The 64,426-nt window shown below is 37.4% G+C and overlaps 1 protein-coding gene across 1 annotated transcript; it reads left to right on the forward strand.

Annotated features, from left to right (window-relative positions):
- The first annotated feature begins 7,679 nt into the window (after nucleotides 1-7,679).
- On the forward strand, nucleotides 7,680-53,655 carry LOC115213463 (pre-rRNA 2'-O-ribose RNA methyltransferase FTSJ3). Its single transcript, XM_029782447.2, has 18 exons — nucleotides 7,680-7,836; nucleotides 12,414-12,566; nucleotides 13,463-13,542; nucleotides 15,552-15,651; nucleotides 16,644-16,953; nucleotides 17,934-18,042; nucleotides 19,839-19,939; nucleotides 23,100-23,156; nucleotides 23,752-23,856; nucleotides 25,566-25,701; nucleotides 27,154-27,437; nucleotides 31,123-31,204; nucleotides 33,508-33,790; nucleotides 47,069-47,165; nucleotides 48,092-48,176; nucleotides 49,333-49,425; nucleotides 51,070-51,164; nucleotides 53,436-53,655. The coding sequence occupies exons 1-18, from the start codon at nucleotides 7,770-7,772 to the stop codon at nucleotides 53,638-53,640; spliced, it is 2,442 nt and encodes an 813-aa protein (XP_029638307.1). The 5' UTR covers nucleotides 7,680-7,769; the 3' UTR covers nucleotides 53,641-53,655.
- The last annotated feature ends 10,771 nt before the right edge of the window (nucleotides 53,656-64,426 follow it).

A 64,426-nucleotide genomic window follows, 5' to 3' on the forward strand; every position in this document is an offset into this window, starting at 1 on the left:
ATCACTGCTTATTAGTATGTGCAGTATTGGTCTCAACTAGATGGATGCATGGTATAATTGAAACAACAAACACATGCACAGACAGAGATGCGCACACACACACACACACGCATTTACAGTTTTCTTCTCCCAAATTCACTCAAGGCATCTGTAAGCCACTTGCCCTTGCCCAAAGCGCCATATTGTCTGACTGAATATGAAACCGTGCGGTTGCCAAGCAAACTTCCTGACTACATGCATGTTAATTAAAAAGATAAAGGCATGACAGAATTTCAAACACCATTTCAGGAACTTCATGAATATTACGATTTATCACTGGTTATGCACCACTAGTCACAGTGCGCTTCCTCACATTATTGTCGCCTTCAAAGGCTCCTATCCTGCTGGCTTGGTGGACAGGTCATTTCTACTTACATATCATCATATTGTTTCCCTACATTAATTGTCTGAATGATCAGCAATGTCATTCTGAGTAATGATTCATGAAGCTTCAGTCTCTAAGACGTTACATTATGTATTGAGTACTTTTTGTTTGTATGTAAGCACAAACACTCACCAGTCTCTTTCTCCTCTTACTCTCGGGATCCTACACACTCACTGTTTACCAAAATTCCTGTCACAAAATATTGATGACATAAGATGACAGAAGAAGGCACTGGCCAAAGTCATGTGACTGAACTTAAAACTATGTAGTAAAGTGATCTTAACCAAACGGCTAATTATTCATATATTTCCTTTTTATTTATTTATCAATTTCTTCGTTAGTCCCCTGTAATCCCGACTGGTTTAGTTTCTTTCTCAGCAGGTATTAACCCTTTCAATACCAACCCAGCTGAAACCGCCTCTGGCTCTGTAGTACAAATGTTTTGTTTTCATAAGTTTTGAATTAAAATCTTCCACCAAACCTTAGTCACAATATATGTTCTTAACACTAGCTTAATGATATCTAAGTTATTTTATTAAATTCTTTGTTATATTTAAAATTAAATGAAAGAAACAGAGCATCTCAAAACAAATACGGTAATGAAAGGGTTAAAAAGCTTGGCAACTCATGCTGGCTGTGGACAAATGTACCACCATGCATTTTGGGAGGAAAAACCCAGAGTCTACTTACTCCCTCCACAACACTAATCTCAAAAAGTCTTCGTGTGAACGTGACCTGGGTGTTATTGTCGACAGCGATTTGCGTTGGACAAAACACATCGCTAAAATTGCCATGAAGGCTGAGGGTGTCTTGGCATCACTCACCAAGTCCTTTGTGAGCCGCTCTCCGGCTATCTATCTGCGGCTTTATATAGCTATGGTAAGACCTCACCTGGAATTTACATCACCGGTCTGGAACCCCTATCTTGCCCAGGATATTAATCGTCTGGAAGCTGTTCAGCGACGTGCGACTAAAAGAATACTCTCCATCAGGCATTTGTCATATTCTGAACGCCTTACTTTCCTCGGCATGGACACATTGAAACTCCGACGTCTGGCAGCTGACTTGGCAGACACCCATAAAATTATTAACCATCTTACAAACAATAACTCTGAGCACCTTTTCAAACTCCACCCGTCTAACACCCGTGAACAGATTTACAAAGTCAGAAAACAGCACAAATCCCATGACTTTCGCAAACATTTTTTCACGCTGAGAGTTGCTGAAGCATGGAACAAACTCCCGGCATCAGTTGTCAGTTGTCGGAGCACTGCATCCTTCAAAACTTCCATGCTTCCTGAGATTCGCCAACACTACACCTGATTTTCTCCCTTCCATACACACACAAGCATGTATCTGACTCATACATTGTTCGCTTTCCAGACATTTGTACATTACTGCATATACTTTATACGCACTTTCTGACAAGTTGTGGTGCACCTGAGCACTGTATACAATAATTTCATTATTATTATTATAATTATAAAAAACGCTTTGAAATATGGTAGCAAAACCTGCGAGGAAATCAGAATTACCTCCCTTGTACCACAATATCTCTCATACTCTTGACTTCCTATGGATTGAACCAAACTTGAGCAACCCTTTCTGAAATACAAGCTGCATGAAACATGGCTCGTTATCTGGCGGGCCACACTTCAGAAAAATTTAAGGTAATTTTTTGTTAGGCATACCATTCAGAAACCTACAGAACTAGGCCAGCTCAAAGCATGTCAGACATTTAACTGTTTATTCTGTTAATGTCTAATAGAAAGTAAGGCAGTGGGCTGAAGGTGGCAGACTGGTAGAATCATTGGCACACAGGGTAAAATGCATAGCGGCATTTTGTCCATCTTTACATTCTGAATTTAAATTCTGTCGAGGTTGACTTTGCCTTCATCCTTTCAGGGTTGGTAAAATAAATACCAGTTGAGCACCAGGGTCGATATAATGGACTTACCCCTCCACCCAAATTTCTAGCCATGTGCCAAAATTTGGAACTAATATCTGATAGAGAGTCATCAGATATCAACAGATACACCCTCCATTTCTCAAACATGATTTTATAAGTTGCTTTTAACTCATGTTATTGTTTTCTTTGAAGGGAAATATTCTAGATGAGTGCTAAGGCACAAGATGTTCATTGTGTTAAAATCTTATCTGGCAGCCTTCTTGCTAAGTTGTCCATATTTTCCCATATTTGTCTCTCATGTGGATTGAAAGTATCCTGTTTGACTTCCACCATAGCAGAATGTTCTAATAAGGATCTCTTCAACCCATATTCTATTCAATTCTATAATTTCTCCCATGTGAGTGGATTTGGTAGACGGAAACTGAAAGAAGCCCGTCGTATATGAATATGTATATATGTATGTGTGTGTATATGTTTGTGTGTCTGTGTTTGTCTCCCCAACATCGCTTGACAACCGATGCTGGTGTCTTTACGTCCGCGTAACTTAGCGGTTCGGCAAAAGAGACCAATAGAATAAGTACTAGGCTTAGAAAGAATAAGTCCTGGAGTCGATTTGGTCGACTAAAAGTGGTGCTCCAGCATGGCCACAGTCAAATGACTGAAACAAGCAAAAGAGTAAAGAGTAAAGAGAGTATTCTGTACATTAACAAAAACTTGATCTGTTGCCAGTTTTAATGGCGTCACTTGGCCTTTGGGTGCTTTTAGCAGACATCACTCTGTTGCATGTATTTGGGTCATGTCTGTACTTTGAAAATAATATCCTCCCTTCCTCCCACCAGTCACAGAGGCTCTGAAGTGAGACACAGATACTTCCTTTCTTCTTCTGACTAAGCCATTAAAATAAAAAAGAAAACCCACCTACTTGGTGTCATTTTTTTTACCCCTCCTCCCCCGGCCACACACATTGCAAGATTTATAATACCACCCTTAACTTTTTTTCAACACAAGCATCATCCATGAGTAACATAATCTCTTCTCTCCAGGTAACACTGCTGCTTCTGTTAAGAATGACCTCACAAACATTCCTCAATGGAGAGATGACAATCTAGTTTCTTGCCAGGGGTCCCAATTTTTGAAGAGCTCTTATAGTTATGCCATGTGTGGAGGCACATGGCCTAGTGGTTAGAGCAGCGGACTTGTGATCGAGGGATCACGGGTTCGAATCTCAGACCAGGCGATGTGTGTGTTTATGAGCAAAACACCAATAAGCTCCACACAGCTCTGGCAGAAGGTAATGGTGAACATCTGCTGACTCTTTCGCCACAACATTCTCTCACTCTTTCCTCCTACATCTTGCAGCTCACCTGTGACGGACCGGCATCCTGTCCAGGTGGGGAACCTATACGCCAAGGAAACCGGGAAACTGGCCCTTATGAGCCAGGCATGGCTTGAGAAGAAGGATGCCGTGTGCACTTGCACTGGCACTTGGTTGGTTATGACGACAAAGGTTCCTATTGATTCAATCAACAGAATAGCCTTCTTGTAAAATTAACATGCAAGTGGCTGAGCACTTAATATAGTTCTTAGGGAGATTCAGCATGACAAAGAATGTGACAATTTCATTATTATTATTATTATTATTTTATTATATAATTGTGTACTCTTACCGGTTCTGTTTTCAGAATCTAATGTGTAAGAAGTGTAATTGAGAGTTGCTGTGAAAATGATCGACTAATGACAGATGTTTCAAGGGAATATATTTTTGATGTGTTCAATATGAGATGTTGTTACTTTGATAATTTTTAACTGCTTTTATATATAAAAAAGCTGGCCCTTTGAAATTACAGATACTATTCACTTTTACAAGCTGAGTGGACTAGGGTAACAAGAAATAAAGTGTCTTGCTCAAAGACACAATGTGCTGCTGGAAAATGAACTCATGACCTTTTGATCATGAGTCAAATACCTTCACTGATGCCATATATAATACTGCTAAAACTGCATTGCACAGACTGCAATTCAAAGTTAGAAGATACTACAAAATTCAAGTAGGATACACAAAGGAGTTCTATTCACATATATGTGATGGTGATTCTCTATGACACACACATATTCAAGACCAAATCAAGAGGCTCTCTGACTGATTAGTGAAGACTCATTCATCAGCCTATTATAATCTCTATTTGGCCCTTAGACACACAATTTCTTCTCTTTGCCTTTTGTTACTACTGAACAGCCTCTACTCTTGTGAAATAACTGGCTGCTTACCCTTGACACCTGGCCCATTGCCTCTGCTCCTCCCAATACACTTACTGTGCCATAACTCCTGGAGCCTACACAAAACAATCCCCTAATCCTTACTTCCCAGAACTGCTAGCATAAGTTGGATCAGAATTTATTTAAGGCAGCATTTTATGGTCAGACGAAGGAAATGCCGCTAAGCATTTTGCCCAGCATACTAAAGATTCTGCCAGCTTGCTGTCTTGTAGCTGGTTGTAATATCAACAAAGAATTGATATCCTATTACCTCTTGACTTAAATAATGAAAAGCAAATGTCAACACTCATGCACATACATACATTCTTGCACATACATATATACACACACCTCCATCTTACCTCCTGTCTCCTTATCCCTCACAGCCCTCCATTTCTCACCTCTCCACTACCTTTGTTGATGGCACCATCCACATCACTCTCACCCCTACCCCCTTGTCCTTCACTAGGCCCACATTTAAGAGGTTGCATTGAACCAGTCTCTTACCCTACTCGCTAGCGTAGCTAGGGTGGGGAAGTAGGGGTGGTCCATCCCAGGCAGCACTTTTAAAGGGGCGACACTTTTGGGTCTGCTGTAGGCAATATGTGTTTTCTGTGGAGTCTAGGGACAGCAAACGGAAAGGCCGCCCTGAGTGGCACACACTCTAGCTACACTAGTGCCCCTACTCACCTTTCACTTAGCTCATGTACAAGAAGCTGTAACGAATCACACTCATCCTCTTGTCCAGTACATTCTATCTTTGCTAGCAAATTCTCTCTTCTGGATCACCTTTATTGTCCCCCAGCATCTATTCTTGACTGTACCTCTTCGCCCACTCTTAACTTTGTCAACCTCAATCAATTCTTTAAAATGTACCTGCCTTTTTTACTTCATATGTTCTCATTATTCTATAACTCCTTCCACCATCTCCCCATTTTGCTTCTCCATACATTCTCCAGTGGACATGCATGGCAAGGAGACATATTAGGGGAGAGGATGACAGAGGTGCAAATGCAGCAGAGTAGACAACAGAGGTATTCCAATCATACCTGTCATTAAGTGGGTGCATTTGGATGGTACTACCCTCCTCAATATTCAATGGTGCACCTTCAGATTTACAGTGATACTCTTATTTTGAAACTCCATTTTAGCATTACTACAAATTAGTGCCCACCCAGAATACTCTGAAGCATCATCAGGCACCAAAATCTGGTGACAGGCCTGATTCCCATGTGGGATACAGGACACATTTAATCATTGTGTTTGGACAACAAGGCAAGAGCCTGGTTGCAAAGATACCTCCATAACGTGTTTGGTAAAAGCTGAAGACAAGCCTATCTCATTGTTATAATGGTCAAGATCAATCTGGTAGTGTCAGGACATTCAAGAGTTTCTGTGTGACAAAATATCCCTACTACATTACATATATTAAATAAGTGGTAACTATTAGCTAATATAATTACAACCCCTCTTTGATGCAAAGTTCGCAGAAATGCTTCCCTGTCTTTGATAGGGCCAGGTGCACCCAATCACTGACCTCTTCAAACTATAGTTAACCATTCTCTAATCTGGAATATGAATGTAAAGAAGCCTATACTTGGGTTGGCAAAATAATGATTATGCATGGCAATGCAGTTTACAGTGGCCCCTATGTAAAACTTGCAATAATAATGAAATTCAACCTTGCATTTATACATAATGTTGGTCTGAATGCAGTGTCACCTCACCAGAGAGTATTCCGTGGGAGTTTTGTGGTTACAACTTAGGAAACTATACTCTAAGTGTCTGAACATCACTCCATTTGTAGTGGAGCTGGGTAGGTAAGCATTTTGGGTAGCAGGACAAGTTCCATTCAACATAGAAGCATTTCCTGTACCACCCCTATCCTTGTAGTTATACTCATCACTTGACATGACCTAACTGTCAATAAACTTTCATTTCAAATTATAATTTACAGAGAATTCATTTGGAAATTTTAAGTGATGAACATACTATATATATTTTGTTGTTTTCCTGTCATGGTCATGAAATAAGCGTGTAGCGAGGATTTGAAACCTAACTGCTAGATACTCAGTCAGATACCTCGAGTGAACCATTGCAGCTTTAAGTGATCAGTCGATAAACCAAGCATGAGGATGTGGCGTGATAGGGTTTTCTCAATTATTTGAAAATATGACTTCTTGTTCCCTATAAAATCCGGTTTTTTTTGCGCTCTATTAATCACATATTTGAAAGCAACTGACTAACTCACTGCGGGCAGACAGTCAACGAACCTCTGACGCCACAGATCCCCTCAATGATTTGCGCAGATGACCATGTATTTTTGGACTGACCGCATGATGTCACACAGATAACCTTCTATGTTTTTGGAGCAGTTTTCCTCTTCTCTCAATCGGCAATTATTAATATTGTTCATTGTGATTAGCTAACACCAAATATCATTATATCCCACAATAAATATCAAGTCAAATCTTTGTGAGCTTGCTTCAGTTATTATACATGTAGCCGACGAAATGTATCATCATAGATCAATTTAAGCAACAAGCACACTTTGGGACATTGGTGGGATCCTTTCAGTTTGAACGGCAGTTTTTTCTAGTGGTGTCATATGAAATTGTCACCCATAATTATGACCCTAGTATTGATCTATTGCATTTCAATCTGTTTTAGGGTTAGGGGGGGGAGGGTATATTTTTTTCTTCAGAAATGTAAATAAAACCCAATCTGTTTCTTAAACGAGGGACATATTCATACGGCACAGAATGTTTTCACCTCAATAGACGTCATTGATTGGTTGAAATTGCAGAAATTGAAGAAAAAAACAACAAATATCTTACAAACTATAGAATTTCCTCAATAAAGCCAAGAGAAAAAGATGTTTTATAAACACATTCTACCAGTATACGAAGTTTAAAAGTGTTTAGTTATGAGGAAATTATTTTTAAAAACTGCCGGTCAAACCGAAAAGATCCTATTGGTGACATCCGACGTTCATTTTGACTTCATGAAGAGTTGAATCAAGGCAAAACAGAAAAGATTCGAGATCAGTTTTAACCACAAAACACACACTAAAACATTTCTGTTAACATCCGGAACTTTTTTCTGTGGAAACCTAGTGCTTCACCTAACACCGCCTATCGTTATGATATAGTGAAGTGACCTACTTCACTAACGAAAAAGATGGGGAAAAAGGCAAAAGTTGGAAAGGCTCGTAAAGATCGATTTTATCAACTAGCCAAGGAGACAGGTGAGAAAACTATTTCAATATTATTTATATTGTTCACGAAAAACACACGTTGTATTTTAGTTACTTAATATATATAATTTTCAGCATGTAAATTTTTAGCAAGCACGTGGCATGCTTGCACTGTAGCAAGACCTTTAGGCTTATCGCCAATATTTTAATGTAACTAATTTCCTGATTTCAATAAATATCGTAATATAATTTTATGTTGTTGTTGAGCCCCAGGTCAACCCTGATTTGAGCACAACTATGATTAAAAGCGTTTCCACCATTACAAGTATCTCGCCGATACTTGTAATAATAATTTTATCCGATATAGTCTTAGATATTACTTTTAGGGTGGCAGGGATGATTTTAAGAAACTTTGATTATTATTTCAAGCAGATCCACGTAGCGGTTCCATTTTATCTCTAGTCTAATATGATTCTATAACAATTTTTTGTTAACATATTGTACGGTGTTTGTTAAAAATTATTATGTTTTCATGGAAATGAAAAGTGATCCAATTATTTGGTAAAAAATTTTTTTTTTTAAATTACCGATTGCTTGTGATATGAGCCTAATTGAATGATAAATGATCAAAGACACTCCAGCCATGACAATAATATATACAGGACTGCACGATCCAATGTGTCGTTTTCTTATGGACCCCTTTATTATTTTTTTGAGGTGGACCCCCATAGCTATTCGACGTTTTTATAGAAACTTCTTTCAAAATTCCTTGTTTTACTCACACATTACCCTGTGTAAGCTTAACTATGTAAAATGCTAGAGAAAGAAACCTAGCAGTTTCTTGCAATACATACATGTAAAGCAAAATTTTTTTCAGAGAACCTTGAAACGCTATTTTGGATCCCCAATTTTTGTTGCATGGAACTCCAAAAATCTATTATGGATCCTCAAGGGTCCAATTGCTGGTTTAGAGCCTTCATCTGACTTGATCATACACACACATCCTCTATACTCTGTTGTCTCTACCTGAGCAGGTCAGATCTGAAGCTAATGGATTAGTCTCCAACTGTGCAGATACCTGAACATAAGGTCAATATGATATTAGCTTTAATATCCTGTTTTTCCTCACAGTGGCATCAATGCCATTGCCAACTCAAACATGGGATTGGAAGACAAACTATGCTAAGGAGTCTCTACTCAACCATTGGATCTGCTACAAAATCCTTTTCAAATCACACTCTACTGTCTGTCTTATAAACAAGGGCATATTCAACAATGTAATCCTAGATATTCCTAAAAAGACAGGGGTCACAAATAGAATGCCTTTGATCATAGGTTCAATGAACCAGGGATGACTTGGGGTTAAATAATAATAACTTAACATGGTGTTGACTTAATGATGAAAGCCTCTGGATGACATCATTTGTTGGGTCCAAATGTAAGGGCAGTGCTTATGGCCTTCACGCATCCTAGACCAGTGAGACTTGCCATTAATGTTCCTCTGAAATTTTTGTAAATTAACACCTGAGAAAAAGATATGAGTAGGGAGGAAGGAATTCAAGAGGCTGACATTTTTAGAAAGAAGGGCCAAACACAGTAATTAGTGTGGGGCTGGGGAGAATGGAGTTGGATACAAGGGTAATGAGAAGAGGAGAGACAAGTGGTGCTGAAATGACTAAGTAGAGCTTGCATGAGCTCAAGCAGAAGCTGTTATAGTGGTAAAGAAAGGAGACAACATGCCCTTTTCAGGATGTGGTATTCTGTGTTTCTGTATGCAACACCACCTCAGTTGTGAGAGCAATACTCCATTGAGAACCTCATCTGAGTTTTGGGAATTATTTATAGTTGTTGGGGCCTGAAGTATCTTCTGGCTTTGAAGAAAAGAGCCAGATGTTGGGATGCGCACTTAGTTGTGTTAATGTTGTGCTTTCACAAGAAGAGATCCTGGGTGATAGTGAGGTCCAACAATTGGAGCAGTTTCAAGGGCTCGAGTGCTGCTTATGATTAAGGGAGTGTGGTGTGATGTTTTCTTGATGGGAGTGGCATTTCTGGTTTCTTGTTAAAAGAGATAAAATTGGCATATTCCCATTGAAGGATGCTTTTGAGAATTCTTTATGGAGTTAGTATGTGTTTAGTTTGCAAGTAGACAGGGAAAGCCCCAGGCCCATCAGGAATTACTGCAGAGATGCTCAAAATATCTGGCAGTGTCAGCTGTAGCCTAGTCACCCGTATAGTTAACCAGGTGATAAGTAGTTGATAGCTTCCGTTACCTAGGTGACCAAGTCAATAGCGGGGCTGAGTGTGCTGAAAGTGTAACTGCTAGAAGAATAGCCTGGGCAAAGTTCAGAGAGCTCTTACCTCTGCTGGTGACAAAAGGCCTCTCGCTCAGAGTAAAAGGCAGACTGTATGACACATGTGTACGAACAGCCATGCTACATGGCAGTGAAACATGGGCTGTGACTGCTGAGGAGATGCATAAGCTCACGAGGAATGAAGCCAGTATACTCTGATGGATGTGTAATGTCAGTGTACATACTCGAGAGAGTGTAAGTACCTTGAGAGAAAAGTTGGATCTATGAAGCATCAGCTGTAGTGTGCAAGAGAGATGATTGCGCTGGTATGGTTATGTAGCGAGAATGGATGAAGATAGGTGTGTGAAAAAGTGCCAATCCCTAGCGGTTAAGGGAACCCGTGGAAGAGGTAGACCCAGGAAAACCTGGGACGAAGTGGTGAAGCATGACCTTCAAACATTAGGCCTCACCAAGGCCATGACTAGTGACCGAGACCTTTGGAAATATGCTGTGCTTGAGAAGACCCGGCAGGACAAGTGAGTCCATCCCGTGTCCTTTGCCAGGGATGTAGCCAACCCACTTATGCATGTCTTCCTTCCTTGGACACGCGAAGACCTGTTGAGGCAAGTGAAGTCGAAATTGAATTCAAAATCGAACCTCATCCGACGACTGGCACCCATGCCAACCTCCCTTCATTGGACACTAAACTCTGCTTGTGAAGACCTGTTGGGGCAAGTGAAATCGGAATCGAAATTGAACCAATCCTATGACTGGCACTCGGCAGTTGCCAGTGCCGCTGGACTAACTCCTGTGAAGGTGGCATGTAAAGAAACACTGTTTCGACCCTGTGGTTGAAGAGACCTATTGAGTCAAGTACATCAACATCAAAAATCAATGGAAATTGTAGTTGTGATCCCTGTACTGGTGGCACGTAAAAAGCACCATCCGAACGTGGCCGATGCCAGCGCCACCTCAACTGGCTTCCGTGCCGGTGGCACATAAAAAACACCATCTGAACATGGCCGATGCCAGCGCCACCTTGACTGGCTTCCGTGCCACTGGCATGTAAAAAGCACCAATCCAATCGTGGCCATTGCCAGCCTCGTCTGGCACGTAAAAAGCACCCACTACACTCACGGAGTGGTTGGCGTTAGGAAGGGCATCCAGCTGTAGATCAGACTGGAGCCTGGTGCAGCCTTCTGGCCTCCCAGATCCCGGTCGAACCGTCCAACCCATGCTAGCATGGAAAATGGACATTAAACGATGATGATAGACAACCCTTTTTACTGTAGGTACAAGGCCTGAAATTGGTAGTGGTTGGGGGCTAGTAGATTACATCAACTTCAGTGCGTAACTGGTACTTAATTTATCGTCCCCGAAAGGATGAAAGGCAAAGTCAACCTTGGTGACATTTGCAAGTAGACAATGCATGGTTGGGGAATGTAGGGGGAGGATAGTGGTGATCAAAACTGATCTCTGGACATACTGGAGTTGATAGAATAAAAGAGAGAAAGAGCGCAGCCAACATATGCAGCAATAATGTGTTGAAGCTTCTGATCTAAAAGAAGAAAGATACGTGGAGCCCAGAGGTGGAAATTTTCAATAGATTTACATGCCAGATATGATGGAAAGGTTTTTTTTTATGTCAAAGATGACTACATTGTTTTTACCAAATTCCTCAAAGGCAAGAGCTCGCTGACAGGTAACAGAAGAGAGTAGATCACCAATACAATTTGGTTTTCTAGAAACTACTGGCAGTCATTAAATAAAGTGATTCAAGCTATTGAAGGGCAATGTTGTTAATGGGTGTCTCTATTACCTTACAGTTATTACAAGAGAGTGCAGTAGTTGCAGAGTCAGAGAAGTTACCTTTCTTAGGGATGGGACACGCTGTAGTGTGCTACCAAAATCATGATAGATCTCTGTGGGGAAAGAGAAATTGAAGAGATTGTTAGCTCTGGGGGCAAAGTTATTGCAGCTGTAAGATTTGAACTCCTGAATAAGTGGTAATTGCTCTCACAGGTACCCGATTGTGTATATGAATAAAATATAATCCTTTTTTTCACACCTGTATGTGTGTGTAAATCAGTGTATCAAACAAAAGTATCTTGTTGGATTTAGGTATTGAATTATTTCCCCAATTGCTATGGAAAACTTAACCATTTCATAAATAGGGATTATTGATAAGATACGTACCAGATTAAGTATGGAATTGATATAATTAAAACCCTTGCCAGTGTTGCCCCTGCATGGCTGAAACAAATAGAAATGATTTACAAAAAAAAAAGGAGTCTTATTTATGTTTTAATTTTTCTCATTTTTCTTTTTCTTTGCCAGGTTACAGAGCTCGATCTGCATTCAAGCTCATACAGTTAAACAGAAAATTTGAGTTTTTACAGAAGTCTCGAGTTGTTGTTGATTTATGTGCAGCTCCAGGTGGATGGCTGCAAGTATGTGTTGAAAATACTCCAGTTTCTGCTTTGGTTGTTGGTATGTTATTATTTATTTATCAATTAAATAAATCATTATCAAAATGATGGCTAACTGTTAGGATCAGTAGAGTGACAGTCAAACTGTCTTAATCCTTTAGCATTTAAACTGGCCATATTCGGCCCAAATATTGGACCTGTTTTATGTTCAAACTGACCAGATACAGTTTCTCACACCTACCCTACAATGTCATTTCAAAAAATAAACAATCACTTAATGGAAATCTCAAAAGTATGTGATAATGCAGGATTAATTCAAAACCTTATGAATAAATAAACATTACATTTGTCAGAATGATCTGAATGCTAAAGGGTTAAGGGATTCAGATGTGTCCTTTTACTTTCTAAGCTGGAATTTGCCTGGGCCAACTTTAATTCTTTTGTGGTTAATAAAATGAACATCAGTGAAATGCTAGGGTTGATTTAATCAGTTATTCCCTCTTCACATGCCTGTATTAGAGACTTGTTCATTTGATGTCCATGTTCCATGGTGACATGGGTTGGACAGTTTGACAAAGATCCAATGAGACATAGAACTGCATTGTGCTTGGTGTCTGTTTAGACATAGTTTCTATGGCTGAATGCCCTTCCTAATGCCAACCACTTTACAGAGTGTACTGGGTGCTTTTTTCATGCCACTGGCACTATTGAAGTTACTATGTAGCTTGCAAATCAGCAAACCGAAGGAGGGAGGATGCTGTGTCCAAACATAAGCCCCATTGCTCTCATCAATCTTAGACTCTGCAGGGATCATTATTATTGTCCTTTTCTTTTGACTAGAACATAAAAAAAAAAGACGAAATATAGACCACCCAGATGTGGTACACTGGTTTCAGATATGTGTGTGCATGTATATACATGTATGGATTATATGCTAATGTTTGTTTATACTTACAGGTGTGGACCTTGTGCCAATCAGACCTATCCCTCGAACCACGTGTCTACAAAATGACATCACCACTGAAAGTTGTCGAGTGGTAAGTTTGTATTTATTTATCTTCTATATATTTTATTTCATATATTTGTTTTAAGTACCATAGATCAAGAGCTAAAGCTTCCCACAAGCATTCATCGTTAATCATTAAATTAGATAATTACTTTTAAACAATAGAGTGTGTTAACAGAATTAACTCTTAAAGTCTTATTGTGCTTTCTCTATATAAATCTCTCAGTCTGGTTAGAAACTAGAGATGCTTGTTGAGGTTATATACTAGAGTATAAAAATCATAAGTCCAACCCATGCCAGCATGGAAAATGGATGTTAAATGATGACGATGCATGAATTTGGATGAAACTTGCTGATAGAATATAACTGTTGGTGTATATTGTGAATGTGGTTTTATTTATTGTTGATTTTACTTGTTGTCATGCCATGTTCACCTGCCCAGCTAGGTTGATTATACATAAATGTTTTAAATATATTTACAAAATATCAATTCCTGGGCATTGGTTTATTGTCTCGGTGATGAATTTGTTCCATTAGTCTCTGTTACTTTGAAGCTTTCCAAGATGTTTTCCTTTCCTCTCTTGATCCAAAGAAAGTTGCATTGCCTTGGTGATGTACATATCTTGAAGATTCATTATTCATCCTGACACTAATTTCTTCAGGAAAAAATTTAAGAAAATACTCAATGAGTTTTGCTTCTAAGTTAAGAAGTTTTGCAAGGCCTACATCACTTACAAAATCATTGGTGAAATAATTAACTATGTGATAATTCTGCTTAGAATCAGTAAATCCTGATATCACTTATATTGTTCCGATTATTTTTCCCAAATCCTAGCTTTCTTTTTCTATTTATAAAAAATGGTAGATAAATTTATAGATATCGCTGAATTGTTATGCACATGTCAAACAATTAATTGCTATGATACTTGAAAATCAAAGGGAGAAAAAAATCCAAAGAGATTCACTTGATAAAATGCAAAAAATACATGCATGTCTAATGTATCGCAATGTTCTACATAGTAATGCACCACTGGTGTCTTGTTCATGCAAATATTGATAGGTTACATGTTATCCCTAATGTAGTAATGAGATCAACATTGATGTTCTCATTTAAATAGGAACAACAAATTATAACCGGTGCTGGGTGGGTCGAAAATCTAGGACAGTGAAAAATTTGGGGCAGTTTAATAATGAAAGGGTTTGGTATATTCAACACGAGACATTTGCACACACACACACACACACACACACATAATACTAAGTATAACACACATTTTATGAAGAGTTCTATTTGAACTAAATACATAAGCACATCTACACACATTATACTATATAGTGTCACTTGGTACAACACATTTTATGTACAAGAAGCAACTATACACGTACAGACACACAGAATTTAGGAGTAGACTTTTTCTGTCCACTCTGTTGCAAGCAACATTCAGGTCAATCTCCTACCTAAGGAGAACTTCCTACCATCAGACAAGAAAAGTACTTTGTGTATGTGTGTGTATATCTTTATATGTACATATCTATATATAAAGATATACACACACATATGTACATATCTATATAGGTGCAAGTATAGCTGTGTAGTTAAGAACTTGCTCTGCAATGACATAGTTTGGGGTTAAGTCCTCCTGCACAGTACCTTGGGCAAGTGTCTTCTACTATAGTCCTGGGCTGACCAGTGCCTTGCGAGTGAATTTTGTAGATGGAAATTGTGTGGAAGCGCATTGTATATATATAAATATATGTGTCTGTTTGTGTTTGTCTCCCATCACCATTTGACACCAGGTGTTAGCTTGTTTATGTTACTATAACTTAGCGGGGACATAAAGGAAAGTTCACTTTTCGTCTCCATTTTTACATTGATAATGATTACTTTCTTTTACTCTTTGTATTACAGAACTTTTTCCTTCTCCGTCATTCTGTTAATGCTCCCCTCATCTCTAATTTCTCTCTCTCTCTCTCTCTGTAACAGGCTTCTTCTTCTCCCTCTATCTAATGTCTCTCTCTCTCTCTTATCTGCATTTATAGGCCATCAAAAAAGAACTCCAGGACTGGAAAGCTGATAGTGTCCTTAATGATGGAGCACCTAATGTGGGTAAATCATGGGTACATGATGCTTTTCAGCAAGGTTGGTATTATATTCCCTGTCTCTTTTGTTAATAGGTTGTAATCTAGGATTAAATCCATTATTATATATGTGTATTTATGTGCATATTCAAAGGTAACAATTGTATGATGTTTTGTGTATGAAATGCAGTGTTGCATTGTATGAAAGATGAGTCTATAAACTAGAGGATGTGTGTAGGTTGGAGAGAAATGAGGCAAGTATGCTCCACTGAATGTGTAATTTGTTAGTGTTCACAAATGAAAGACAGATGAACTGAACAAAAATCATGTATTAGAGAAATCTGATGTGTGCAAGAGAGGGGACTGAGCTGGTAAAGACATGAGATGCATATCATGTATGATTGTTAAAGAAAGGCCAGGTAGTCCAAATAGAAGGAGCCTGTGGAAGGTAATTGTGGGAAGATGTGAAGGCTAATCTCAGAATACTGAATGTTGTGAAGGAGAGAAAGGACTACAATAAGTGGCAAAATGCAATGCTGTAGATCTCTTCCATCCATGCAGGCACACAAAAACAAATTTAACCCTTTGGCATCCAGATTACTCTGTTACATGTAATTCTTATTTATTCACATTGTTTTGAATTAATCAAGTGTCACCTTGTAGCTTTGAGATTTCAATGATCTAATTGTTTATTTTTAGAATGGTATTGTAGGGTATGTGTGAGAGGCCTGTTCTGGCATGCTTGAACATAAAACAAGGTAGAATATTTGGGCCTAATATGGTTAGTTTAGATGATGGAAATGATATATGTGTATGTATGTGTGTGTGTAAGAATATATATGTATAGTTGTGGCAGTGTGTGTGTTTATAAGTACATGTGTACACTTTGATGTATCTCATTACACCATTTTTGTCATTGTAATTTTTTTTTCTTTGTGTAATGTTTTTTTCTTTTATGCCAATTTTTTGAAACAAATGCTAAAGTAAAAAAAAAAAATGGGGAATTGAAAAATATATTTCTAATAATTACTTAATCTCCATTTCCTTGTGCAGCCCAGTTAACACTTTCTGCTCTGAGGTTGGCAGCCGGAATTCTTCGCAAAGGAGGCTGGTTTGTGACAAAGGTATTCCGTTCGAAAGACTACAACTCACTTATCTGGGTATTTAACCAGCTGTTCAAGAAGGTACATGCCACGAAACCCCAAGCATCAAGAACTGAGTCTGCTGAGATCTTTGTGGTGTGTGAGAGCTATTTGGCACCTGATAAGCTGGACCCAAAATTTTTTGATCCAAAACATGTTTTCAAAGAAGTTGAGGACACAAAAATGCTCCTGAATACATTTAAGCCAGAACAGAAACAGAGGTGAAACAGCAAATTTTTTTTTTCTTTTTAGTTATTTGTTTAGGTTTGTTGGAGTGAATGAATTCACTAATTAATAGATGCCTAGTTGTTGTTGTTTAGCTCCAGATCAGCCCTGATCCACAGATCTATAATCAATCTCTTCCAATCATGTGTCTCCTGTTTCTTTTATTCAGATATAATGGATCTTAACGGTGCATACCCTAGTGGTTAGGCTGTTGCACTCATGATCGCTTGATTGTGGGTTTGAGTTCCTGTTTGAGCGACATATTGTGTTGAGCCAAAGCACTTCATTTCACATTGCTCTGGTGGAATGTTGGCCTGTGCTCGCCTAACCAGCAGGGTGGTGCCGTTTGAAGGCTAAAACAGTGCAAAATGCATTGTCACCAGTGATGTGTAACATCTGATAGCCTGGTTGGTCATGTGATCATGTAATAATGGATCTAAGACTACATTATCTATTGTCTTTTTGTTAAGATAATAATGCTTGATTTGAGGATGTGAAGCTGTTGTTTAGCCCATGTTAGCAATGATTAAAGATGTTCCAGCTATGGCTATCCTGTCTCTTATTCACACAATATATCTAGGATATTGTCATAAAGGGCATCCAGCTGTAGAAATTATGCCAAAGCTGACAGTAGAGCTTGGCACTATTCTCTGGTTTGCCAGCACTCTAGCTCCTGTCAAAATGTCCAGTCCATGCCAGCATGGAAAATGGATGTTAAATGATGATGATAATAATATCTAATGATTTTTTTATTTAAGATAGTAGGATGTAATCCAGATGAGATTTGGTGTTGTTCAACACATGATATAACTATATCATCTAATTTCTCATCATAACATCCATCACCAGTGCTATTCCCATCATTCTTTGCAATTGATTATCTTCCTCTCTTGTGGCAATATTCATCTCATTGCCAAAACACTCTTACTTCTGTTCTTTGTAGCTTTCTCTAAATTCTTTTCAACTTTCCTTGCAGAAACCGAGAAGGTTATGCTGATGGACTCACCAATTTATACTTCCCTAAAAATGTATCAGAGTTCATTAACAACCAAGATTATTTGAAGATTCTTGCTTCTTGCACAGAGGTAATTTATATTTTGGGTATTTGTTGCTGTTTCTGGCCTGAAATACTTTTGACACTCACATGTATACACAGACACACACTATTTACTGATGACATGTACCGTCAGTAAATACTTAGGGCAGGCAGCAAGTATTAAAAGAGTAAATTTTCAAGAAAACTCCTTATCATTATGACAATATATATATTTACTGCTGGATGCCCTTCCTGTCACCAACCCTTACATGTTTTCCAAGCAAGGGATCTCTTATTTCACATCTTCAGAAGGTGCAAACCAGGCAGGTGATTTGTTGACAAGAGAAATGATGATAACACCAGTTTCTAACTTGTGACTTTTGTAGAGCACAAATGAAAGAAAAAAAACATACACAGATACACACGTGATGAGCTTATTTGGTTTCTGTCCACTGGATTCACTCACCTGGTTTTGGTCAACCCAGGAGAGTAGTAAAAGACACTTGACAAGGTGTCATGTATTGGAAGCTGAAGCTGAAATAACATGGTTAGGAGGCAAATTTTTTAATCACCCAGCTATGCCTGCACATGTGTGTGTGTGTGTGTGTATATATATATCCACTCCTTGTCATTATAGAATCTACATGAGGATTACATTTAGAGACACGAGTATCTGTCAGTCACGCAACTACATGCACTATTATAGAAGACTGACTGACACTGTAATGCAAAGAGCTCAGCCCTGTCACTCACTACATTATTTTACAGTTCATCTCTCCATAAAAGGAGGAATTCCAACCACGTTTCGTGGTTCACTTCAACAGCTCCTTTATGGGATTCAGTGGCTAAAGACATCATCAGGAGGAACCATGTCCAGTTTCGGCCCCTACTCCTCTACCATTTTCAACTTGGCTCCAACCTCCTTTTGGAGGTGTCTTCAGCTCTGGTTTTGAGTGCGTTTTTTCTTTGGCCTTTTATTCTTTGGTGTCTTTGATGCAGCATCAATGAATGTCAGTGGGCGAATGACCATCCTGCCAAATTTCCCTTCAAATACTCGCCAATAGGCTCCAGCAGTAAAACCAGCTAACTGTCACATGACACTATCTAAGCTTTAACTGACCAATGGCAGGGAAGGACATGTAGTTTTGGCCTGCACCCTCTCTAAGCCTACCTTCCAACAGTGTCTTGTTAGTTTCTGTTCCAGCAGCGAGAGCTGACTAGCTGTTTGGTGGTACAAGCCTTTGAACCAGGAGGAGGGTAAGCAATTAATGAGATCGCTCCCTTAGCGCACCTGTCAAACAATGCTGCTTAAGTGCCAGCCAGTTTCACTTAGTTGGCCACTCATGCTATAAAATAAGGAATAAGTACCCTCTTCATCAAACTTCTGAAATACCATTAGGATGTAAGAGAGATCTATCACTGTTATGCACATCCACACACAGTGATCTGCAAGTGTATCTATCATGCACACATTGTTCAGCTTGAATTAATACAAATATAGTGCTGGCTACCTAGCATATTTATACAAACATTAAACTTGTGAACACTGGATAAAAACAATTAGAGTTGGCATAATAGCTGCATTTGATATTATTATAAGGAAGTGAGCTGGCAGAAACATTAACATGCCAGGCGAAATGCTTAGTGGTGTTTTGTCTGTCTTTATGTTATGAGTTCAAATTCTGCCGAGGTCAACTTTGCCTTTCATTCTTTCAGGGTCGATAAATTAAGTACCAGTTGTGTACTGCGATTAATCTAATCAACTGGCCCCCTCCCCCAAAATTGACACTATGTGATTGCCTGTAAATTTAATGTTTTGGTAAAAAATTTATTTGTTGTTTGCAGCTATTGTTTGATGACCAGTCCATTTTGGAAGATCCGCTGACGACAGAGGAAATAAAGATGTGTTGTAAGGACATTCGAGTGCTGGGAAAGAAAGATATCAAGTGAGTAATATGTACTCTATTACAGTGGATTTATAATGGGTACCTTGTACACTCTTGAAGTGTGTTATTCAATACTCTATTATGCTGGGCAACATTGGAATACTGTGGCAGATAATATTGTAGGGTGGTTGGTGAGTAATACTTCATGTTGTGGTAGATGATGCTGAGTAACCTAGTAGTGATCAGTAATATTATAATGGCTAATACTTTACTGATGTGGTAGATAATACTGTTGTATTGTAGTTGAAGATAATATTGTATTGTGGTGGCAGATCTTATTGTGGAATGGTAGGTTATACTGTTGTACAGTGAAGGCTAATATTGTAGCATTTCATTGACTGTGTTATTCAAGTTAGAATAACTAAGATCTACAATACAACAAACTGCTATTCTTTTAAGTCCTGTGTTGTTTTGTCCATAATAGTGAACATCACATCATGAGGTCTGAGTTCAGCACATCCTTCCTATTACTTTCTTAATGTGTCTCTGCCTTAGGGACCTTCCACTGACAACATTTTTTTTGTTTTTTACTCTAAAAGCAACCAGTGCTGCTATGTGACTTAGGCACCCTAGACAACACTTTGAATGCCTTGCTGCCGACAAATTTCACTTGCATTTTCTCTTTCATGCAAGCTGATGTTGAACATGTTTGAATTATCTTTGATAGATATTTGTATTTAGGAACAGGTATGAAGACATTTGGTTAAAACTTAATGCATAGGATGAAGCTTGTCTGCAACAAATGCATTAATTAGCAAGACTTAATCCATGACCCAGTTAAACACCATAACTTGACCCTTTGATGACTTTTAGTAGAATTCACTCTGTTGCAAGCATTCGGTCCAGAATACTGGAACATGGAGTGTGGTTTCTTTCTCCTCCTCACTACAAGTCTGAAGGCTCTGTAGGATAAGTCAAAGCTGCAGCCAAATCTCTCTGAAGCTACAACTGAATATTTCTAAAAAGGAAGGACATTGGGTAATCTTGTCCTGGATATATTGTCTTGAGAATAAAAAAAAAAGATGGGATGATCATGGTTGGAATGTCTTTAATCTTGGATCTGGGACTGAAAAAACAACATGATTTGATAAATATAGTTAAGTAGATTATTGCCATTGTTTAGCCCTAGGCCAGTTCTGATCATGCAAATCTACGATCAAAATCATTATAGACATCATCTTGCTTGTGTCCCATGTCAGGAGATTTGGGGCCACATCCAATGTGTTCTTTTTCCAATATGGTAAAGTGTAATTTGCTATTTTTAACAAGTTGAGCAGCCGTATAGGGGCTTTGTTAGCTTGACTTACAGAAATGAATGAAGTCTCTTTAGTTGTGTTGAGGACATAGCTGCCTCTCTTGTGAGGGTGTCACAAAAGACATCTAGTATACACCGTAAAATGTGAAATTGTGATGATCCATTCATTTTGTCAAGGACATGACATCTCTTTATTACTGGTGTCAGGAAAAAAATGTGTCTCATACTCCTTGTTTGGTGTTAGGAAAGGTATTGACCATAGAAACAAAACCAAAAAGGAAAATGTAAGATAAGGTTCCCATAGTAGGACTACAAAATGTGTCATGATTCTGACCATGGTGAACCCACATAAATCATGCTAGCATGGAAAGTGGATGTAAAATGGTGGTGGCTGTTGTTAATGAATGAATGGAGTGACAGACACAGCAGCGCACAGGATTAAATGTGTTGCTGTATTTAGTTCTGTCCATCGATGATTTGAGTTGCCTTTCAAGTAACCAAGATCTATAAAATCACTACCAGTTGTCTGTTAAACCATTCAGTCAGTGTTATGTAATATGCTACATGAGGCACAGGCGTGGCTGTGTGGTTGAGAAGTTTGGATTCAGTCCCACTGCATGGCATCTTGGGCAAGTGCCTTCTGTTATAGCACTGGGCTGACCAAAGCCTTGTGAATGGATTTGATTGATGGAAACTGAAAGAAGCTTGTCATGTATATGTGTGTGTGTTAATGTCTCCTTGCCTTGACATCATGTGGTAGTTGTTAACAAATGTCACTATCATATAAGCAGTGTTCTTCATTTCCAATCTTCTGTGAAAATATGTCTGGTTATAGAAAATTATTACCTTCTTGGAAACAAGTGTAGGTTGGCAACAGGAAGGGAAACCTGCTGTAGAGACTCTGCCTCAACAAGTTCTGTCCAAACCATGAGAACATGGAAAAGAGAATATTAAGATGAAGCATCTATGGCTGTATGGTTAAAACATTTGATTTGAAATCTTGCATTTCTGAGTTCAAGTCTATTCAAGAGTATTTAGAGCATGTGTCTTCTAGTCCAGTCACAAGTTGACCAATGCCTTGACGGTGGAATTTAAAAGATGAAAGCTATACAGAAGCCCATTCTGTACATATGTTTGTGAATATATTTTAACAAGAAAACTGATAAACAAGTGCTTTGAAAGAAATTCTCATGTATGATAATGCAGAGTAACCATGTATTTCCTCTATAGTAAGACACCTGACATAAAGCCACCTCTCTCTTTTAAATACGTCCCCAACTTTTCTTTTTCTGTCCAACCCATGAGAACACAGAAAAGGGAACGTTAAGATGAAGCATCTATGGTTGTATGGTTAAAACATTTGATTTGAAATCTTGCGTTTCTGGGTTCAAGTCTATTCAAGAGTATTTAGAGCATGTCTCTTCTAGCCCAGTCACAAGTTGACCAATGCCATGAAGGGGGCATGAGAAAAGCACTCAGGGCATGCTTTAAACTGGTTGGCGTTAGAAGGGCATCCAACAACAGAAACTACCAAAGCAGACATTGAGTCTCAGAAGACAATCCTCTGGGTTGTTGGATCCTCTCAAACCTTCCAGTCCATGCTTGCATGGATTGGGTGGTTTGACAGAAGCTAACAAGCCAGAGGACTACTCCAAGCTCCACTGTCTGTTTTGGCATGACTTTTATGGCTGGATGCTTTTCCTAATGCCAACCACTTTTACAAAGTGGAGTATGGATGTTTAATGATAATAATTATATCTGATCTGCCCAAGTTACTCAAACAATCTTTTGTTGTTCCTGCCATTGGAAATATGATGAATCAATAATCGGCTCATTGAAATCTGTAAACTTTTCATTCATCAAAGGCAAAATAAATAAATAAAAAATTTTTTTTTATCATTTTAGACGCCTTATTGGATGGAGGAAACACATTTTAAAACAAAGGGAAGCAGACGCACCTCAGTAAGTAATATCTCAACTTATTTATATATATATATAACATCGCACCTCTTCTCTGTTATCAAGTGTGTTTACATGTACATATATAGATATTGTTATTAAAAGTAGCACCAAGCTGGAAAATCATGTATTCACAGTATTAACCCTTTTATTATCCAATGTTGAAATTCACTGCTTTTGTTCCAATTAATTTAGAGAATTATAATGAATTTAATGTCAATATTAAACCACTGTTTGGAACAAATTAACATGAAATTTTGATGGACGGTTTTTATTTCAGATTACTTTAGCTTTTTAGCATTTATGCTAGCCACATCCAGCCTAAATATTCTACTTGTTTTATATTCAAATCAGCCAGATCTGGCCTCTCACACTTACCCTGCATTGCCATTCTAAAAATAAACAATTGCATCATTGATATCTCAAAAGCTACAAGATTAATTAAGAACAATGTAAATATATAAATATCACATTTGACAGAGTAATTTGAATGCTAAAGAGTTAAAACAGGAAATTCATGTCATGGAATCAGGGGTGGTCTCAAATGGGTTGACATCAAATGTGTTAATAGCTAACAGTATTTCTTTTTCTATGACAGAGCTCCAGTAGAAGAGGAGAAGGTTGATAGTGATGAAGATGAAGAAATAAAGCTTCAAGAATTGCTAGCCACTGCCAAAGAGGAGGAGAGAAAGACAATTAAAAAGTAAGTTTGTCCCTCATTAATTACTGGTATATATTTTGGTGTATGTGATAGTGACCAAATAGTCAATTTTACAATCCATAAGATAACAAGCTCAAACCTTTTTGTTTAATGCAATCCTTGCTTATCAGTTGTGTTTTATTAGGCAAGTTACTTTACCTACCTTACTATGTAGTTCTATAATGATATTTCACTATATCCTACTGCAACTGTTATGTTGTGTGTCCTTAAACAAGGCACTTAGCCACAATTCATCTTGCTGTTTAGTAGGTATCATTCATTGTTCTCTATACAGTTGGTACATTGTCACTAGATACAAGATACTCTACTTATCTTAGTCTACCAAGCTGTAAAATGGGTACCTCCACATCCTGTTGCAACCAAAGACTAAACCTGTGCATGGTTGCTTAGTCCACCAGAGATAGAAGCCAACTTTCAAATTACTCCCTACTACCTTAGAAATAGGACACATTGAGTAATTTAGTCCTAGATGCCTACTGTACCTATGAAAAGGATGGCTTGGCCTTAGCTGGATTGCCTTTAATCATAGGTTTGCTTAAGCAGAGTTGACCTGGGGCTAAACAACAACAGCTATTGCATTATGCTTGCTTAGACAAACTACTCTACTTATATCAATATATCTAGCTGCATAATAGATACCACTATCTACTACTATATACATTGTGTTGTCTTCTTAGACAAGACACTCCACTTACCACAGTCTACCTAGCTACATAAAAGGTACTGTCACTTTCCACAACTGTGTTGTGCCTTCTTGTTGTTATCTATATAGCTATATAATCGGTATCATCACTCCTTGCTGCTACTGTTGTGTTGAGTTTCCTTAGACAAGACACTCCACTTTGTGTTTCTTTAGAAAATTTATTACTGGTTCTGATCAAGCCACACACAGATCAAGATATTCCTAAACTAAAATAGGATGTTGCATTTTGAGTTCACTCTTTTTTTATTGCATATCTTTGCTCAGATTTTAACAAAGTCCACCAGAGTAATTGTTTCTCTTAAGAATCTTACTTTCATAGCTCACCATTAATTTGAATCTAAAATGTTGTATACATTGAAAATGAAACTTTTATTGTATTCAGCTCTGCTGCTTCAGCTGAGAATGTGTCTGTATATGTATGGCTGTGAGTGCATATGATATATTGAGGGCATGTGGCCTAGTGCCAAGGATATTGCACTCATGACTGTGAGATTGTGGTTTCAGTTCCCACACCAGGTGGTGCATTGTATTTTTGAACCAAGCACTGCATTTCATGTCCTGCAATCATTTTTATATTTGACATGTGGTGCACTGCACCTGTACAGGTGATGTCAGTTTTATGGAGTGATCTAATGTACAACACAAACATTTGAACATCAGTTGCAGGTTGTTCAACAAGAAATTGTGGAATTGTCTTTCTTAGACTTGCGAGACGACCAAGAATAATGTATTGCTGTTTTGTTTTTCGTGAATGTCTATAGTATTTAATTTTCTTGCATGTTTCTTGCTATCTTTGTGAGTGTAACTAACTGTGTATGAAGATGTATGTATATCAGATTAGATGTGGATATGTGTAGATCACAGCAGAGTAGCTGAAACCAGTAAAAGTGTGTGTGTGTATCTAAAGAATGTATATTTGTTGTGTTTGTAAATTCTCTGCCACTTGTAAACCTAAGATCCACTGGTTATAAACTCTCTTCCTCTACAGACGTCTGAAGAAGATTCGAGAACAAAAGCTTAAGCTCACACAAAGAATGGATATGAAGATGGCCTTCCCTGATGATGAGATTGAGCAAATTGATGACATCGGCCTTTTCCAATTGCAGAAGATCAAATCAGAAAAGGTTCTAATTCTATCTACTGATTTTTTTTTTAATATATCTTTTGTCTTCAAAATCTTTTAAATTATTTTTCGTTTTTGTATTTGGTTTGCAAGATTCTTTATATGAGTTCGTGTGTTGAAGCATATTCTGTTGTGTCTGGGGAGAGTCATTTTCTTTTTGTGCCTTATGATGTAACACACTTACCGGTAAAATTTCCACTTATTTCTTGTTTTTATTTTCCTAAAATTTTGTTGTGTCTTGCAACCTTTTCAATAGTCTTGACTCTTGACTAAGAGTCAAAACTATTGAAAAGGTTGCAAGACGCAACGAAAATTTTAGGAAAATAAGAAATAAGTGGAAATTTTACTGGTGAGTGTGTTACATTATAAGGCACAAAAAGAAATGACTCTCCCCAGACACAACAGAATTTTAAATTATTGTAATTCTTATTCCTCTCTCTCCTATAATCTTCACATATAATTCTAACTAATTCATCTATTTTTCCCTGTTTTCTTACGTTGAATATCTCCATCTCATGACAAAGCCTGTTACATCCTACCCTGACATCCAGTGGGCCTTTTGTTGCATGTAGAAAATTTTAACCAGAAATGATATGTCTGTTTTGTGCATAGTAGCTATATATATATAGACCTGTGAGGTGTCTTTGTTCTGTTAGTATTACAGGTGTGTATGTAGCTGTACCGTGTCTTTATTTTGTTTAGTGTGGTAGATAAGTATATAAGCTGTGTGGTATCTGTTCTATTAGCATAGCAGATATGTATAGCTGTGTGGTAGCTCTCTTAGTTTAGGAGTTATATATGTGTGTGCATACAGTAACTATCTGGTAGATATAATTATAGTTAGCATGGCAGATATCTTTGCCATTGTGATATCTCTGTTAGTATGAAAGATGAGTATGAAGTTGCAGTATTTATTTGTATTCTTCCATGTTTTGTGTTCAAATCTTGCTGGTTTGATTTTGATTTAAAGTTAGAAGAGCAAAGAATTAAATGATTTAATTTACTGTACTCCCTCCCACCACAAATTTGTTACCTTGTGTCAGTGTATCTAATAATCATTTTTTAAATCTTTTATTATTTTTACATTCATTTATCCCTAGTTTTTATATGTGAGATGATTTATTTGTTGGGGATTTTTTTGATTTGATAATGTCCTACCTACTGTTAGCCACTCCATTGTGAAGTAGAAGATTGGAAACCTACAATTTACATATTAAAGCAAATTGGAGCAAAGCAATTTAGAGTACTTTGTTCAGAGATGCAACAAAATGACTGTAGTAAGATGATGTTCATAAGTTGAACCTCACATCCCTTGTAGGACAATATATTTTTTAATGTTTGTAGTAAAGTTGATATTGTGGTTGTTTTAAGATTTGAACCTGTATTTTATTCAGTTGTGCAACTTTATAATTCTCAAAGCCTTTATCTCACAATTATTGTTTGTTATTTAAAGGGTCTGGAAAAGATTCAAAAGGGAGATTTGAGCTTGGCTGATGAGGAAGCGTTAATAGATGATGATGACATTTTCATTCCTAAAATAGTTACAAAGGTGTCTTATAACCGTGACCCAACGGAGAGAGAAGATTACGATTACAACATCGATAGTGATGATGGTGAAGAACCAAAGGCTGATGATGACGATGATGATATCAGCATGGCGGAATTATCTGATGATGATGAACTAGAGGAATTAGATGGGAAGAAAAAGGTTGATGATGGTGATGACGGAATTGAAGAGTAAGTCATTTACATTCCCTTCTTTGTATGTTTTGTGTGTGTGTGTGAATAATCTATATATATACTAGCTGAGATGCCTGGCTTTGCTCGGGATTAAAATGTCATAGTTTGTATATATTATATTACAGTTATGTTGAAACAGATGATATGGGAAAGTGCAGCATTGACAACAAAATATTTCTGGAGTAAATGATGGGCTGATTCGACTAAGCAACATGCTATATGTCCATTTGGAGTTTTTCAGGCCTTAGCCTGTCGTGGAAAATTGGGGGTGAGGGTTATGTGATTTTTGAACGCACCGAAAATCTGTCAGTGGATATACTCTCCTTTGCAGTAGTCTGCGCTGTGTCTAACATGACCCATCATCTGAAATTTTGACGCCTCCTTCGGGTTTGATGTCCTACATCACTTATAAAATAAATTTGGAGGAACTGTGGTTGTTCATTTGTGGGTAAGAGGGAACCAATAAGGTAGTAGACTTGCCCTTGAACTTTGACATCGGCGTAAATTCATGTTTAAGTATCTTCTTAGATGGAGTAAACAATGTCATTTGAAATGCAGAGTTGTATTGTCTGATATTGTTCAGAAAATTCTTTGACTAGATGTAAGTGCCTTCTAGAAGATCCATAAGAGGTTGAAAAGGAATTGGTAGTGCTGGCAATCTTACCTAACCGCCTGAGCAGCACATGCCATTTGTTTCATTTGAAAATTTTAAAGCTCTACAAAAACGACAATTTGTATTTAGCACACCAGTTTGAACAGAGTTATCATTTTGATAAGAATGGGATGGATCATATCTGAAAACAGTGCCATGAGTTGTGAAGAATGAATTTGTACATAATCTGTTTCTGAGCGCTATTCTATTGGAGCTCTGTCTAATCATTGAAACATTGATTTAATGATCCAGCATTAAGTGCTGCAGCATGCATTTGCTGATCTTGGGAAAGTTTTATCTCCCTTCTCTCTTGAGCATCCCTGTAGCATCCCTTTGGTTTTCTACAATCCTCCTTGCATTATACTTGTTTCTGGAGAGATAACATCTTTTCTTTGGTGGCATACTTTTTTCAATATTGTAAAAGAAAAATTATGAACATAGAAAAAAAATCACACATTGTTCCCTATTTTTGTAAGCAGTTGTATATATGTAGTATGTTTTTATTTTTTGTATGCAGTATAAATTAACCAAAGAGAAGCACATGTATGAACTGCTAATTTAACGGTAAATACCACAATAATTATTATAGCTAAATTTCTTAATATATATATATATTAAGCACATGTATTAAATGTTAATTTGAGGGTAAATATGTAAATACCTTGCAACTGCTGCGATAGTGATTAACTGGTAATTGAACAGTAAATGTGCATTTTTATATACCTTAGACCTGCCATCTCATTGTTTTTTGTCAAGAGTTTCACCTCCAGCCATTTGTTATGTCAGTCAACACATACACTGACACACCATTCTGATGTATTGGCCATAAAAACAGAAAGTTGCCGATGCGTAATGTTCACATTAGGACGTAAATTATTCATTTATTTCAAATATAACAAAAATAAAATGATCTTAATGTTATCACATTAGAATTCAAATTGAAAGAATGAAAGTGAAACCCAATTTTTTAATGCATAAGGAACATACGCATGCAGAAAATGTGACGTCATCATCGTATAAAATGTTTATGGTAGTTGATCTACGGAAAAGATTATAATGTTAAAGTTTTGGAATGCAAATATGTGAATGACAATGAAGTTTAGTGTGTAACTGAAATAGTACTGAATCTTTTGATACCCCATACATCAAAATCAGTTACTTGGTTTTGGGATGCATAAGGAATATATATATATATATATATATAGGACAGACTTCTTTCGAAGTTGAAATGTTTTTGGCCCAGGACCTTTAGTAAGGCATGTGTAAAATTTAATGAAATTCGGTTGAAAAGTGTAGGAGAAGTGGTTCACACAACACACAGACATACAACTTGCCTTTTAATATATAAGATAGATATAAATATATATTATATATATGATGCAGGCAAACAAACAAAAACTTCGAAGTCGTTATCAATTTTTCACTTGTAAAATTTTTATACTCATGCATGCATGGAAGACACATTAAATGATGATGATATATATGTATATATTTGTGTGTTTGCATCTGTGTTTCTCCCAACTACCATATCTTGACAACCAATGTTGGTGTGTTTATATCCCTGTAACTTGGCAGTTCAGCAAAAGAGACTGATAGAATAAGTACTAGGCTTACAAAGAATAAGTCTTGGGATTGATTTGTTCAACTAAAACCCCTTAAGGTGGTGCTCTAGCATGGCTGCAGTCAAATGACTGAAACAAGTAAAAGAATATATATATATAAACACCACAGCTGTCACATACTCAGTGTGTGTGTCTTCTTTATGTTCTCACTAACTGCATGATTACATTAAAAGTAAAATTGCTCCAGGGTGCCAGGTGTCAAAAAACCCTGAATACGCCCAACAAAATAACACTGACATCTCATTTTTACAGATATATTTACCAAAATTACATAAAAATAACTTGAAATACTAAAGAGTAAATTTATTCAATAAAATCACCATTGGCTTCAACCATGGCCTCCAGACAACTTTGGAATCTCCTGCAACTCTTCTGGATGGTCTCCTTGTTTAGGTTGATGAATGCTTCCATAATCCTTGCCTTCAGTTATCTTTGGTTTTACAAGAAATTTTGTTGGTTTCTTGCTCAACTGCACTTCACACATAATAAATCAAAGGGATTGTAGTCTAAGGAGTTAGGCAGTCAGATGTTAGGGGTGATGTGGTTGCAGAAATTGTCTGACAGCCATGACTGGGTTCTCTTGCTTGTGTAGCATGGTGCAGAGTCCTGTTGCCAAACATAGGGTCTTCCAGCAGCCACCCTCTTGACCCAAGGCAGCACTACCTCCTCCAAGCACTTAATGTAGACCTCCATGTTGAGTGTGAGGCCGTGTGAGAAGATGAATGGAGGCCTAACATTGTTATCACTAGTGATTACTCCAAACACCATAATGTTGACTGGATGTTTGATTTTTATTACTCTCAGTACATGTCCTCAGATTGACACCTAAACACTCTGAAATGTTCACATTGGAGCTTCCAGTGCCATTGCCAAGCTGTACAGTATGTTGTTTCCAAATTTCTGGTAGAATGAATTGCATCACGATGTTCTTGTTACAGATGGTTCCCAACTGACCCTACTATACGGTGTAGTCTACAAAATCAAAAACAAACTATGCGCATGCACGAAATTAAAAATATAGAATGGCAGCAATTTATCCATCGCACCCTATATATATATATATATATATATATATATATATATATATATATATGTGTGTGTGTGTTGTGTGTATGTATATGCATATATAAGCGCAGTTTAACTGGAACATTAACAGCAGCATCAGTCTCACCATTTACAGAGGGAATGCAGGGTCATCACTTTTCTACCCTCTTCCAGATTATTGTAAGAAGTCATTGAAAAAGTGTTAGTAAAAGAAAAGGGGTGATGATTAAAAAAGGTCGAGAAGCATTGACCATCATCGTTGCAGTCATTTTTGTATTTTTCCGTATTCTTCTCCTCCTCATCACCACTAACCTTCACCATCATTGTCATCATCTGTATTATATGTTGTATTTGTTTTAAATAGAAAAGAGAAAGAAAATCCTCTGTTGGTGAGTCTCACTGAGAAACAGACGACATCTGAAAAAGTGGCAGAATGGTTTAGCAAGGTAAGCTTTGCTCTCTTCATAAACTATAATCATACAAATCAATAAAGGAGTCCTCTATATGCTAGAAATAATAGCCAGGTCACCCTTGATTCACATCCCTCCACTTAAAAAGTGAGATATATTGGTTAATATAGTCCTACACTATACCTTATGGATGGTCATGGCTGGAATACTTTTCATCATAAGCTAGCAATTTTGAAGGGGAGGAAATTAATTGATAATACTGACCTCAATGCTTTAGTTTATCAATTGATGCTTTATTGATCCCAATGGAATGAATGGCAAAAGTCAGTAGGATTTGAACTCGGAATATAAGAAACCAGGAGAAATACTGCATGGTATTTTGGCCAATACTCAAAAAATTTGCCATTTCATCATTCTTCCTTGTATTATTATCTGAAGTGACAATTATGACTTCCGTTACTAGTTAGGCATATGTAGGGGCAACTTTGGTCCCCATCACAGTCTCTGATATTTTAAAGTACATTAAATCATTGAGGGAGAAGTAATTATTTTCTAATATGAATCTCTGAGTTTTAATGATAAAGTTATTTTGATGCATTCTGGTAATTTGACTTAGTGTACATCTAATATTTTATTGCATTAATTCCATAATTAGGTGGAATATTAGTGTATAGATAAATAACGTTAAAAGAAATAATAATTGTATTTTGACTTACTGTGTTTAATAAGTGATTAAGTAAATACAGATCCTCTTGAATAAAACTCAGTACATGCCTTAAGAAATGTTTTAGTAAGATGTCCAAAAAATTGCTTAACCTGTGTGCTTCATATGCAAGGCCTGCTATAACTGGTTGGAGTTTTGTATTATCTAGAGGCAATATTTTAACATATTTAAATTTAGAGTTTTTACAAGTATAACTTATAACTTTATTTTTGTGAATTTTTGGTAGACCATAGTAGTCACTGGCTTTGTGTCTGAAATTGCTTATATGGTCAAATTCTATTGGTGTCAGATATTTGTGATATTTATTCAATATAGCAAGATTTTCCCAATACCTTTGATTGTTTATAGTTGTCTATTTTTTCATAATAGTTATTTTCAAACATTTCAATACCATTTCTTTGTAATACTTTGTATCCAGGATAACCACAGCACTACCTTTGTTAGCTTCTTTAATTGTAGATTAATTAGATTTTGCCAGTCTTGTTTTGTGAAATTTGATTTTCTATTTTCTATTTTCTTTCATTTAAATAGAAAAATTTGCAATTAGTTCTCAGGAAGTATCAAGAGCTGTATTTTTTCCCTACCTTTGGACAAAATTTGCTTTTTTTTTTTTACTAGTGATTTGTCTCTATTATCTTCTCTATCAAACATATTTGAGCTTATGTTTGGTTGTCCTACTGTATCCGCATATGTTTTTACTTAAATCAATTTCTTTGTGAAAGGGTTGTCCACTTAAACTCCGCTTCATAATTTAGGAACCAATTATTATTTCTCTTCCATCATTGGAGGGACACAGTGTCCATATTTTCACAGTCTTCTTTTCAGAGTTTCAAAATGTTTTGTAAGTGGAGTCCTTCTGCTTTTTTGGTACATTCCTTTTCCATTTGTTCATTAGTTTACTTTGTAAACTGCAAATAAAAACAATAACTGAAGAGCCAGAAAAATAAAAGAAACTATGGAATTAATGTCTCTAAACGAAATAGATATGGAAATACAACTTCTAAAATTAAGAGTTGAGACTAATGGAAGCAAATGCAAAGTAAAACTGGTGGGGTGGAGTTCATCCATTTCTAATAGATATCAGTTTTATAGTTTTATATATATTGACTGCTGAGACACCCCTTCGGTCATGAATGAGCATGGGATTGCACCTAGAAAGTTACCCTCCCAGGCACAAGTCGAGGCAAGGTTGTTTATGGAAGACCAGTAGTCACCCATGCATACCGGCCTCCCCTCTCCATGCCACCAGTGTTATCCAAGGGAAAGGCAAAGGTCGATACAGCTTGGCACCCGTGACGTCGCAACTCATTTCTACAGCTGAGTGAATTGGAGCAACGTGAAATAAGGTGTCTTGCTCAAGAACACTACATGCAGCCCGGTCCAGGATTCAAACTCACAACCGCGCGATCAAAAGCTCAACGCTCTAACCACTGAGCCATACGCCTTCATTTTATATATATATATATATATTATATATATATATATATATATTTATTTATACATACAGATAGATAGATAGAGAGAAGAGGTGGAAGACACATGTATATATGTAAATTTTCATATTTTGTATTTACATCTTCTGTTTTGTGTATTTATTTACCTCTTTTTCTTCTAGGATTCATTCTCTGCTTTGATTTCAAAAGACGAGAAGGAAAGTGAAGCCAGTGAGGATGAAATGAAAGATGGGAAGGATGAAATTGATGATCTTAAAATACCTAGCAAAGCAAAGGCAAAAAATAAGGAAGATTTTGAGGTGATACCAGTGGATAATAGTATTGGTCAACAACAAGTATTTAGCTCTGACGACGACAATGATGATGATGATGATGATGATGATGATGATGATGATAGTGAGGAAGAGGAAGACAACTTAACAGCACATAAAGCAAAAAAGCGAGGTATGTATAATATTATATATAGTGCTATATGGTAGTTTGTTTTTATATGACATGTTCATGTCTATGTGTTTTTAACATCGATGTGTCCAAGGACTGCTTCGAGTTCCAATGTCTGCTTAGGCATGGTTTTTTATGACTGGATGCTTTTCCTAACAATAATCATTTTACAGTAGGTACCGGGTGCTTTTTTTGTGTCACCTGCACATTTAAGGTCACTCTGCAGTTTGTTGGGCCACAAGCCCTGGTGTAGGTGGAGGAAGAGTCAGCTTCATGCTGGGAGTTTACTATGAGAGAAGAGGGTAGAGCAGGTTCCTGCAGAGGGTTCTGCTTGGCTACTAACGTCTTATATGGAAAAAAAAGGTGGTGGTGATGGGGATAAAATGATCAGTAGAATCCACACGGCATAGAGTGGTGTTAAGGTGTCCAGAAGGCCCCACCAGGCAAAAGTGGAATAGAAGTTGTGGGTGGGTGGTTTAACATTTAAAGTCTGTGACAAAATTTGTTGTGGCTAGATGCCCATCCTGTCAGTTTCTCTCACCTGTTTCCAAACAAGGTAATATTTTTCCATAGCTGGACATATTTACCACAAAGATGGGAAATGAACAACCATGCTTGTATGATGACGATGCTCATTTACAACCCTACATGGTGTTTTGAAAAGGGTACACACAGACACCCACACATGCAATGGGCTTCTTTCAGTTTCCATTTATGAAATCCACTCACTAGACTTTGTGCAGTCTGGGTTTGCAACTAGAAGACTCCCTAGGTGCCATGCAGTTGAACTGAACTCTAGACCACATGGTTAGGAAGCAGGCCTCTTGACCTTTAAGCCATGTCTGTGCTCTATAATGATTTGTAACTATGTGATAGTTTTTGTGTTTAAGTGTGTGGATAATGTATATTCCTTTGAGTAAATTTATATCAGGATATTTTAAAGTCCTTCATGTTAAACTGAACTTTGTAATATATGTCTAGGAAACCTTGTATGTTATCACACCGTCTCGTGGGCCTGCTTACAACATCAACTCTGATAGGATAACCAACCTAACTTACAAGTGTAATCATAATTTTGGCACAAGATGTTTTTAGAGTGCACTAATCACTAGAATAGTCTTAAATCAAACCGACCTGAGTAGTGAAATAGACTTTGGTTATACTTTTGATTACAGAGTTTATAACTAGTATGCTGTATGTTTTGTAAATTTTTCCTGGCTCTTTCTTACATGAAGAACCTCTGTAAGATGCAACTAACTTGTGGGTTTCTAACACTGGAAATATTTATTATCATCAAGATTTAATGTCAGCTTTAAGGTGCTCTGAGGATATAAAAACATTGAAGATGTAGTAGGTATACTGATTTGCAGAATCTTTGAAAACAATAAGCCACATTATATATACAAGAATATGAATGTACAGACAGTTTGTTCAATAGAAACAACAAATTAACTAAGGTACTGTTTGGTTCTTGAACATGAAATGTTGTTTCAAGGATGCATTGTAGTACACAAATGATAAACATTTGAGTGTAAGATTCAGTAAGATACAATAAACAAGGGACTACTGACCTCTTAGCTCCTGTAGAATCCTTTAATGTACTGTTTGGTTATTCATATGCTTTAAAATTTTTAACATCTATCATCATCATCATTTAACGTCTGCTTTCCATGCTAGCATGGGTTGGACGATTTGATTGAGGACTGGCAAACCAGATGGCTGCACCATGCTTCAATCTGATCTGGCCGAGTTTCTACAGCTGGATGCCCTATTGTTACAAATATTAAAAATGTGTTGGGTGTGTGTTGCATCTCTGTAGACCCACCTTGACCTCTATGTCATTGTTGGGGGGAAAGTTAGATGCTATATTAAAGTGATGCTGTTTCTGTATCATCTCGTTTTCATTGAAATGATACAGGATGTCACATGTGTCATACATTCTTAGATGTGTATTTTTTTCTATAGCTGTATATACATACGGGGGGTGGGGGGGGTGAAAGGGTGTGTATCAAATATGTCTTTTTTTTTAGCATGTCTGACTGCTGAAGCAATGTCTGATTTTCAAAGAGACCAACATCATCAACGGAACCACAAATACTTTTGGCACTCTCACTGCCTCACCATTTACATCCAGACCGTCTGAGACAGATTGATAATTTAGACTAAGATAACTCTACGCCAAACCAAACTTTGTAACTTATGCACAGATCTGCAAACATTCCAACTATTCTTGGTTCTAGTTACATCAATTCTTGGAATTTTATCATAGACATCTGTAGGAGCAGGTTTACTTCTTGAGAATTATAACACATACAAGTATCCTTTATTTGAAGTTAGAATCTTTTAGACAAAGGTATTTTAAAGATACCTGAAACGCATTGTTTGGATAGCACACCATCATCAACATTTTTATGTCCACTTTTCTATGCTGGCATGTGCCAGATAGAATTTGTTAGACTGAGACTGAAGCCATTAATGTGCCTCATGAATCTTTGCAAGTCAATACTTGTGGGAAAAATATGAGCGGGTGTTGTATATGTGGGGATTCCAGAAGGCTGACTTTCTAGGAAGGAAGGACTTGGTGTAGTGTAGGGCCTAGGGGCTAGGATACAACAAAAGTAATGAGAGGAGGAGAGACAGTTGGAATGGGAATGTCTAAGTAGAGGTAGCCCAAGTGGGCAGAGGTCAGTATAGTAGTGGTAAAAAAAAGCAGAAAGAGAAGACTTTCGATTAAAGGCTGGAACATGTTTGCGAGTGGCTTTATGCCAATCAGTTAGATGGCCCTCTTTTTGGCCCACCTGACTGATTGGCATGTTGAATGTTTGTGTGCAATGGCAGCTCTGTCTCAGGTGTGAGAGAATGTTCTGTTGCAGGCCTCAGTAAAGATATTTGTGTGTGTGTGGCATCTCTGTTGACCCACCTTGACCTCTATGTCATTGTGGGGGGAAAAGTTGGATGCTATATTAAATTTGATGCTGCTTCTGTGTCTTCTGGTTTTTATTAGAATGTCACAAGATGTTTAGCTATGTCATACACTGCTCTCAAGTATGTATGTGCCTAATACATATGTAAATGTCTGGTAAACATGTTGTGACTCATGCATTAAATTGACGTTAAGATCAAGCAAGAGGTACAATCTTGGCCTCTTATTTAACCAGTCTTAAAGTGTAATATCAATCCTAAAATTTTGTTTTGTTTTAACATTCAGTTTTCATGCTTACATGGAATTTGTTGCAGCAGATTTTCTATGGCCAGATGCCTTTCTGCCACAAACTCTCACCTATATCTAACCAAGGTAATATTTCCCAATGGTTGGGCATGTCTTCCCTGAAGAGTGGAAACAAAGAACACTGCTTGTATGATGGTGAATCTTGTTTACAATTATCACATGATGTCAAAGCAAGGAGATACACACACACGACAGGCTTTTTTAGTTTCTGTTTATTATATTTACTCATAAAACTTTGGTTGGCCTGAAGCTATTCCTGTTCAAGATGTCAAATAATGAGACAACTCAAACCCACACGGTTGGAAAGTAAACTTCTAAGCCATACAGCCATGCCTAATCTCACTATTGATTACTAGCTGCTGTCAGTTGTCCCAACTTCTGGTGGTTCTACTTGCTTTATCAACTGTAGCCTTTATATCTAGAGGAGCCTGTATTTTATTACAACTTCTTTTGATTCTGCTTACAACAATGATGCTGACTGGATGTTTGATTTTTATCACTCTCAGTACATAATTTGAGGACATGGCAAACCAATGGTTGTTTTGTATGTTCACCATCTGATCTTAACAGAAATTTTTCTTGTCTGAGAAAAACCAAAGCATGTTTGGTTGGAAGGAATGCTTGTGTTTGTTCAAAAGTTGTGAAGCACGGTCTTTCCTCTTGTCCTTGATGGCTTGGGATAAAAATTGGCCCTTTCTCATCTTGTATGAGGAATACCGAATGTCTTCATGCACTACCTGCTTGATAAGAAACTCAGACACTCCCATGTCCCTTGTGATGGATCTGATTGACTTGAAGGGATCATTGTCAGTCATGGCCTGGATCTCACCAACAAATTCAGGATTTCTTTTCTTATCGGAACGATCAGAGTGAGTTTTCTGAGCTGCCGTACCTTCATAATCACCATTAAACTTGTCCAACTTTTTCTGAATCCTCTGCACTGTCCTCAGATTGACACCTAAACACTCTGAAATGTTTGTATTAGAGCTTCCGGCACAAATTCCAAGCAATAAAGCATGTCTTTTCCATATTTCTGGCAGAGTGAATTGCATCACAGTGCTGTTTTTCTCACAGACGGTGCCTAACTGACCCTACTATACTGTCTAGTTGACAAAATCAAAAACAAACAATGTGCATGTGCAAAATAAAAAATATAAAATGGCGACAGTTTACACATCGCACCCTGTACATACAATATATGAGCATCTAGTGTTTTACTATTGTGTAACTCTGTGGTCATACTAGGAAAGACATGAGTTTAATAAAGTCCTGTAGTGCACATGGACACCAGAAGTTGAATCATAGGGACCTGTAAAGTACATGACCCCAGATGTTAGAACCTAAGGGGCTTAAGGTTTCTGCCATCATTTTAACCCTGTAGCATTCAGAGGGCATCCAGTCAAAGAAACCATGGCAAATCAGACTAGAGTCTGGTGCAGCCCCTCAACATACTAGCCCTGGTCAAACCATCCAACCCATGCCTGCATGGACAATGGATGTTAAGTGTTGATCGTGATGATGATGAATTACTCTGGCCAATGTAATGCTTATTTGTTCACATTGTTCTGAATTAATCATGCATTGTCTTGTAAATAAGAGATTTTGATAGGGTGGATATGAGAGACCAGATCTGGCCAGTTTGAATGTAAAACACATAGAGTATTTGAGCCAGGTATTGCTTGGTTTAAATGCTAACGGGTTAAACCAAGATATCTATATTCTCCTGCATGTTATTTTAATGTATAGAGTGGTAGTGTTTTCTGGTATTGCAATAACAATGTATGTGTGGCATCTCTGTAGACCCACTCTGTCCTCTATGTCATTGTTGGGGGGAAAATTGGATGCTATATTAAATGTGATGCTGCTTTTGTGTCTTCTGGTTATTATTAGAATGGCAAAAGATATCACATGCATCATACACTGTTCTCAAGGAAGTGTTATTCTCCACAGTCATACATTTCTTCATCATCATCATCATCATCACTCTTCCTTCTCTACATCAATCTATGTCTGCTTTCCTTGCCGGCATGGGTTGGATGGTTCAACAGGATCTGGTCCACTGGAGGACAACTTTTTCCCCAACGGGCATGTTTCAACTCTATGGATATCTGGTGTCATCCTATCTGGGTGTTCCTAGTAACCTGATGTATTAACTTTTGTTTTCTGTTTTGGTTTCTTAACTTAGACACCTGTAAACCTCTAAATATTATTTAAAAGTACTTAAAAGTTTCTATAGTAGGGTTGTAACTGTGTTTGAGTATATGGCATCTCTGTAGACCCAACTTGAGCCTCGAGTCCTTGTTGGGGGGAAAATTGAATGCTATATTAATTTGATGCTGCTTCTGTGTCTTCTGGTTATTATTAGAATGGCAAAAGACATCACATGCATCATACACTGTTCTCAAGGAAGTGCTATTCTCCACAGTCATATATTTCTTCATCATCATCACTCTTCCTTCTCCACATCAATCAATGTCTGCTTTCTTTGCTGGCATGGGTTGGATGGTTCAACAGAATCTGGTCTACTAAGGGACAACACTTTCCCCCCAACTGCCTCAAAACATGGACATCAGTTACCTATGTAAGACATAACCAACCTAACAGGCATGTTTCAACTCTGGAGATATCTGGTGTCATCTTTTTTAAGACTAAACTAAGTGCATAAAGATATTAAAAACATATGACTGCCTGTCTGGGTGTTCCTAGTAACCTGATGTATTAACTTTTGTTTTCTGTTTTGGTTTCTTAACTTAGGCACCTGTAAACCTCTAAATATTATTTAAAAGTACTTCAAAGTTTCTATAGTAGGCTTGTAACTGTGTTTGAGTATATGGCATTTCTGTAGACCCAACCCGAGCCTTGTGTCCTTGTTGGGGGGAAAATTGAATGCTATATTAATTTGATGCTGCTTCTGTGTCTTCTGGTTATTATTAGAATGGCAAAAGACATCACATGCATCATACACTGTTCTCAAGGAAGTGCTATTCTCCACAGTCATATATTTCTTCATCATCATCATCACTCTTCCTTCTCCACATCAATCAATGTCTGCTTTCTTTGCTGGCATGGGTTGGATGGTTCAACAGAATCTGGTCCACTAAGGGACAACACTTTCCCCCCAACTGCCTCAAAACATGGACATCAGTTACCTATGTAAGACATAACCAACCTAACAGGCATGTTTCAACTCTGGAGATATCTGGTGTCATCTTTTTTAAGACTAAACTAAGTGCATAAAGATATTAAAAACATATGACTGCCTGTCTGGGTGTTCCTAGTAACCTGATGTATTAACTTTTGTTTTCTGTTTTGGTTTCTTAACTTAGGCACCTGTAAACCTCTAAATATTATTTAAAAGTACTTCAAAGTTTCTATAGTAGGCTTGTAACTGTTTGAGTATATGGCATTTCTGTAGACCCAACCCGAGCCTTGTGTCCTTGTTGGGGGGAAAATTGAATGCTATATTAAATGTGATACTCCTTCTGTGTCTTCTAGATTTTATTGGAATGACAATAGATGTTGCATGTATCATACATTGTTTACAGAGAAGTATTTTTCCCCCAGAGACATATAATTGTGTACATCAATAAGCATTATAGGACAGCCAACCTAACACACAAGTTTTCAATCTAGAAATGTCTAGAGTCATCTTTTGCAAAGACCCATGTTAAAGTCAAACTAAAGCCATAAAAATATTACATGACCTCCAGAATCTAGGCCATGATATATAGGTACATTCTACACTGGAAGCTTCCCTTCCAATGTAGAATGTACGTTAAATATCACTAGCTCTTTACTGCATATCAGATATTGGAGCTGAGAGTTAGTACACTGAACATAAAATATTAGATTTGTTGTCCTGCATGGTACATGGAGGCATCATAAGATTTACCAATCTATCTATTCAATGTACATTTTCATATTGTTTCAAGCATTTTTGCTCACCTGCAGACGTGTAAGACACACTTAGTCTATGCTTGGATCTTTTTTTAACTTCTAAAATCCTTTGAATTTTATCTGAATATGTTATAAGTTTCTACAGTATTTCATTAGTGATATGTTTAGCATCCCTGTAGACCCACCATGACCCCTATGTCATTGTTGGGGGGAAAATTGGATGCTATACTAAAATGATGCTGCTTCTGTGTCTTCTGGTTATTATTAGAATGGCAAAAGATATCACATACATCATACACTGTTCTCAAGGAAGTGTTATTCTCCACAGTCATACATTTCTTCTTCTGCTTTCCTTGCTGGCATGAGTTGGATGGTTCAACAGGATCTGGTCCACTGGAGGACAACACTTTCCCCAACTCCATCAAAACATATGGACATCAGTTACCTATGTAAGACATAACCAACCCAACAGACATGTTTCAACTCTGGAGATAACTGGTGTCATCTTTTTTAAGACTAAACTAAGTGCATAAAGATATTAAAAACATATGACTGCCTGTCTGGGTGTTCCTAGTAACCTGATGTATTAACTTTTGTTTTCTGTTTTGGTTTCTTAACTTAGGCACCTGTAAACCTCTAAATATTATTTGAAGTACTTAAAAGTTTCTGTGGTAGGGTTGTAACTGTTTGAGTATATGGCATCTCTGTTGACCCAACCTGAGCCTTGTGTCTTTGTTGGGGGGAAAATTGAATGCTATATTAAATGTGATACTCCTTCTGTGTCTTCTAGATTTTATTGGAATGACAATAGATGTTGCATGTATCATACATTGTTTACAGAGAAGTATTTTTCCCCCAGAGACATATAATTGTGTACATCAATAAGCATTATAGGACAGCCAACCTAACACACAAGTTTTCAATCTAGAAATGTCTAGAGTCATCTTTTGCAAAGACCCATGTTAAAGTCAAACTAAAGGCATAAAAATATTACATGACCTCCAGAATCTAGGCCATGATATATAGGTACATTCTACACTGGAAGCTTCCCTTCCAATGTAGAATGTACGTTAAATATCACTAGCTCTTTACTGCATATCAGATATTGGAGCTGAGAGTTAGTACACTGAACATAAAATATTAGATTTGTGTCCTGCATGGTACATGGAGGCATCATAAGATTTACCAATCTATCTATTCAATGTACATTTTTATATTGTTTCAAGCATTTTTGCTCACCTGCAGACGTGTAAGACACACTTAGTCTATGTTTGGATCTTTTTTAACTTCTAAAATCCTTTGGATTTCATCTGAATATGTTATATGCTTCTACATTATTTCATTAGAGATATGTTTAGCATCCCTGTAGACCCACCTTGACCCCTATGTCATTGTTGGGGGGAAAGTTGGATGCTATACTAAAGTGATGCTGCTTCTGTGTCTTCTAGTTTTTATTGGAATGACACAAGATGCTACATGCGTCATACATTCCCATCATCATTGTTCTAATGCCTATTTTGCTATGCTTGCATGATGGTGACACTTATAATTAACATGTGATGCCAAAGCAAGGAGACAGGTCTATGCCAAAACTGGACAGACACATGCATGCATGTATGTACAGAGAGAGAGATTACTTTTCAACAAGAATAGTGTTGACAGTAACTTGAAATTTTCGGCCTGCTTACCCTTCATCTGATAGTCCAATGAACGCTAAGCAGGCTGAAAGTTTGAAGTCACTATCGACACTGTTCTTACTAAAGAGTAATAAGTATGTATATACTCTCCAAAAATATTGAGTAATCTTGTGTGTGTGTGTACACAACAGGCTTCTTTCAGTTTCTGTCTGCTAAATCCATTCAAAAGTCTTTGGTTGATCCAGGGCTATAGTAGAAGACATTCACCCAAACTGCACACAGTAGGACTAAACCTGAAACCATGTGGTGGGGAAGCAAGCTTTTTATCACACAGCCATGCCTGTGATGTATTATTTTACAATCATTCATATGTGTGTGTGTCGTGTCCCCAAAGTCCATCCCCTCCTCACCATGGTGGGGACGCTGGCAACAGGTAGTGTCAGAGCTATGCCGTCGAGAACTTCGGTTCCTGGTAGGGCCACCCAAGGCAGATTGGTCTGACACCGAGTGGTATTAAAGCCACAACCCGGCAGACGTGGCTCTGGTGAAAATCCTCGGAGTGTCTGCTTCGGCAACCAGCGGCTCCTCGGTTGTTCTGTCCCTGCGTCTGCGGACAATCTGCGGCAAACAGGATGTCTCTACATGCGGGATTGTTGGGGACCACTTGTGAAATCCACATATTCCCACGAAACTTCTTCCATGAGTAGAAGAAGCCAACTCAACCACCCCAGGGTGAATGTTGCCACAAGTACAAGTAAGTGTGTGTGTGTGTCTGCTCAAAGTTTTATCACAGTAGCAGCCTCAGATTTCGAAAAGATCATAAACAACAACTACTTTGGACATTCTGACTGTCTGATTATTTAGATCCAACATAGTTAAACATATGACTTGACTGAGAATTTTTGCTTTAAAATGATCTTATGACAGCAAACTTTATAACTGCACAGAGTATTATATGTACTGAGTTGCAAGTCATTTCAACTGCTTCTGGTCTTGGTTACATTAATGATCTCAGAACTAGACACCTATAAGAGATAAATTAGTTCTTAAGAATTATAACACGTAGATGCTGCATATAAAGTTAGAACTTCCTTGGGGGAAAATTTGAAGTGAGATATCTTTAGTGACATCATACATACCAGAGTTTGGATCTAGTGACTTAGGTGTCATACAGTACATAGAATTTAGATTAAGGGTCTGTGAAGGACTGCAAACACCAGAAGTGATACTTAAGGTCAGTTTTAAAAAGTAATGATGCTTAAGTCTATAATACATCATCATCCTCATTTTAACATCCACTTTTCCATGCCTGCATGGGTCAAATGGAGTTTATTAAGGTGGATTCTCAACAGCCCTTCATGTTTCCAGCCTTCACCTGTTTCTAAGCAAATTAATATTTCCCCATGGTTAGACATGTTTTCCAGAAAATATTGGAAATGAATGGTACTGCTTGTGTGACAGTGATATGCATTTAGAACTATCTTCAATGTCAAAACAAGGAAACACAAACATACACACATATATACATATACATATATACTCACATTGAGCTTTTGGTTTCCAGCTACTGAATCCACTCAATAAATCTTTGGCCGACCTGTGGCTGTAGATGTGCTCAAGGTGTCATACAGTGGGACTGAACCCGAAACCATGTGGTTGGGAAGCAAACTTCTTAAACACACAACCATGTCTATGCCTTAATACAGTTGGTTTGATATTGTTGCTGGTACTTGTAATAATGAGATATTGCCATAATATGGCAATTGACCAAGATATCAGTGGTTACTCTTTCAAATATTACTACATTGTGTCTCTGAAACAACATTGTATGAATGTTTGTAAGAGAATAACCATTGGTGCCTTGGTCAAATGTCCACTAATGTAGTTATTCAGTAGTTCTCTCTTTTACGGAGTCCTATAGTGTTTATCTCTTTGTTTTGAACCAAGAAACCTTTTAACATCATCATCATCATTTAATGTCCACTTACCATGCTGGCATGGGTTGGATGGTTTGACTGAGGACTGGTGAGCCAGAAGGCTGCACCAGGCTCCAGTCTGATCTGGCAAAGTTTCTACAGCTGGATGCCCTTCCTAACACCAACCATTCCAAGAGTGTAGTGATTGCTTTTACGTGCCACCGGCACGAGGGCCAGTCAGGTGGTTCTGGCAACGACCATGCTCAAAAGGTGTTTTTTTTACATGCTATATGCACAGGAGGCAGTCCGGTGGCACTGGCAATGACCCCTCTCAAATATTGATTTTCACATGCCACTGGCATATATGCTAGTAAGGTGATGCTAGCAACGATCACGCTCGAATGGTGCTTTTTACATGCCACCGGCACGGGAGCCAATCAGCGGCCTTGGCAACGATCACACTCAGATGGTGCTTTTAACATTCCACTGGTACAAGCCCCAAACAAGTTATGTTTTGATATATTGCAATAAATATCTGTGTTAGTGTGTGTATGGCATCTCTGTAGACCCACTCTGACCTCTATGTCATTGTTGGGGGGAAAGCTAGATGCTATATTAATGTGATGCTGCTTTTTGTGTCTTCTGGTTTTTATTGGAATGGCAAAAGACTTCACATGCATCATACATTTGCATAGATGTATTATTCTTCACATGTTACATTTATATGAATTTTTGTTTACTGATCCACTGCATACCTGCTTAGTTAACCTGATGTTTTAACCATTGTTACTATATTTCTATTGAAATACACTGCCTAGGAACATAAATTAAAACGAAATTTTGCTTGCTTTCATCATCATGATTATCATTGCTTAACGTCCGCTTTCCATGCTAGCATAGGTTGGATGATTTTGACTGGGGACTGGCGAACCAGATGGCTGCACCAGGCTCCAATCTTGATCTGGCAGAGTTTCTACAGCTGGATGCCCTTCCTAACGCCAACCATTCCAAGAGTGTAGTGGGCGCTTTTTACGTGCCACCGGCACGGGGGCCAGTCAGACAGTACTGGTAATGACCTCGCTCAAATCTTTTTACACATGCCACCGGCACAGGTGCCAGTGAAGCGACGTTGGTAACGATCACGCTCGAATGGTGCCCTTTTATGTGCCACGGATACAGAAGCCAGTTGGGTGCTCTGGCAATGATCACACTCGGATGGTGCTCTTGGCAAAAATAGGAAATTTGTACCATGGATTCAGAGTGGTCTCAGGTGTATTGGTATCAAAAGGGTTAAACAGACATTTAAATTAGGAGAGAGGTACATGGGGCATACATTGTTCTCCTTATATTTGCATATTTGTCTGCGTGAATGCATGGTTATCAAGTATATGTTTCTTTGTATCTCACAGTCTGGTCAACATGTATTTGATATTATGAATGTGGCTTTAAAACCTGGAATTATGCATAGAGATAGTCCTTAATTTAGATCCAGTATTATTTAGGAGACAATGACTGCCTCAGAATATTGACCAAAGCCATTTAAGTCATAAAGGTCTACCTCTGATATATATATATATATATATATATATATATATATATATATATAAAATATTATTAGAGACAAAACCACTATTTTGCAAAACAAACAAGGAAAGACTTAATCAATACATAAAATTTTAATAAATAGTCAAAAAACCGCCACTACAATTGTTTCTTGTCTTGATCGACAATCTTCAGGTGGACTTCCAATAAGTCAGTTTCAAATTTGAAACTGACTTATTGGAAGTCCACCTGAAGATTGTCGATCAAGACAAGAAACAATTGTAGTGGCGGTTTTTTGACTATTTATTAAAATTTTATGTATTGATTAAGTCTTTCCTTGTTTGTTTTGCAAAATAGTGGTTTTGTCTCTAATAATATTTTATAATATTTTACTATAAAATTGGATTTAATCCTAAATCTGATTTTTTCCCTGTAAATTTGGATTTATTCCCTAATATTTATTATATATATATATATATATATATATATATATATATATAAGCTTGAAATTCTTCCCAGCTACTCTTGGCTGTGGTTACATTAATGATCTCTTAATCAGATCCTAGGGACATGACATGTAAAGGGGATCTTTCTTTTTTTATATTTTAAAAATATTTTTCATGGATTGGTCAGAGTGGGGAATTGCACTGTTTATGACCCTTATCAGAGTGTCTAAGACTGATGGGAACTATTGTCTGACTGAAATCAGGTCTGTCATCTTGCAGTTGAATGGTCTCTACAATCGAATCTCAAGTCATAAGTAGGGTTGTTGAACCCAATGTCAGACTAAGTCTGCCAGGCCATGAACTACTCACTTCTACACTGGTTCATCTAAAGCTTTCTTGATTTGTATTTATAACTGCAAAATAATGAAAAGACAAAGTTAACTTTGATGGCATCTGATCTCAGAATCCAGAGACTCCGAACAAATACTGTAAAATATTCTATCCAACACACTAATGACTTTTCCAATTTGCTTCTGTCTCTTTGTGTGTGTATGCATGTAGTTTGGTGTGGGAATGAGATTTTAAAGAAGTTTGTTTGATTTATTAATTACTAGTTGCACCAGAATTGGATCCAGAAGGTCTTGCCCTTGCTGCTAAGATGGTACATTCCAAGAAGCAGCGTCGTGAAGTTATTGAATCAGGATATCACAAGTAAGTAACACCCCAGTGTTGTTTCTTAATCAACAGTGTTTTTTTTCGGTGAGTACAAGTCTGTTGTTGTTTTGTCCCCAAGTCAGCCCTGATCTGGTTTTTGATTAAACTCATTCCAGTTATGGCCATCCTCACTTTTTTTATACATGGACTAGGATTAAGTTTACATTATCTAATATGTTCTCTTCCTAAGACAATTAGATGTGATTTGAAGGGCAGTAGGTTACTATTTATAACATGTTGCACAATCATGTAGAACAGGGGTTCTCAATCGTTTTTTACCTGTGGACCCCTTTGATTACTATTTTATTCTGGTGGACCCCCATTGCCATTCAGTGTTTAAAAACTAGTTTTACCTGTTTTGATTTTCCATACATTGCTTTGTATAGATTGAACTCTATAAAATGTTAGAGAAAGAAAGTTAGCTGTTTCTTGCAATACATACCGATACATTAATCTAAAGCAAAATTTTTTTCAGTGTCCCTTAAAACACTATTGTGGATCCTTAATTTACTATTTTGTGTGGACCCTGATTGAGAACCACTGATGTAGAACAATCACAGGCAAACTGTGGCTGTATGGACTTTCTGAATGGCATGCCCAATGCAAAATTACCTTGAACTTTTTTAGTGGTGTGGCTTGCCTGATGTACAGGTTTCTTCATATTCAGTATTATTTTGAGCCTGCTCAAAATGGCAACCAAATCATTTTGAAATCACATTGGCTTAGAAGTAAAAGGAACGATATGTTTCTTAATGTAGTCCTAGATATGTTATCTAAAAAAGAATGGTAACAACAACAACTACAAATGCCACCTATGCCTTTGCCTAAAGTATTTGTTGTAATCCTGTGTCCACCAATTATATTGTCATGACCATCATACAAGAATGGACTTCTTTTCACTAAATCTGTTTGTATCTTATTAGATTCATGTATGATGACCCCAACTTACCACGCTGGTTCTTGAAAGAAGAAGAAAAACATGCAAGAAAGAATGTTCCAGTTACAAAAGTAAGACCATTAATTTGCTTTTCATATTCTTTCTCATATTATTATTATTAAGATGGTGAGCTGGTAGAATCGTTAGCACAAGTTCCAGTTGAGTCTTGGGGGTCAATGTAATCAACTAACCCTGTACCCTGAACTTTCAGGCCTTTTGCCAAAATTTGGAATCATCATTAATATTAAGGTGGCAAGCTGGCAGAATCGTTAGCATGCCAGGCAAAATGTTTTGCTACATTCCATCTTCCTTTTTCATTCTGAGTTCAAATTCTACTGAGGTTGACTTTGCTTTTCATCCTTCCAGAGTTGATAAATAAGTACCAGTGTACTAGTTGAGCACTAGGGTTGATGTAATTGACTTACCCACTCCTTGAAATTGCTGGCCTCATGCCAAAATTTGAAATTGTTGTTGTTAATGCTGGGATTGATATAATCGTCTAACCTCCTACCCCTAATATCGCTGGTCTTATGCTTAAATTTGAAGCAATTATTATTATTAATAATACCTATCTTAGTGATGGAAACTGTATAATGTGTATAAAATTCTGCTTGGCATCATCATCATCATCATCATTATTTAACGTCTGCTTTCCAAGCTAGCATGGGTTGGACGATTTGACCGAGGTCTGGTGAACCAGATGGCTGCATCAGACTCCAATCTGATCTGGCAGAGTTTCTACAGCTGGATGCCCTTCCTAACGCCAGCCATTCCAAGAGTGTAGTGGGTGCTTTTATGTGCCACCGGCACTAGGGCCAGTAAGGTGGTACTGGCAACGGCCACGTTCAAATGGTGCTTTTTATGTGCTACCAGCACAGGAGCCAGTCCAGCGGCACTTTGCTCGAATGTTTTTTTTTTTTCACATGCCACCGGCACAAGTGCTAGTAAGGCGACACGGGTAACGGTCATGCTTGAAAGGTGTTTTTAACATGCCATCGGCATGGAGGCCAGCTTGTTGCTTTGGTATTCAATATCGATTTGTAAATGCTGGCAAGTAAGTGGTTGTGAATGATCCATTGAAAATGAATTAAGTGTACAACTGAGCTGAGAAAATGATCATCATTAAATTATTCAGTGGTTGTATAGAGAAGAAGTGACTGAATTGGTGTAACCTTTCAATACTACAGTTATTGCTATAATCTATTTTGATGCTGTTGTTTGTTTCAGGCTGAAATGGAAGAATACAAAAAACAGATGAAAGAAGTTGATGCTCGGCCTATAAAGAAGGTTGCTGAAGCTAAAATCAGGAAAAAGCTCAGAGTAAGTTGATTCTCTTACTTATTTATCAACTCACTCTCTCACCCTCTTATTTCATATCTCTCACTTCAAATCTGCTGAACCTAACATGGATAACATGAAGGGGTTTTTTTATAGTTGAAAGTTTTTTTGTTGTTTGAAATCACATCCGTATATGTTTCATCAAACTTAATAAAAATGTTGGTGATTTATGCCTCTTGATAGTTTGGTGAATGGTAAAAATACATTCAGAAAGAAAGAGAGAGTAAAACACAGCTAGTCAGCTGGCTGTAAAAATCACTTCCTTTGACAGTTGATATGGAAATATCCAAATTTATTGAAGCATGTCTTACAATCACTTTTCCTTTCCATTTTACATTCATCTTCCTATTAGCAATCATGAATGGTGGAATAGCTATTTTGTGTCAGTGTAGTATCATTATTGTCTCATCCTCATCTGTCAAATGTATGATGTAAGGTGTTCTAGCTATTTTGCTTCCATTTCTTATTTAGACATATTGTATTTTGATTATGTTATCCATTATCTAATTTGTCCCTTTTTTCCTTTTGAGCGAGATTATGTTGCTATTTCTGGCATGGTTTGCAACTGTTTTAGAAGTTGCATTGTTGGTGGGTATAACAGAATTGGTGTTTAATCTCAGATCAGCCCTAATCAAGCCGAACTATGATCAGAGATATTTTTCAGCTGTGATCATTCTGCCATTTATTTAAGGTTACTGCATGAAGGGCTACATTAGAGATGTTAAAATTGTTTGGCTTTGTAAGCTGGATTGAAGCCTATACTAGATCTCATGGGCAGATTAGGGTAATTATTCCTAAACCCATATTCATAATGTAGGCCAAAGGAAATGGAGAAAGTAATCGATATGTGTTATAACAACTTTATTAACAATAATGGAATAAAGAAAAGAAAAATATGAGGTGTTAGCAAGTTTGTATGCAAAGATGTGTGTGGAGGAATACCCATCCACATGGTGTATATCTAGTCCTATTAAGTAAGAGTCCTTAGATGGAGAACAGAGATAGAAATTGTCCAAATGAATACATACAGTTATTCAGAAGACCAATGCCTGACGAGAAGTTTTTCAGTTTCATCTGCAAAACCTTTAAATGCTGTTCATGTCATTAGAATTCATTTGGATGTGTTTATTGGTGGGGTAAAGGAGAGAGCTTCTGTTTGGTGTGGTTGATATAGACAAAGTGAAGGGGAAATAGGTCACATCTTTTAGTATATAGATTCATAAACTTTTTTTACGTTAGTTAACATAACAAAAAATTCTCTTAAGTTAATCATGAATCTACTTTGGCTTTGACTGAGTGCATGCTATTGATATATGTTTTACAGAATATTTTAAAATCAAAATATAGTAATTAAAATTTTTTTTCATAGAATTGGGCCAGAGTTTCAAATTAAACATTGTTATCCAGTTTTTGAAGATGATCAACTGTTATTTGAGAGAGGCTTTGTTTTACATATATAAATCAGCTTGAGTAACCATGTATAGACTCTTGTTTGCACATATTGGGTAACTGGTTTTATAAATAAATAATTAATGGATGATTTTACAACATAGGAGGAGAAGAATTGATCAGTGGAGGTGATCTGTTAATATTTACTTAAATCATTTTGTTGTTGATGTTGTACAGATGACAAAGAAACTGCAGAAGGTACGAAAGAGGGCAGAGACAATTACAGACTGTGTGGACACATCAGAGAGGGAGAAATGGCTGAAGATTAAGGAGTAAGTACAGAATATTTTCCATCTCTGTGTATGTCAAAAGGTGTGTGTGTGTGTCTGCATTTGGGCTTATACATATTGACATGTATATCATCATCATCATCATTATTTTAACGTTCACTTTTCCATGCATGCATGGATTGGATGGAATTCATTAAAATGGGATTTTTATGGTCAGATGCCCTCCCTGTTTCCAAGCCTTACTTGCGTCTTAATAAGGTAAAAATTTCTGGCAAGTTTTTATGGAAGGTAGGAAACGAAGGAGAGTGCTTGTACATACGTATATATATATATATATATATATATATATATATATATATATAAGCAGTCCTTCATTTCCAATCTTCCATGGAAACTTGTCTAGTCATGAGGAAATATTACCTTATTCAGAAACAAGTGGGGCATATTTATATATGTGTGTGCGTTTATGTCTGCAATCCCTTCTCCAAAAGTGTGAAAGGTGGTGTTGTTGTTAGTTTCTTCCCTGAAATCATGCCTTCAAAGCCATGTTGGGTAAGTGATCCCTTTCTTGAAAAGCGGGTATGGGTTAGTGCCAGGAAGAGTATCCAACCCATGTGAGCATGGAAAGTACACATAAAACAAATGAACACACACATATGTATGTAATTTGAAAGTGTTTTAGAAAGCCACTACAATACAAGTTGGAAATAATAAATTAAGAAGAAAAGTGAAAATTTATTTGTTTGCCTAATATGTCAGTATTTTTAGTTTTTAAAAATCCTTTATTCAGGGTAAAATGGAGAATGAGCTAAGATCTGATTTTTGCAGATATTTATTATTTAATCACACTGAGATTGAATGTATGTTATGCGTTTTAGTTTAACCAATACAGCTAAATTCTATTACTATAATTCTCTTAGGGGTACTTGTCCTCTGAGTGATCAACAATTTATGAAACATAATCTGAACAGTCTCCTTTATTTTCTTGTGTACAAAGAGGATAAAACAATGTATTTACATTTGTTTAATGTTTCAAAGCAAATTCTTTAAAAACTGATTTTAAGTTTATTTTGGGCTTCTATTAATTGCTGTGTTGTGATAAATATCTGTTTATGTGCATCTGTATGTGTGATTTTTTTAAAAATTGGTTTCGAGTCACTTTTGTAACTTTACTAGTAGTTAGGAAATCATCGTCATCATTTAATGTCCATCTTCCATGCTAGCATGGTAGAAAGGTTTCACAAGAGCCGGCCAAGCAGAAGCCTGCACCAGACTTCTGTGACTGTTTTCGCAGGATTTTTACAGCTGGATGCCTTCCTAACACCAACCACTCAGCAGAGTGAACTGAGTGGTTTTTACGTGGCACCAACCACTTTACAGTGTGAACAGTGCTTTTAAGTGGCACCTGCACTGACAGGGTCACCAAAGTGTTTGCAAGATGAAAAAAATTGCATTAAGAAGGGCTTTCAGCTGTTGAAAGCATGCTAAATCAGACAGTAGAAGCTTGTGCAGCTCCCAGCTTTACCAGCCCTTGTCAAATTGTCCAACCCATGCCAGCATGAAAAACAGATGTTAAATGATGATGATGAGTGTACTTAGTATTGGGTTTGGAAGACCATAATTGATGAAGTGAATATGCATGTATATGCATGTGTAACAACAATAATGCATAGATGTATGTATTAGCATTGATTTTTCACCAATTCTAATTATGGGTGTTGGTGTGCAAGGAGATAGACACACACACACACAATTAGAACTTAATGAATGATCTTGTTAAACATGTCTGTGTGTATAGTTTGTGCATGTGTACACACACACACACATGTTATGAAGGCATGTGGCCTAGTGGTCAAGCAGTTTCACTAATGACTGCTAGATCACAAGTTCAATTCTCAGACTGGGTGGGGCATTGTGTTCTTGAGCAAAAGAGTTCATTTCACATTGCTCCAGCACTCCTTTCGATCATGGGTGAATGTTAGCCTGCTCACTTAGCCAGCAAGGTGGCATCATTTGAAGACTAAAATGATGCAAAGCACATTGTAATCAGTGATGTGTAACAACATCTAATAGTCTGGTCAGTCATGTGATATACACATATACACTTTTAGAATTGGTTGAATGATATGATATACACTTGCTTGTGTATATCATATCATTTGTATACATTAGACAACCGAATAAATGATAGTACTGTATGTGTATGTATGTGTGTATGTGTGTATATGTGTACACATTGATAAGTGTCTATTTAAAATTTTTTTTTTTTGTGTGTTTTCTTTTTTCCTATCCTTCATCTATTTCTGTTTATAGAATTTACAAGAAAGCTGGTTTGCTAACGAAACAGAAGAAAGAAGTTTCTTATGTGATATCCAAGAAAGGTGGTGGAACAAAGGGTGCGAAACCCAAGGGACCTTTCAAGGTGGTTGACAGACGATTAAAGAAGGACAAACGATCGATGAGGGCAAAGAATAATCAGAAGAAAAAGGGAGGAAAGGGGAAAAAAAAAGTTAAATAAAATATTTGTATTGTTGCTGTTGTTGTAATTATGATTGTGCTTGTCACTACCACTATTACTACTACTACCATGATAGAATTATTTGATCATCATACAAAATGTCTTGTGGTATTCAATGACAGTCCTCTATGTTCTGAATTGGTATCGACTTTACCTTAAATGCTCCCATGTCAAGTATGGCCTTCTTTGCTTTTCAGCTTTCCAAAGTTGATAAAATGCAGGTACCATTCAAGTATTGAGAGTGATTTAATATAGAAAGCTTTCCCCAAAATTTGTGGTCTTCAGGCTGTGTTAGAAGTGCCAGAATCACTAGCATGCTGGACAATGTTTAGCTGTGTTTCTTACAGCTTTACATTCCGTATTCAAATTCTGCTGTGGTTGACTTTATCTTTCCTCCTTTCAGGGTCAATAAAATAAGTATTTATTGAGCACTGGAGTCGATGTAATCAACTAACCTCCTCTCCCAAAACTTTAGGCCTTGTGCCTATTGTAGAGAGGATTATTATTATTATTAAAGCAGTGAACTGGCAGGATTGTTAGAGCATCAGGCAAAATGCTTAACGGCATTTCTTTTGGCTTTTATGTTCTGAGTTCAAATTCTGCCATGGTCTAGTTCGCCTTTCATCCTTTTGAGGTCAATAAAATGTGTACCAGTTCAGCACGGGGGGGGGGGGGTAATATAATCAATTTCCCCCTCCCCTCAAAATTTCTGGCCTTGTGTCAAAGTTGGAAGTCATAATTATTCCTGTTTAGGTGGCAAGTTAGCAGAACTATTGGTACATCAGAAAAAATGCCTTTCAGTATTCTTTTTGGATTTTGACATTCTAAGTTCAAATCCTGTCTAGGTCATCTTTGCTGTTCATTCTTTTGGGCTCAATAAAATAAAGTATTAGTCAAGTGCTTGGTTGATGGTATTGATTAACTCCTCACTCCAAATTTGCTGACCTTGTGCCATGATTAGAAATCATAATTGTTATTATTCTAATTAAGGTGGCACACTGGCAGACTCAAAGCACTTGGAAAAAATATCTTGTAGCTCTTTACATCCTCAGTTCAGATATTGTCAAGAACAGTTATTTTCACCTTTTTGGGGTTGATAAATGCCAGTCATGTGCTGGGTTTCATGTTTTTGACTAACACTCTCCCTTCAAAATTGTTGGCCCTGTGCTATGTTAGAAACAAGGATTGTATGACTGGGCATTATACTGGAAGAAACAGTAATATCTTCTAGGTAATACCTTATTGTATTTAACTGCATTCTGATATGCTTTGAATTCAAATGCCCTCAACTTATTCCATTGGTAACATTGATCCACCACATCCCTTTAGCAAGGAAGATAGTTTTCTTAAACCTGGTGACCTTGCAAAAAAAAAAAGAAAAAGAAAAAAAAATCACCCATAGCAGTGTTGAGGAAATGATTGAAGGTACTAAGGACAGATTTTCCTCTCTGATAAAGCCCATGTTGACTTCTTCAGGTATTGGTTAAAGATGATAAGAGTAGAGAAGGTAGTACTGCTTGCCAATAAATCTGTTGAAAAGTAAGTGAAAGCTGCAATAGCCTATTCTAAATATATAACAAGAATAACACATATTTGGACTGAGCACTCACCTTTAGTCAGGGTAACTTAGGATCTGTAGATTCCCTGATTGCTTCAAGGTAGCCGGCCTCTTTAGAGACATATAATATATTCAGCATCACTTATACATTTGTTTGTTACCTATCATACATTCAACATCCCCATCTCACATCATTTTGTAATTGACCCTTATAATACTCTCAGGCTTTGTTTTGTGGCAATAAAAGAATACATTATTGTCATTAGTAAAGCAGCAAGCTAGCAGAATTGTTACTACGCTGGACATATGTTTAGTGGCATTTTGTCTGTCTTTATATCCTGTATTCAAATTCTGCCATGGTCATCTTTGCCTTTCATCCTTATGGGGTTGATGAAGTAAGTACCAGTTGAACACTGGGGTTGATGTAATCAACTAGCCCCTTCCCACAAAATTTCAGGCCTTGTGCATATGGTAGAAAGGATTAGTATTATTATTTCTAGTAGATAGTATAACTTAGAAATGGGTTCCATCGGGTTGCTTTATCCCAGATATACTACAAGAAGACAAGGTGTCCCAGTAAAAATGTTCAAAAAGGAGGAACCTGTATTGTCGGTAGAACAAAAGGTATTGTGTAAATTCTAAACTAATGAGCAGGTTTCAATTCCTGGCCAAAGCCATTTCATACTTTTAATTATTGACAATTTTATGCATGCTGTTTCTTTTCAGACTGGCATGGTTTGCAGCATGGCTCTCTTCTACATCTCTCAGTTCCCCTTTCATTCTCAACACCAATGAATGCATGATGCTATGCTTGGCGATTTCACTCTTCAGTGAGACAGTGTCAATCAATCTCGTTTCTCTTGAATCCATTATATTTCATCATCATCATCACTTAGCATCTGCTTTCCATGTGGGCATACATGAGACGGTTTGACAAGCTGGAGGACAGCACCAGGTTCCAATCTGATTTGACACGGTTTCTACAGCTGGATGCCCTTTCTAACGCTAAACACTCCATATGTATAAAACATATATATATATATATATGTGTGTGTGTGTTCTACTGATGTTGGCATGGACATATGGTTAAGATGATTGCTTTGCAACTATGTGCTTTTGGATTTAGTCTATGCATAGCACTTTGGGTGAGTGTCTTCTACTGTTGTACCAGGCCAACTCTGTAAAAAAGCAGAACATTGAACAACTATATCTTTATAAACAGGTTGACAACCTTTCTCTCTTGAGAAAAATTGTTATTTGAAGGCAGTGATGCAGCTCATTGTCTTTTTTCTTTCTACAATAGGCACAAAGCCGGAAATTTTGCAGGAGGAAAGCTAGTTGATTACATCAATTCCAGTGCTCAACTGGTACCTGTTCTATACCCTCTTGCTAAGAACAGCAACCACAGGAGCCACAATGGCCCAGTGGTTAGGGCAGTGGACTCGTGGTTTCGATTCCCAGACCGGGCGTTGTGTGTGTTTATTGAGCAAAAACACCTAAAGCTCCACGAGTCTCCAGCAGGGGGTAGTGGCCACCCCTGTTATACTCTTTCTTCCTGTTTCTTGTCCCCGACTTCCTACATGATTGCTGAGCTTGGATGTACACTCATCCATCCATTGATGCTCTCGGTGTCGGGGGTTGACCTGCTTTCTCTTCTGCGGGTCTTACAAATAGCAAAGGACCACGTATCGGACATCTACTACGGACGAAGTCTGCTTCGCTCAACAAACAAGCAAGCATCCACATTTTCTTTAGATTTCACTCTACCATTATACTGAATAGTAAAGTCCTGTTATGGCTGGAATGCCTTTGATGATAGAACTGCTTGATGAGTGCCAACCTGGGATAATCGTCACATTAGACTCTGTTCATACTAGGTAAATAATCGTGAAGCAAGAAAATTTGTGTCGTTGGATTTTTAAATTGGTTATGGAAGTAAATAAGGTAAGCTAATACAGTTCCATGAACTGCTCTTTAAGTAAATTTAGTCACATATGGATGATAAGTTTTAAATAGTAAATGTACAAGTTACTTCCCTTGGAAAGCTTACCTCAACATAACGAACGCAAAAGGATTGCCTTCGTTTTCAGATTTAAAAACAAAATTATTTTAGTCTGTTCTTAATTTACTCGCTGTTTACCAGACCCAGATGTCAATTAATTACAATGGCTTACTTTACCTAACTATTAGTTTGAAGATTTGATAGAAAAATTAAAAACATCCTTCATCCCCAACTGCTTTTAAATGTTTTTATATTCTTTCCTTTTTTTTTCTCTTTTACTTGTTTCTTTGCCATACTGGAGCACCACCTTGAAGGAATTAATCAATCAAATTGACCTTAATACTTATTCTGTTGGTATCTAGTTGTCGAACATAAACTTGGGTGCAAGTTTATATAATATAATGTTCTTTCCTCTCTTTTCCAACAGGAGGTAACCATGTCTCTCCTCTATGGCAAGATACATATTCCTTTCTTTCTATCATAGCTTACCCTCTCGTTACCCAGAACAAAGCCACCTCCCTCACCACTATTAGGAAGGGTATCCAGCTGTAGAAACCATGCCAAAGCCGACAGTAAAACTTGGCACAGTCCTTATGGTTGCCACCTTCTCTCAGACTGTCCAACCTGTGTCAGCATATATTATAAGTAATATATAATATGTATTTTGTAACATAAACTTAGATGCATTCTTGAAATGATAAAGAAACAGGACATAGCTGATATGTGGGTTACAAATGGCTACATCATCATCATCATCATCCTCGTTTAACGTCCGTTTTCCGCGCTAGCACGGGTTGGATGGTTCGACCGGGGTCTGGGAAGCCAGGTGCTGCTCCAGGCTCCAGTCTGACCTGGCAGAGTTTCTACAGCTGGATGCCCTTCCTAACGCCAACCACTCCACAAGTGTAGTGGGTGCTTTTTACGTGCCACCTGCACAGGTGCCAGGGGGCGGGCGGCATCGTCCATGATCGGTTGGAGCTTTTAACGTGCCAGCCAAGGCGGCGCTGGCAACGTTTGGATGGTGCTTTTTATGTGCCACCGGCACAGAAGCCAGTCGGGGCAGCGCTGGCATCGGCCACGTTCGGATGGTGCTTTTTATGTGCCACCGGCACAGAAGCCAGTCGGAGCGGCGCTGGCATTGGCCACGTTCGGATAGTGCTTTTTATGTGCCACCGGCACAGAAGCTAGTCGAGTCGGCGCTGGCTATGGCCATGTTCGGATGGTGCTTTTCATGTGCCACCGGCACAGGCATCACAACTACTATTTCCATTGATATTTATTTCGACGTTCATGTTCATGTACATGTAATAGACAACACCTTAAAGAACAGGTAACCATGGCAAAGAAAAAGAGATATGTGTTGAGGTTAAATCCCATGAATGGTTGAGCTTTTCAGAGTTGAGACAGATGAAAATACAATGTACTGCAGCTTGTTCAAATGTATACAAATTTGGAATGAGTCAGCAGATTGATGACACATCAATTTATTGGTGTTGTTGGTCTACATTTTAAACCTGTTTTATTGCTGCATTGATGTACCATTGACTCATCGTTACCATTAGGACAACCACTACTGCAAAAATCTAGTAACATACCGTCACTGCATTGATGATAGATTATGCCAGTATGTGGAAAGCTTTATCACTTCTGTATGGAAGGGTTTCATTTTTTTTTTTTTTTTTTTCATAATTGTCAAATAAGCCATCAAGTTCAACTTTTAGTTTTGGCTAAAATTGGTTGGGAAGAGAAAGATTAAAAGAAAAAAAAAAGCATTGTAATTTGAATAAAACTGAATCTCTTAATCTATTAGTATATAGAAACAACACAAAGATGTGCATGTCCTATTTGCAGTAGCTGATATGTTCATCATCATCATTGTTTTAATGCCCTCTTTTCTCTGTTTGTGTGGGTCAGACAGAGTTTATTGAGGCAGATTTTCTATCACTGACTGCCCTTCCTGTTGTCTACTCATACCTGTTTCCAAGCAAAATAATATTGTCCCCGTGATCAGACATTTCTTTGCAGAATATTAGAAGTAAATGATATTCATTTTACAACAATCATGCAATATCAAGACAATGAGACAGAAGCACACATACACACTTTCAAACACATATAAACATAATTATCATTATTTAATGTCTATTTTCTATGCTGGTATAGGTTATAAAGTTTGACATGAACCGGCAAGTGGGAAGACTGCACCAAACTCTGCTTTCATATGACTTCTATGGTTGGATGCTTTTCCTAATGCAAACCGCTTTACAGAGCACTTTCTATATGGCACCTGCAACTGTGATGAGGTCACCTGGTAACTTGCAAGACAAGACCCCTCAAATGATCAGGGAGTGGTATTCACACTTACACACACAATAGATTCTGTTTCCCTCTACGAATTCTACTCATAAGGTATTGGTCAGCGAAAAGCTATAGTAGAAGACACATGTGGTAGGAGTGAACTGGAAGCCATATTGTTACAAAGTGAACTTCACAACTAGGCCATCAGGTTGGCAACAATGCATATATATGTGTATATATTTATACACACACACACACACACACATACATACATTTATATTTATATGTATATATTTATATACATACACATATATATATGTGTGAACCTTGCTCAGAGATTTAATATAGTATGAATATATATTAATATATATATATATTTATACATATATATATATTTATACATATATAAATATGTATATATATTTATATATGTACATATATATAAATATATATATATGTTTATGTATAAATATATAGATATATAAATTTATGTATAAATATATATATATATACACATTTTTATATACATGTATATTTATATATATATAAATATGTATATATTTATAAATATATATATATTTATAATAATATACGTAAATATATATATATATATTTATATATCTATATATATTTATATATTCATACTATATTAAATCTGAGTGAGGTTCATATATATATAATATACAGAAATATCTACTACATATGTGGAAAATCGGTGTGTTTTTGTTTGTGGCATTGTTAGCTAACTCCTCCTACATCATTTTATTGATTTTGATGTATCTTGACATGTGAATAGAACTCCATATCTACCTCATATAACTAATTTTTTTAAACACCCAAGGAAAATAACCCATAGCACCTGTACAATATATTTTTAAACACTCAAGGGAAATAACCCATTTCATTTTTTATGTTTGATTACTTTGAATATTGATTTTTTTTGTGTGTCCTATTTCTAATTTTTGCAGACAATATCACTTTTATACTTTATTTGACATGTGAGTATAACTCATGTGTGGAAACCTCGTGACATACATAAATTGTTGATAAAAATCAATGATAGGGCCCTTGCAATGGATCCTTCTATCTACTACATATTACTAATATTTTATTTAAACACCCCAAGGGAAATAACCCATACCACCTGCAGATTTTAGAGAAGCAATCAATATTTGATTCTCACAATCAGCTAACTTAATTCTGCATTTCACTACTCACAGTTTTGAACTGCTAAACATTATTATTGCATTTCCTTAATTTGAACCTTAAACATTAAGCATTTCTATACATACATACTTTTTGAATGCCCATTACTCCGATGATTCTGCATTTTTACAGTTAGGCTTTTTCCATGACAGTAGATAAATTTTTTATTCCACAGTGTATTTGTAGTGCCTTCATGCAGGCATAGTGTGGATTCGGTCCTTGATAGCCAAATTTCACTTAACACTTCAACAGCACTTTTCTCGTGGTAAAACAATACCTTTTCTGTGAATGATAGCAGTTATACATTTCCCAGATGCCTTCACTAAGCAGAATAATGTCTTTGCCTCTCGCCAACCTCCGACAATCTCTCTCACCAACTTCCAACAATCTTTCCTGCCAACCTCCAGAAACCTCTCTTGCCAACTTACAACAATCTCTCCCTAATCCAGCTGACAGATGTTTGTAATTTTCCGTGACAGAAAATACATCTTTTGTTGCAGTTATGAGGAAATTGCTTTCTTATATCAGAGTAATAAGGCATTTCAATAGAACATCTTTACCCCCAGGAATTACCATGTGCACCAGCTAGTATATATATATATATATATATATATATATATATTCATATACATATATATATTCATATACATATATATCTTTATATATAATTCTTTTATTTGTTTCAGTCATTTGACTGCAGCTATGCTGGAGCACCACCTTTAGTCAAACAAATCAACCCCAGGACTTATACTTTGTAAGCCTATTACTTATTTTATCAGTCACTTTTGCTGATAAGTTACAGGGATGTGACCACACCAACATCAGTTGTCAAGCGACGGTGGGGGACAAACACAGACACACAAACATACACACACACATGCACTAATGCACTACACACATACACACACACATACATACATCATCATCATCATCGTTTAACGTCCGTTCTCCATGCTAGCATGGGTTGGAAGGTTCGACCGGGGATCTGGGAAGCCAGAAGGCTGCACCAGGCTCCGGTCTTATCTGGAAATGTTTCTACAACTGGATGCCCTTCCTAACGCCAACCACTCCGTGAGTGTAGTGGGTGCTTTTTACGTGTCACCTGCACTGGTGCCAGGCGAGGCTGGCATCGGCCACGGTCGGATTGGTGCATTTTACGTGCCACCGACACAGAAGCCAGTCGAGGCGGCCATAAAGGCATAACACAGAGGGAGTAGCTTGCGGTCTGGACAAAAACATTGATGAGATGAGTGAGGAAAAGGATGATATTGATGGGAGAAGACAAAAGATGCCTGCCGATCTTTTGCCTCTCTGAAACATTATTCTTTTTTTTTTTACACAGTAAAAACAATATGAGGTATTAAACCTCTTAGTTTAGTTCCATATTTCATTATAAATTGAGACCCTGAGCCTCTTACAAACAATAAACTCAAAGAAACAACAAACCGAGGCATTAAACCTCTTATCTTAATTTTGATACACAATACGAGGCACTAAGCCTCTTAATTTTTTCCGCCCCGCTGTCATCCGACCAGGCTCAATGCCTCACTCAAGCACCTTGATGGTGCTAGTTTGGGGTGCTTCAGCATGAAGCGGAATGTGTCTTTGGGGAAGGAATCCATTACCTCGAACAAATTTGTTTCCTACACAACCTTTGCAGCCACCTGCGGAGGTCAGGGTTCTTGGGACAGGTAAGAATCCCTTCCCTTCAACCTTTTTTATTAAACTTTTTGATCATTTTTTTGATTTCCCCTCCTTTGTGGAACAGGACTACAAATTCCTCTTCCACATGAGGAGTGTCCTCAAATCCCCTCCTCCAGTGGCACAATTGCCACTGATGGGGTTTCTAGACATGCCGGCAGTGTACTAGCAACTGCCAGCAATGCCCCATTTTTCTTTTTTCTTCTTTTCTCCTTTATGACAGGAGGGTGGAGTTCTTTTGTTTTGTCTGGAAGATTTTCCTTCCCTCTCGCCGCCTCAGGATCCATTGGCGGGCAATCAGTGTTGCCCACCTTTCTTTTATCTTTTTTCAAGGAGGTCTTCACCTCCTTGAATGCCTCCATCTCTCCCTCAGATGGGGGAGCAGGGGGCACTGCTTTTGTTAACTGCTTCAGGACCTCACCTTGGTCTTGGGGGCAGTTAACAAAAGCAGACCTGGTTCCAAGCACAGGTGACACTTAGGGGTGGGGGTGGGGGCATCCCTCAAGAATCACTGGATACCTAGAACCAGCCATCCTCAAAAAATCTGGAAAAACCAGATCATTGGCTGATTGGGTCTACAGAGTCAAAACCGCTTTTGATCCCACCCAATAAGCTTCAGGCAACACTTTAACATTAATGAGCTTGGCTCCGCTGCAACCCAGACCCTGGTGGATAGTGTCTTCTATCCACTCAGGTTCTATTCTGGATGGCAGCACACAGACCCAAGCTCTTGTTAATTTCTTCCCACCATATGTGGGAAGAAACAGTATTTTTTGCCCTTCTAAGGGCTGGCTCGTAAAATTGCAACTCTCCTTAGGGGTGTCAAATAGCAACCACACCGTCGCATACCTGACACCCCTGGCAATAAACTTAATAGTTGGCAGACATTCTGCTAACTCTTTTTCTACCTCAATTCGAGGGAATACCGTAATAGTGTCAAGAGACTTACAATAAGTTCTCAACACTACAGTTCTCTCATTGAAATTTTCCAACCACTTGCCTTGGAGGCACAATTTCCCAATCCAAAGCAGTTTTTTTTTGCCATGTTTGCAGAAAAAGAAAATTAAATAGTTCAAAATAAGCAGTTTAACACAGTCAAAAATAAATAAAAGAGCAGAAAGACAGCTCAGAGAAAAAGAAGGTAAGCAAGCTACTTACCTCACAGCCACTCCTGTACCTATATATATAAATATATATACTTATATACATATATATATATATATGTATATTATATATATATATATATATGTATATGTATTTTATATATATATATATATATATGTATAGTAGAATATTAAAATAACTAAGTCTCTCTAAAAGAGACAGCGGCAGCGTTCCCGGAAAATAATAGTATCACATAATTACTAATATGGCATTCTTATAAAAATAAGAAAAAAAAAAGCTGTCCGCTTATTAGCCATGAGGCCATCGCCTTAAGTTAGCTATTGATCACAAACTATCATATAACCTTCGAACAACTGAAAACAAGGGATGGTATTCCACCGCAAACTAGGTAAATAAAACCATCGAAGAGATTGTCGGAAGCGACACTACTGGCTGGCTACGCTGCATTGAAAAGGGGCAAACCCCGAAACGCATCTGTAGCTGCGGTCAAGTAGTGTGGAGCGACGACCTCCCTTGTTCGAAGGTTATATGGATACAGTTTGTTGTATCAAATAGCTAACTTAAGGCGATGGCCTCATGGAGCTAATAAGCGGACAGCTTTTTTTTTCTTATTTTTATAAGAATGCCATATTAGTATGGTGATAACTATTATTTTCGGGAACGCTGCCGCTGTTCTCTTTAGAGAGACTTAGTTATTTTAATATTTCTTATTGAAAACAAGTGGATGTATTCCACCGAAAACTAGGTAAATAAAACCATCGAACAGAGATTGTCGGAAGCGACACCTACTGGCTGGCTACGCTGCATTGAAAAGGGGCAATACACCGAAACGCGTCTGTAGCTGCCGGTCAAGTAGTGTGGAGCGACTGACCTCCCTTGTTCGAAGGTTATATGGA

This window comes from Octopus sinensis, linkage group LG6 (assembly GCF_006345805.1).
Source record: "Octopus sinensis linkage group LG6, ASM634580v1, whole genome shotgun sequence".
NCBI lineage: Eukaryota > Metazoa > Mollusca > Cephalopoda > Octopoda > Octopodidae > Octopus > Octopus sinensis.

What these genes read in the sequence shown, in the direction of transcription:
- LOC115213463 (XM_029782447.2), top strand. Translation starts at nt 7,770, where the DNA reads ATGGGGAAAAAGGCAAAAGTTGGAAAGGCTCGTAAAGATCGATTTTAT. An exon ending in TCAACTAGCCAAGGAGACAG is followed by an intron (nt 7,837 to 12,413) that starts GTGAGAAAACTA and finishes TTTCTTTGCCAG; the next exon opens with GTTACAGAGCTCGATCTGCA. An exon ending in CCACTGAAAGTTGTCGAGTG is followed by an intron (nt 13,543 to 15,551) that starts GTAAGTTTGTAT and finishes CTGCATTTATAG; the next exon opens with GCCATCAAAAAAGAACTCCA.